Source organism: Carassius auratus, unplaced genomic scaffold, assembly GCF_003368295.1.
Source record: "Carassius auratus strain Wakin unplaced genomic scaffold, ASM336829v1 scaf_tig00020715, whole genome shotgun sequence".
Taxonomy (NCBI): Eukaryota; Metazoa; Chordata; class Actinopteri; order Cypriniformes; family Cyprinidae; genus Carassius; species Carassius auratus.
The window spans coordinates 137842-198789 of record NW_020525049.1 but is presented as its reverse complement, the minus strand read 5'-3'; the positions used below and the strand labels follow the sequence as shown (position 1 = coordinate 198789).

At 36.1% G+C, this 60948-nt stretch overlaps 4 protein-coding genes across 4 annotated transcripts in view; 2 read left to right on the top strand and 2 right to left on the bottom strand.

The window, feature by feature from the left end:
- Window positions 1-1652: 1652 nt before the first annotated feature.
- Window positions 1653-18268, bottom strand: LOC113076568 (uncharacterized). The gene is made up of 11 exons (XM_026249263.1): window positions 18047-18268; window positions 16251-16586; window positions 15542-15664; window positions 12773-12805; window positions 9580-9630; window positions 8622-8933; window positions 4850-5158; window positions 3598-3897; window positions 2577-2873; window positions 2132-2443; window positions 1653-1872 (listed from the first exon to the last, which is right to left on the bottom strand). Exons 1-11 carry the CDS (start codon window positions 18093-18095, stop codon window positions 1790-1792), a joined length of 2205 nt encoding a protein of 734 aa, XP_026105048.1. The 5' UTR covers window positions 18096-18268; the 3' UTR covers window positions 1653-1789.
- Window positions 18269-22247: 3979 nt separating this feature from the next.
- Window positions 22248-28979, top strand: LOC113076561 (uncharacterized). Its single transcript, XM_026249260.1, has 4 exons — window positions 22248-22450; window positions 22799-23110; window positions 28250-28537; window positions 28755-28979. Exons 1-4 carry the CDS (start codon window positions 22405-22407, stop codon window positions 28943-28945), a joined length of 837 nt encoding a protein of 278 aa, XP_026105045.1. The 5' UTR covers window positions 22248-22404; the 3' UTR covers window positions 28946-28979.
- Window positions 28980-54018: 25039 nt separating this feature from the next.
- LOC113076557 (uncharacterized) lies at window positions 54019-57383 on the top strand. The gene is made up of 5 exons (XM_026249255.1): window positions 54019-54067; window positions 54662-54991; window positions 56247-56558; window positions 56689-56823; window positions 57166-57383. Exons 1-5 carry the CDS (start codon window positions 54019-54021, stop codon window positions 57381-57383), a joined length of 1044 nt encoding a protein of 347 aa, XP_026105040.1.
- A 541-nt stretch (window positions 57384-57924) lies between these two features.
- LOC113076556 (uncharacterized) overlaps window positions 57925-60948 on the bottom strand; it is an 8582-nt gene continuing 5558 nt past the window's right edge. Inside the window, exons 6-7 of the mRNA XM_026249254.1 lie at window positions 60470-60760; window positions 57925-58130 (exon numbers count right to left, since the gene is read on the bottom strand). Of these exons, the coding sequence (XP_026105039.1) occupies window positions 57925-58130; window positions 60470-60760 (497 nt within the window). The remainder of the gene's footprint in view (window positions 58131-60469; window positions 60761-60948) is intronic.

The window sequence follows — 60948 nt, the reverse complement described above, 5'->3', positions numbered from 1 at the left end:
AGGGGCACAGGCCCAGGCCCGCCCACTCTGATGACAGGCCGAGTTGAATTATAACATCTCAAATAACTAAATAAAATGTGTGTTTCCATAATTCTTGATGAGTTTGACTGCCAGCAGTATTAGCCAATTATCCAGGCTGTTTTGGGCAAGTCGTGCATGTAAATTCTTCACCCATTCAGTTGGACTGTAATTTGTAGCTGTGTGTTAGAAATTGTCACAGTGTCAGGTCTGTGTTGCCCTGGGTGTCCACTAGTGGTCTCACTTACCCATACTCACCCCACTGCAGGCACTACATTTCCCACGAGCCTTTGTCCCATTCATCACTGTTAATTGCACAACTGGTATTGCACTCAGCCGTCTTCACTTTCACCGTCATCAGCTGTCCATATATACCAGCCTGTCTCATTCTGTTTCATGGAGTCCTTGTTTTCCGTCACCTGGCTTTCTTGTGTTCCCTGTGTTTTCTTGGTTCTTGGTTCTTGTTTTGGACTGATTTATGGTTATGAGCTCTTGCCTGTTTTTGGATATTGATACAATCTGACCCGACATGAAAGTGAAGACAGCTGAGTGCAATAACAGGGGTGAAATTAACAGTGATGAATGTGACAAAGGCTCATGGGAAATGTAGTGCCTGCAGTGGGGTGACTATGGGGAAGTGAGACCACTAGTGGACACTCAGGGAAACACAGACCAGACACTGTGACAGAAATGAAAACAGCATCAATGCATAATTCTGTAGGAAAAGTATTTTAAAAACTTGCACTGATGAGGGTGAAAGCCTGTCCAATAACAATGAGACAGTTCCACATGCGAACCTGTTCATTCTGTGAAGCAGTCAAACACTACTGTCAGGCCAATTATGAATGACATTTGAGCTCACTCAGTGTTTTCAGCTGCCGTTCAAAGTCGTTTGGTGTGCGGGGTCTAAAGAATTTAAACTGGCATCCTCACAAAGATTAACCTATTTTTTTTTATGGGCCTATATACATTTTGTGACTGACGCCAGCAATTAACTGCACCGGTTTCCTTATTTGAAGACCAACACTTTAGTTATATCTAATTTGTCCTTTTCAAGTAATGAAGGCCTGTTACATTCTCCTGATTATTAGGCCTATTCATATTATTAAGTTACTTTTATTCTTAAATTAATATTACAATGATTTCATAGTGCATCACCGCAAAACTGATGCGCTGCGAGGTAAAGATTAGGCTAGATTACTCTTCATTGAAAACGTTTTTTTTTTTTTTTTTAAGCTTTCAAAACAGGTTAATATATTATAAGCCTATAATTAAAATTAATACTGCAATCATAAAAAAAAAGAAAGAGAGAGAGAAAAAAACATATTTCATCCAACATTTTAAAAAGAAATTAAATACACTTCTACAATCTATTTTTTTTTTTTTTTTTGCACTAGCCTACATGTTCAGGCAACAATAGAAATATTAATGGAGTAAATTAAAACATTTAGCTACTGTATATAGCATTATCAGTATATGAAGTAGATTTGTGTCTGATGAAATAATTCTTGCACAAAGTTTACAAGTTGCATGTGTAATATCCACAGGCTTGCCTTCCTGGATTAAAACATATTTTTACAATATTGCAACATAACCAGACCCCCTCCCGCCCCCCACCCTTGATGCCACAGGACTCCATCCATATTTACATTTAAGAGGTGCACAGGTTAATTTTGCAGTTTCAGTGGATGTATTCTAGAAGTCAGGTTCAGAGGATCAGTTGTTGATTTCACAATGATTGACACTGGTGGTTGTGTCTTACTTCATCAGCCTAAACTTGTGTCCGCTGCATATTCGTTAATTCAGAAGCCACTTCATTTATCATTTCAGCTGCTGATTTAATCTTTGTAGAATCTGAAATACAAAGAACATGAGAGACGTTAAAAAGAAGGAAGATCTTGATCGATTCTGTTGAATTTAGCATAAAATTACCAATTACTAAGCTCAGCAGTAATTGAGCACTTGTTCTTTTCTCGCAAATGATGACATTATCATATCTGTGAACTCAGTCTCCATAACATACCAAAGCAAGTGGAAAGTTTACTTGGATGATATAGATGAATGTTCAGACTGCAGGCAAATCGCATCATATTAGAAGAGTTGATTTGCTCACCATAGACCGTGACGTTGAATTCCCAGCAAATCTTCTCTCCACATCTACTGACGAACCTTAGTTGATAAATTCCAGTGTCACTGGTTCTGGTGTTCTTGATGGTCAGAGATCCGGTTTGATGATGCAGCTCCAGTCTGCCTTTGAATCTCACATCGCCATAGGAAGTCTTACTGATGTCTCCATTCATTCCAGCTGCTAGGGTTTTATCTTGAAAGATCCAATGTACCCGCTCACCCATTTCTATGGTAAAGTCAGTGATTAGAATTAGACATTCTCCCACCATCGCTGACACTATCTTGGGACCGGACTCACCTGAAGAACAAACAAAGAATGTTACTCTTTACTAAAATAAATTTGGTATTACATTGTCAGATTCAACTGAGGTATCATGTAATTTTATCTGCTGCTGGATGAAAACATTTTGAAGTGAAACTGAAGGACTTACAACAAATGAAAACTCTGAACTTCTGGTACGAGGTTCTTCGACTGCTGACGATCTGTAGTTTATAAGGTCCGGTTGGGATGTTCTTGATGGTGAGAGATCCAGTGTTCTTGTCCAGCTGTAGTCTGTCTCTGAATCTGTCATCGGCCTCAGCGTATATGGTCTCTTTGGTCTCTCCATTCAGCTGAGCAATGAGATAGTTTTCATCTCCAAACATCCACAGGAGCAGATCATCTCTCCGCGTTTCGATATCAGGGTTTAGAGTCACATTCTTGCCCTTCACCCCTAAAATCATCATCACTGTGACAGATGTGACAACAGCACAAAGACAAAGAGAAACAGTTTCTTCAGAAATAGAGTTTCCAATATATAAATGTGTGCATGTGAACACAGTTTGACAGTAATGCACAAAAACCATTCATGTACAGTATTAAAATCAACTTGAAATGGACATGGGCGGAGCGATAAATAATATATCGAAATATATTCTGAACATCTGAAAGTCCGGCAGATGAAGTGCACTCTCTGGAATGGCATCTTTCAGCCAAGTTTTAAGAGTTAATGAACAGCACTCTCTTCCCCCCAGTACCCAACACCCATTGATGTAGCACTTGAACAAGACACTGAACCCCCAGTTGCTCCCCGGGCGCTGGATATAGCTGCCCACTGCTCCGGGTGTGTGTTCATAGTGTGTTTTCTTCTCACTGCTGTGTGTGGGCACTCGGATTGGTTAAATGGAGAGCACCAATTCCAAGTATGGGTTACCATACTTGGCAAATGTCACCATTTTCACTTTGATGGGAGGCATAATTCTGAAGTTAATTATAAAATACCATTACATGTACACACATACAGCAAGCACATTTAGCCCAGCAATGCAGCATTGTTTTGGATGTTCAGTAAGTTATGTTGCAAAATGTACATCATAAAGTCCATCATTTTTTTTTTTTTTTAGCATGGAGCCTGCACAGTTTGAGCTGGATCATCTGCAAAAAAAAAAAAAAAACTGAAAGGAGATACTCACCTCTCACAGAAACATTAATTCTCTTGATTGTGGTCCCTTTTTTGCTGATGACCTTCTGTTTATAAACTCCAGTGTGTTCAGTTGTGATGTTTCTAATGGTCAGGGATCCAGTACTAATGTCCAGCCCCAGACTGCCTCCAAATCTCCCATCAGAAGTAGAGATGTTTCCATTCCCTTCATTGATTTCAGCTATGAGAGTGTTTTCATCTCCAAACACCCACAGTATCTTATCTTTTTTCCGTATTTCAGCATTAGTCTTCAGAATAAAAGACTCTCCCTCCTTCACGGACACATTATTCACTTTATGCCACAGCAGCACATAGAAATATAGAAAGATTTTTACATGTGAGTTAGTAAAGCTTCATTGAGCATAGGGCCTTTCGCACCGCAGAAACCTTTTACTAGAACCAGAACTAATTATGGAACTATCCACTTTTGAGCATTTCCCCACCATTGGAACTGGGTACCAGATTGGGTCGGGGTTAGTACCAGATTACCTTTTTGAGAACCAAATTAGCTCCTACTCCAGAGCAGGGTCTAACCAGCACAACTGGTTCTAACCATAATGCAAGTATGTACATTGATTGGCCAAACGTCAACAAAAGCTGTGTAAACATACTGTAATCATTGTCAACTTATTTCACAAGTATGATGAACAGCGATAGATGGACGGATGCTGAAGTGCAGGATGTAGCACTGCCAGTTGTAATTGGGGAATCTTAGTCCTTCTCCTTTACATATACATTGACATTCCATGTCCATTGTTGTGAATCCCACGAGACACATAAAAAAATGCTCTGATCACAGCTTCCTCCATCCTCCTGTTCTTAATATTGTCCTTTGTTTTTGTTGTTGAACGCTATGCACAAATGGCGTCGCTGTCGACCAGCTTGCATCACTTCCTAGTACACACTGTCTGTGTGAATGCAACCATTTAAATGATACTGGGAAATAGTTCACACAAAATCATCCCAGTACTTTAGTACTGCATATTTAGTTCTGGAACTAAAGCGGTGCGAAAGGCCCTACTGTGTGTGTACTGCTATTTGTAAGTTGGTAATAAACTGTAAAAATAACATGCATAATTATAATAATAATAATAATATACATTTTTAACAAATAATTTATCTATATTTGTGTGGGCATTACGTTTTGAAAGCCATTTGGTCTGTAGGAATGTTTTAGTAAAAACAAATAACAAAATCATCTCACAAAGATGCTTTTAAAAATAGACTAAAACACAGCTACTCACAATTTATTACGATGTTGAATCTCTTGTTTGTGGTTCCTTTGCTGCTGCTGCTCATCTGTAGTTTGTAAAGTCCAGATTGCTCTGTCCGCATGTTCCTGATGGTCAGTGATCCAGTCCTCTTGTCCAGCTTCAGTCTGTCTCTGAATATCCCATCAGTGCCTTCATATGTTGCTCTGGTCTTTCCAGTCATTTGAGCAATGAGATTGTCTTCATCTCCAAACATCCACACAATCAGATCATCTTTCTGTGCTTCAGTATCATCAGGGTATAAAGTGACTGTTTGTCCCTCCGTCACTGACATTACCACGACTTCATTTGGGACAACAGCGCATAAAAGGAAGAAAAAAGGTTGCCCTTAGATCAAGTGTGGAAGTTGTTTTATCATTTTCAAAAGGTCATGACATGAGAAATCAAATTTGCTTTGAAACATCCTGCAAATTCCATAGCTTAAATCACCCTCCTCATTATTAACAAAGCATTTATTTAATCAAGTGCCACAAAATGGCTCGTTTTGTATCTGAGGGGCTGCGTTCAGCCCCGACAAGATTGGAGCAAAATGTTTTTCAAACGGAAACAGTGGTGCATAAAAAACCCTGTTCTGATAATGCAAGAGTTGCAACTATGGCAGATGAGAAGGCCATTATTTTTTATTTTATTTTTTTTTAAGAATTTTTGGAGCCTGATGAAATTGGTATAAATACGTGTTTTTGCCTTTAATGTAAATAAACGTGCAAACAATATACTTGCCCTTGTGAATTTATTTAGATGTAGATTACATGCGAGTTCCAGTACAGTGTTGTTTATATTTGTTGTTGCTGATTTGACATTTTTGACACACCCACCAAACAAGAGAAAACGTATCTCAAACCCTGTTGCATACCATTGCATGTCATTCAACCTGGAAACAATAGCAAAATTTTGCACACCGGTTTGAGCTTGAACTTGCCCCAGGGCACAATCATTTGAAAGGTTTTTACGAATAGTCATTGTCTCAGCATAGACTTATGTTTAACTCGCTTAATGGCTGACACTTGATTATGCTGAATGCGAGTGTTGCTAGTGATGGGAATTACAGTTATTTTCTACGAACTGGTTCTTTCAGACAGTTTGTTTCAATGAACCCAAGTTCATCGAATCCCAGAAGTAATGACGTAATTTGCGATGACATAATGATGTGAAGTCTATCATCCTGGGCCGGGATGAAAATACACATTCAAATAAAGTCAGTAATCATAACATAACCATAAAACAACTGAACCAGTTCAGTTCAGATGTGTTGTGTCAGTCATAGGCAATCTGTTTGGTAACTTCACGCTGAATCACGCATGCGCAGTATCATCAGCTCATAGGTTCTCAAATCGGACGTGTCCAAAAGAAACGGTTTTCTGTTCACTGTACTGGTGATTCGAAAACCGATGTAATCGGTTCCTGAAGAACGAGAACCATTCTAAATGGCATGCTGCTCTGCTCGGTGTTTATCTTCAGTCATTTTACTGTTTGAGTAAATTAATTACTCCAGAATATATGTTTATTTTGACTTAGAGGGAGTGGTCAGCCACATTAAAATAAAGTGAATAACTTGAATTTACAATAACGTGAATTTGTGGATTAAAACTTACTGGAGACACAAACCATTTCAGACAATTCTGTCTGATATGGTGAACTGGTTCAACTGGTTCACTAAGACGAACCAGTTAAATCGAATGATTCGTTCGTGAACCGGACATCACAATCTTGTTTACACTTGATACATTGTACAGATGCGCGTTCACTTTCTGACACCGTCCACATGTTTACGTCTGTCATCAATAGGACAAATGAAGTAAAAGAATGGTACATTGTCATGGAGAGTTTACAAAAGGAAGATAAATGGTACTAGATATGACTGCAGCTGCGACACAATTTGAAAGTAAATGATTTAATAACGTATTGTCTTGAAATGTTTTATTTAGATCATGTTATCAAAACACATACAAAAGCAAGGGAGGGACGTTGATACCGTTTCCTATGCAATGACGTTGGCCAATTCTAGATTCAACATGTTGTTATGTTTTATGGCTTTTTTGTTCAACATAACAGTAAAGATTGTGGGGAAACTGTATACTTTTATCATTCATCTGTGCATGTTTATGTTACATCCGTAAATAAAAGTAAAGAAAATCAGCTACTACTAAATGCAATGGAAAGTGCTTTAGTACCACAAAACACTGATTATGCAGGTAAAAATATCAATCTCTAAATGGTTTTATGGTTTACCAATAAACTGTGTTATAATAGTGTTAGATTCTATAAAGACCTCTGTCAGATATTACTGTGAGTTTGCCTCTTTGCAATCCCTCCTCCCTTCTTACTCCTGCTCTTTCCACGGCTCTTTCCACGTATGTTTCCTATTATTGTTGGAGTGTGCAACCCCTCCACCCATCTGGGTTCTTCCTCCATCTGTTCTTTAATTTTAAGTCTCTTTACCTCAATGTATACACACATGCACAGATGATACGTAGAGTTGAATCGGTGAAGGATGGGGTGGGACCTCTGTGGGCCCAGGTTATTGGGTTTTGTTTATCCTATACTGAAAGTTGAAGTGTTCTACTTAGTCCTTATATGTCCACTAATGGCTGACTATATGCTTACCTCAGCTAACTTGTTGTTTTGGCTCATACTCAACACTTGTGTAATCCATATCTCACTGGATAAACTAAAACACCACCCCCTGCAATGCAACTATATAATGTGTGAATGTAATAATAAACTTTGAAGGAGTTTGTGAGCAGACAAAAAGGCTTAAATGTTCATACTTCTTTCCATGGGCCCATGTAAGAACTGAGAATTGTCAGAAGGCATCGAAACATAAAGACAAAGAAATGTGTTAATTTAACAAATAGTTTCCATAATTTTACCTTATCTGATATGAACAGAAATTATCATGTCTAATGAGTTTTTTTTTTTTCAAATATTTTTAATGTCAAAATTTTTGTTCAGCATGTTGAAAACTCACACAAATTTATGGTAATGTATCAACAATGTAGTTTTCGTCAACGATGACGACAACCAAATGATTTCGTCGACGCACCTTTTTTTATGACGATAACGCGACGATGACTAGCTAAAAATGGCTCTAATGTGACTAAAACATGACGAGACGTTTTCGAGTTTTCGTTGACGAGACGAGGTGGAACGAAAATGATTATAAGTCTGACGTTCACAATGCATACCATTTCTGCCTGTTTTGGAGAAGCACCCAGCTGCAACCTGCAGATCGAGGAGGGGCTGCACCTGGGACGGGGATGCACGTACTTTTAATGTGCACTTGAGCAGTGCAGCACACTGTGACTCCATGTTGCTTTGAGCACATCATTCTGCACCCGCGATGTGCATACGCACTTTGTGCGCTCTGTTCTGAAGCGTTTCATATTATCATGGTTTTGCGCACTGAAAGATTATTAAAATTGCAACACTCGTTACAACCTGTCAAACCTAAGTCAATTTCCAATACTTTTTAACCTAAATTAATGTTAAAGAATACTTTTTTGTTTTTTACTAAAATTGACTAAAACTTGACTAAAACCTTTTTGTGTTTTCGTCGACTAAAACTATCAAGTTTATAAGTGACTAAAATGTGACTCAAACTAAAAAGCATTTTCGTCCAAAAGACTAAGACAAAGACTTAAACTAAAAGGACTGCCAAAAACAACACTGTGTATCAAGCTTAATGTCTGAAATAACTGGCAATAAAGAAATGTGATCATTATACTGAAAAAAGTATGATTCTTACCTCTGACAGTTACAATGAATCTTTGAAACGAGGTTCCTCTGCTGCTGCTGGTCTGTAGTTTATAGACTCCATTGTGGTCAGCTGTGATGTTTGTGATGGTCAGGGATGCAGTCTTGCCTAGTTTCAGTTTGTCTTTGAATCTCCCATCAGTACCATCAAAGGTGCTGATCTCTCTGGTTTCACTTTTGATTTCAGCTATGAGAGTTTCTTGAGGACCAAACATCCACAGGACCTGATCATCCCCTTTTATTTCAGCATCAGTTTTTAGAGTGACAGATTCTCCCTCCATCACTGACAAATACTTCTCTTCATCTGTCACAGCAGTGCACAGAAACAGAGAAATGAGAAGAATGTAAGTGGATGAGCGCAATTGACAAGTCAGAAACACTGAGAAGATTCTGTGATGTAATAAAGCAATAAACCCCAAGAGGCCGCCAATCACTTTGTTAGAACCACAACTGTTTCTGGGGAACTACATATAAGGTTAATAAGCCTTGTGAAGCTGTGGTTTACAGTGAATTTATGACAGCGAAGTTGGTTTTAGGCACTCCGCTTCGTGTCATCCCTAACAACGTCCCTTAGCTTTTATACATTCACTGTAAACCACAGCTTCATCAGGCTTATTGCTTTTATAAAATGGTTATTCCATAAACGTAGTAAGGTTTCACAGAATACAACAGGAGCAAATAAGGTGAAATTATATAAATAAAACTTATTCTTCCATCAAACAATGTAGTTGTGTTATATGGAACTGTATGCGGTCAGGAGAGCTCCCTAAAACTACGTTCACTGTGCGTTTCCCAGAAAATAATTGCACACCTCAGATTGTTCGTCAGCCAATCAGATTCAAGCATTCTGCCCCGTAGTATAACAATCGATAACGGTTTACATTAATGTTATGTCTTAATAATACAAGTTAAATTAGTTAAACTCTTGCTATATGAGTTGAAATACTTACATGTTTTCCATAGTTGTCCAGTGTCTGTGTCTTCCTCTGTCACAGCAGGAACTAGAAATGTGAAATTAAATTGTGAGAATGTAGATGAAGATGTGTGGTTCCCTTTCAGTCAGTCATGTTCAATGTTACGTCAATGATGAATTGGGATCTCGCTAGAGAGATGAATCACCTTTAGTGTTAACAAAACAAGCCAATGAATGTTGGCATGCAAGATTTGCATTGTGCACCCCTGATGCTGAACTGATGTTCCTCACGACAGCCCCTCCTTGGCGTATTCCTCTGAGGAAGGATCTCCTTTCTCAGAGAGGGGGCACACCCTGGCACCCACGCCTAGACCTATGGAATATCCACATATGGTCTCTGAACAGTTACCTCCAGCAGTAGCAAACACCATCAATTCAGCTAGAGCACCCTCTATAAGGCGGGCCTACGTGCTGAGGTGGAACCTGTTCGTTGATTGGTGTTCTTCCCGACCGGGGAAAACCCATGTAGATGCCCGATCATGTTTGTGCTCTCCTTTTCTTGCCGTTTACTGCACATCACGATGCAGTAGACGGCAAGTCCGTTGGGAAGCACAACCTGGTCATCAGGTTCCTTAGGGAGGCAAGGAGGCTTAACCTTGCCCCCTTGGAGCTCTACAAGAGCTGTGGCTTCCTCTTGGGCTTTGGCACGGGATGCCTCGATATAAGACATCTGTAGTGCTGCCGGCTGGGTGACACCTAACAGGTTTGCAAGATTCTATAATCTCGGTGTAGAGCCTGTGTCCTCTTGTGGAGTTGCCTCAGATTGCCTGTAATGCTGAACTCCGACTCTTGCTGCGCCATTCCCCTCTATGGACTGAATATGTGTGTTTAAGTGCTTCTCAGTTCAGTTTGCCTTTTGGTGAACCCTGTTGAAGTTCCTCCCACACCATCGGCAGTCAGGCATGGCGTAGCGCAAGACGCCAGGTCCAGCACTCGTGTGTATGCCCATGGTCAGTCCTTGTGCTGGGCTAGGTGCCATGTGTAGTGATTCCTCTACTTGGGTACGTTTTCCCTGTGTTATCCAATTCCAATTGTATGAACAGCAGTGGCGGGTTCCTTTGACCTAAGCCCAGTCCTATCTTCCACCCCAACTGGTGGGGGGACTTGCTGGCTTTCGCAGGGCACTGGAGGGGGTCAGAAATAGTGGCATTTTCCATACGGATTCCAATTCGTCAGTCTCTGACGTAATCTTGAACGTGACTACCTGAAAGGGAAACGTCTTGGTTACGCATGTAACCCTCATTCCATTAAGGAGGGAACGGAGATGTTACTTTCCGTCGCCACAGTTGCTGTACCAATGCTGTATGGCCAAGGCATACCGTCACAGGCACTCCTCACTGAAAATCTGAATGTGCGACTGCTCGCGGTCTCCTTTATATACCCGCGTTGCGGGGCGGGGTGTGCGATGCAAATCTCACACACCAACATTCATTGGCTTGTTTTGTTAACACTCGAAGGCGATTCATCTCTCTAGCGAGATCCCAATTCATCAATCACTGAAAAACATTAAGTTAACCCAACAATGTAAATTCTGACATTAATTTCCCCATGTCATTCCAAACTTGACTTTGACTTTCATCTCGGAGACAGAAAGAATTAAGATTAATCAAAATATTTACATACATACAGGTTTCAAATTAGTTAAAGGAGAATAAATAATAAATCTAAATATTATTTGGTTCCAATTCTCACTATTAACAAACTATAAACTACGACTTTAGCCTCAAACTCCTATTAGTAAGGTAGTTGTTAAAGGGAAAATCAGATGCAAAATGCACTTTTACACGTTGTTTGAACATAAATGTGTCTTAAAGTGTGTGTACACAAAACTATAACGATAAAATTTGCCCAGTGTTTTTATAAAATCCACCAAAAATCATAATCACTTTCTCAGATCAAGATGTTCACAGATGTAGATGAGAATGGCTCCAAAGCATTTGAGGTGTTTTGTTGTTGGATGTAATAATGAACACAGCAGTCATCATTTACTCCCGACATCTGAACTGCTGAAGATGCAGAGGATTACTTCTGTTTTTGAATGTGCCCCCTGATCTACATAACTGCGTCTATCTTTGCGTGACTCATTTGTAATCCAGCTTCACCTACAGAAGACGTGAACATAAGCTGTTTTTTTTCTATGAATCATTACAAATCACCTTTTCTAATAATGTGCTAGTTAGCAAGTTCCACGACGAATGCGGCTAAAGTTTCCATTCTCAGAGAACTGCTGCTAACCCAGAACAGTGAACAGTGAACAGATCTGTTTTTTTACAGGGTTTTTTTTACACTACCATTGAAAAAATTTAACCAAAGTATGCTATAGACTTTTCTAGAAGACCATAAAGAATCCTACCAACTTGTGGAAAATGTCTTCTGATGTCCCCTTTAAGTTAAGGTATTGTGTAGCATTAGGGATGTAGTATATGGGGTCACAAAGAATAAATGCTTTATAAGTACTAATAAACAGGCAATATGTTAATAATAGGCTTGTTAACAATCAGCTAGTTAATAGTGAGAATTGGTCCCTATATTCAAGTGTTACCTAATTTTATTTATTCTTTTTTTTTATATATATAAATAATCATCTTTTTGTAAATGTTTCTAAATTAAATATTTTTGTTCTATGTGTAATATATCTTTTATATATAATGTATGCATATTTTCTATAAATAAAGTAATAGTAATGATCAGATATGAAATGGTAGATGAATTCACTTACAGTATTAGGAAACAAAAGCATTAAAGCAAAGAAAAAAACACCAGTGCATCTCCATCTTCAGAGTTTCTGTAATAGTGTCTGAAAGAAGAAGCTGAATGAAGCCATAAACAGTGACACATACAGATGTGAGATAGACAGCCAACACAAACCTCAAAACAGCCACAGCAAGCTTCATGCTACATTTCTCAGCCTTGCTCTTAGTTCTGTGAACTATAATGTAGTTGTGGTCAGTTCTGCATTTCTAACAAATATTCAGAAATTAGTGTATTGCATTAGTATTATGTCATGCAACTCAGTAATGGACAATCACACATTATATGAATTATTGCATTAAATTACAAACAGAGCATGTGGTAAGAAAAACAACAACATAGAAACACTGAATATGAACACACATACATAACTCTACTGTCCGAAAATCTCAGTTTGCCATTTCAGCTGTAATACTTACTCTCGTTTAACACTGGTTCAGAGATCTCTGGTTCTTGACATATCAGCACATAGAAATGTAGAAAACAGGAGATCATTAGAGATGATCCACACCATTTTTTCAAACACCATTTGACGACTGTGCAGTTATGTGTTTTTTTTTTTTTGGTGAAAATTGTCCTCTTTGCTCATCAGTCAATTACAATACTATTACGGTCCTTTAACAGAAAAGTTTCTATGAACTATTATAGCATTAAAGAGAAAGAGAGAGAGAGAGAGCTCCGTAGGATGGCATTTAACTTTTTTTTGATTGACCCATCCTTTTAAGCAAGCATAAACAACTAAAACTAATGAGCAGATAAGAGGCGACAGATTCATTGACACTTGACATTTCTTTTTCTTGTTTTACATCTACATCTGTGAGGTGAGATGAAGAGTCCAGGCAGACCAGCTACAATTGAAAATGGGCAAAAGAGAGCAGGATTATGATTTAAGGTCTTGTGCAACCTGTGTGGTCACAGATGTTATTAAATATTACAGTAAAACAATCATTAGAACAGTGGTTTTCAACCTGTGGGGCGATGGTATTGCAGGTGGGCCCGCAATTACTATTAAAATAATATATTTAATATATATAATTAAATAACAAAACATTTTTTAACTGTAACTATGCTTCCACTATTCGAGCTCGCTGATTGGTTTAAGAATAAACCGCCAATTTATCTTAAGATATTTTTGCTGCATATGCTACAGAACAACAAATTCAAACATGCATAAATGGCTGTCAACAGGCTCAACATAATGGCTGTCAACATGTTCCCTCCTGACTGCTTGCTCCGCTGACTGTTTCCCGTTTTGCTGAGCGCTGCCAGTCCGAGTTATATAACTAACTGTAGGTTTACACACTGTCTGTGATGGGCCTTTTTTCCGAGCCCATGTTAACGGATCAGAGCATTCACACTGCACGCGGTAAAAGGCTAGAGATAAAAACGTGCAACAATAATTAATATCTAGCACACGAGCATAGAGAGAGTTGTAAGATTAAGTGAGAGGAGACACGTTTTAAGTGAGCACACTCTCCACGCGATAGCAGCATGTATCTGAGCAAGCATGTCTGGTTTTGAGACAGAGCAAAGGAAATGTGCGTGTGAGCGGAGAGATTCATGCTCGTGCATTATTTTAATGTGCTTTCGCGTTACAATAATGCGCTCTCTCTGCTGCTTCTGCATTGCATACACATACTGTATACACACTGCAAATGTGTGAACCTGTTGTGACGAGTGGGGCGGGGCCGAGAGACGTGGGCACGAGGAGTGAGGCCAGGTGTAGTGATTGAAGATGAGCTGCACCTGCGCCCCACCACCTGTCTCGAGTCCCACGTAGGAGATGGAAGGATATAAAACTGGAGTGACGACCGTGAAGGGAGAGAGGACCAGGCCTGGACATTACTTTATGTTTTGCTTTTTATTTGTGCGCATCAGTCGTCCGTGAGGGGCTGATGCGCTGTTTTGTTTATTTTGAATATTAAAATGATTTTGATTGTGCGCCGGTTCCCGCCTCCTTCTTGCCGTTAATTAGGAAGTTGAATTCATTACAGTGGTGCCGAAGCCCGGGAGAGGAGGGACGCGCTGCTGAAGATCCCTCGCCGCTGTGGTGAATCCGCGGTGCCCTCGAGCTGGCGAGGTATGTGCCGCCAGGGACGCTCGAGGCGGTGGGCTGGAGCGAGTTGCCGGGGACGGGCGAGCTCGCTGCCGGCCGCCCACGATATGGAGGGGCGGCTGCCGTCCGTGAGGGAGCGGAGGAGTCGGCGCCGTTCACCAGGGGGCCGGAGCCTGCTGCCTCCGTGATGGAATCCGGAGGGGCAGGGAACGGGGGGTTCCTGCCGCTGCCCAAAATCGGAGGAGCCGTCGCCGTCCATCGGCAGCTGGTGGAGGGCCGAGCAGCAGTGCGTCTGGGAACCGGAATTTTCCGTGAGCGGCCCCCCCGGAGGGAAGGGGGGGGGGGGGGGAGTAGAGCGCAGTCTCGAGGGTACCCCCCGGCCTGCGAGGGGCGATGGGGGTATGTGGCGAGTGGGGCGGGGCCGAGAGGCGTGGGAACGAGGAGTGAGGCCAGGTGTAGTGATTGGAGATGAGCTACACCTGCGACCCACCACCTGTCTCGAGTCCCACGTAGGAGATGGAAGGATATAAAACTGGAGCGACGACCGTGACGGGAGAGAGGACCAGGCCTGGACATTACTTTATGTTTTGCTTTTTATTTGTGCGCATCAGTCGTCCGTGAGGGGCTGATGCGCTGTTTTGTTTATTTTTAATATTAAAATGATTTTGATTGTGCGCCGGTTCCCGCCTCCTTCTTGCCGATAATTAGGAAGTTGAATTCATTACACCTGTATAATGTATAACAAATCTATTTCAACACCTGAGTATAGTGATTATTTTGACTTATGTCTGTTCTAGAGACGTTACAAATTTTTGATAAAGCTATAATTGGTTTTCTTTTGGAAATATGTTTCAAATTCATCCTAAATGTATTTATGACTGTAAAGCATATATGTGTGCGTCAAAATTGTGATTTAAAATCGAAATAGCTAAGTTGCTAAAAAAAATTACGATTTTTATTTTTTTATTTTTTGTCCAAATGGCACAGCCCTAGTTCATTCAATAAATACAGTTAACAATCTAGCTTGTGAGTACTAAGTTATTACCCCAACAATAGCGGGGTGAGATCTTTTTTTTTTTTTTTAATCAAAAAAAGCTCATGTTACACTTGCTGTATGAGTTGAAACACTTACCCATTAAACGCTTTTGATCACAGATTCTGTGGCGATAGTAAAAAGCAACAGCAGCTACAGCTGCAGCTATCAGTAAAAGAGTAACACATATTCCTGCAATAGCACCTGAAGACCGTTCTGGTACTGTAATGATAAAGAGAGACAAGAACAAAGATCTGATAACTACATCTCTATTAATGATCCTTAATTTCATTTTAACATTGAAACAGTAGTGAAGATTAAACAATTAAAATATTGTAACATTATTATCAGAAATCCGAGTCTGTATTTATCACACATTTTAAGCTTAGATTTCTTCTGGGAAAGAAGTTTTGAGCTCTGAATGTTAAAGTATAAAGTCATGAAGTTCATTTGAAAAGGAAAATCTGATTCCTCATGATTCAGACATCATCACGTCATCTGAATTACAGACAGCTGATGAACAATCAGATCTGAATCTTTCTAGAGATGTTGTATAAAATCAACATCACGCTTGCCATCGTGCTGCTGTTCTGAGTATCAGTCATGTGATCACCTGTGAACCAATCACAGCTGTGATGATAATCAGAACAACAGCATGACTGTGATATCATGAAACTAAAACTATGATAGACTGCTGAACACAGTGTAGTAATGTTTTGTTCACTGCACCTTAAAAATCAGTTCAGTTCAATTTCATTTATTAAGTAATACACATGTGAAAACAACTTATTAGAACAAGCATCCTCACCTAAAACAGTAATATTGAAATACTTATTTGAGTTTCCAGTAGTTTTGTGGTCGACCTGTAGCTTATAAAGTCCAGAGTGTTCAGTTCTCATGTTCTTGATGGTCAGAGATCCATTCTGATGCAGCTGCAGTCTTTCTCTGAATCTGTCATCAGTGTTATTTAACAAGGGATCATCGTTAGAACTGTCAGCAATGTTTGTACCTTCAACTCCAAACCTCCACACAATCTTAATAATTCCCGTTATTTGAGTGAGATCAGAGTCCAGAGTAACAGTCTTTCCCTCCATCACTGACACTGACACGTTCTTCACTTTTTCTGTTTCAGCACCAAACACACCTGAAGAACAAACAGAAACACTTTCTCAGAAATTTAACTCACAGAACATTGTACAAATTCACCACATCATTTAGTCTCGTCTTATAAACACAAGCTACAAATAAAGATTTTTGCAGTCCAACAAATAAATGAGAGAAAATCTCATCCATTTATCTAGAATCTATGGATTGCATGTATTTATTTAGCAGACACCTTTATACAAATCTTCTGGATTTGTGAAGTGCAAATGTTAGTATTTATTTAGTAAAAATATTCAAATAAGACCCGTGGGGTAAAATGGCCCTCTGTTTGCCAAATACAGTAGGTGCCCTTAGCAGAGTATTGTAGTGCCCCTCCTTCAAAAAAACAAACACTTACTATAAGGGGTCAAAATAAAACGTTAATACAATATAAAAATAAATAAATAAATTGTAATTCAATTGCATTATTTATAAATTACAATTTTAGCTCTAGAGAGTTAACAATGGCTCTGATTTTATGAATACAGTTGTCTGATTGATGTTATAGTCTCAGGCATTCAGAAATCACACAAAATAAAATGAAGCGGTTTAACTGCGATAAAACCATGGTTAATTATGGTAAGGGCTGCGAAGTCCACATGTTTTTTTGTTGAAGAAATTAAAGAGACTGTAGCATTTCTATCTCAAAAAGATGGCCAAAAATTAAATATTAAGTGGATCTTTGAAATAAATGGTTGGTCAATATTAAACAAGGATTTGATCGTTTTGATCGCCTTTGCAGGCATTTGTAATAATGTATTTTTTTTATTACATTATGTATTTTAAAAGTGTTATTCAATGTAATCATATGACTATTATTAATAATAACCAATTGCCTAGTTGTTTTATATAATACATTTTAATGCATGGAAACTACAATATTAAGTCAGATGCATTGTTGGTGGCGAAGTTATTACCATATTAAAACACGTTCCCTGATACAGTGTAGCCTAGCTGTTCATGTGTATTCAGCCGCACAAATGAAGTGGGAGAGAGAGCGAGAGAGAGTCACGTGCTTATACTGCCTACAGCTTACACCATAAAATGCTTTAAATAAATAAATTAATTAATGTGTGTGTGTGTGTGTGTGTGTTTAGAATTGTATATGTATATACTGAGATCGAACGAAACTTGTTTGTTTGTTTGTTTCGAGCAACTGCATGAGATGGCACCCTACGCAAACTGCGTAGCCCACTCCGCGTATAGAGAGCGGCGTACTGTGACCCACCCAAACTTGGTATAGAAGGCCACAAGTGGCATATTGTTTTAAAAACAAAGATTTTATACAGACTAAGATTCGTTGAAGAATTAGGCTACCCTTGCTGTTTATGTTATGAATGTAATCACTGTTAATATAAGAAATATATAATTATAATTATTACATATAATAAATAAACCTTAAATTTCTGTCGTGAAAGTGAAACTAAACATGTTACGAATAACCAGAAATCGTACACTTACCGCACATCAGTAATAAAAACAACAGCTCGGTAATGAAAAAGCTCTTCATATTTTCTTTCTGATTCCAACGAAATTTCGATGACTGAATATAATTTCGCTGAATATTATACGCGCTCACCCGATGGGCGGCGATAACTGTTCACAAAGTCACTAAACTAAGAGATTTAATACCGACTGTTATTAACTAATGAATTTATTCGTGTCTCATATGCTAAAAAAGGCATTAAGTTTCTGTTCACAAATCTGGCTGGCTATTTCAGCTCCTCAAAAGAAGACTTTTCTTCTTCTTTTTCTTGGCGGCTCACATTCTCAAACGAACACATTACCGCCATCTGCTGTGGGTCACGAATGAAAAATTAACCCGTGCATCAGCCTTAGATTAATGTTGTATGTTATGCAAATCTGCAGATTAAATATTTTAATTATATTATAATAAATAAATGCCTTACAAAAACACGAAGGAAGATCACAGTGGTTTTTGTTTAGAAAATGTTAGAAAAAAATAACGTGTACTTTACCTTTTTTGTTTGTTTTTTTTTTTTGTTTGTTTTTTTAAGAATTTTATTCTGCTCACCAAGCCTGTATTTATTTGATCCAGAATACGGCAAAAGCAGTAATATTGTGAAATATTTATACTATTTAAAATAACTGCTTTCTATTTTAATATATTTTAAAATGTAATTTATTCCTGCAATAGTAGGAATATATTTACATTACATTTACATTTAATCATTTAGCAGACGCTTTTATCCAAAGCGACTTACAAATGAGAACAATAGAAGCAGTCAGGTCAACAAGAGAACAACAACAGTATACAAGTGCCATGACAAGTCTCACTTAGTCTAGTATAGAATGCATAGCCAGGTTTTTTTTTTTTTTTTTTTTTTTTTATAAATTAAATGAAAAAGACAAGAAAAGGAAAAGTACTGGTGTTAGTAGGTTAAGTGCAGGCGAAAAAGATGAGTCTTTAGACGTTTCTTGAAAATGAGTAAAGACTCAGCTGTACGAATTGAGATTGGGAGGTCATTCCACCAGCTGGGCAAAGTCCAGGAAAAGGTCCGTGTGAGTGATTTTGAATTTCTTTGGGATGGCACCACAAGGCGTTGTTCACTTGCAGAGCGCAAACTTCTGGAGGGCACATAGGATTTAACCAGTGAGTTTAGGTAAGTTGGTGCCGTGCCAGTGGTCGTCTTGTAGGCAAGCATCAGTACCTTGAATTTGATACGAGCGGCTACTGGTAGCCAGTGTAACCTGATGAGGAGAGGAGTAAAAAAATTTTTTTAGCTTTTTTTGGCTCATTGAAGACAACCCTCGCTGCTGCATTCTGGATCATTTGCAGAGGCTTGACAGTACATGCAGGAAGGCCCGCCAGGAGAGCATTACAATAGTCCAGTCTGGAGAGAACAAGAGCTTGGACAAGAAGTTGGGTTGCTTGCTCTGATAGGAAGGGTCTAATCTTCCTAATGTTGTATAAGGCAAACCTGCAGGACCGGGTCGTTGTAGCAATGTGGTCAGTGAAGCTTAACTGATGATCCATCACAACACCTAGGTTTCTGGCTGTCTTCGAAGGAGTTATGGTTGACGAGCCCAGCTGTATAGAGAAGTTGTGATGAATCAATGGGTTAGCTGGAATCACCAGGAGTTCAGTTTTTGTAAGGTTAAGCTGAAGGTGATGGTCATTCATCCAGCTAGAAATGTCACTCAGACAGGCTGAAATGCGAGCAGCTACCGTCGGGTCATCTGGCTGGAATGAGAAGTAGAGTTGGGTGTCATCAGCATAGCAGTGATAAGAAAAGCCATGCTTCTGAATGACAGATCCTAACGATGTCATGTAGATGGAGAAGAGAAGTGGTCCAAGTACTGAGCCTTGAGGAACCCCAGTAGCAAGGTGGTGTATATATATATATATATATATATATATATATATATATATATATATATATATATATATATATATATATATTAGAATCAATACTCCAATCACATGATCCTTCATAAATCATGCTAATATTCAGATTTGCTGCTCAAAAAAGGTTATTATTATTATCATGTTGAAAACTGAGTAGAATTGTTTCAGGTTCCTTTGATGAATAGAAAGTTTAGAAAAGCAGCATTTATCTGAAATATAAATCTTTTGTAACATTATACATGTCTTTATCATCATTTTAAAATATCTTTGCTAAATAAAAGTATTCATTTATATAAATCACATTTTTTATACCAGGTTGGAGTTATACACTAATTGTCTGTCATGGACCTCCTGAATTTGCATTGGCCACCCCCTGTATAAAACTCTAGCTCCGCCACTGTTTCCATAGCATTCAGACTGACTGAGCCTTGAATAGTTGCCTGTCTAAGTCAACTTTGAAAAGAGAGAAACACAAATGTATGTACAATTTCTCTGTATTCTCTTTTGAGTAGACACAAAATCCAAAGAAAGAATCTTTAAAACAAAAAGAAAAGTCACCTACAAAATAAGATTGTATATGAATAAAAAAATCTTATCTATTTTTTTTTTTTTTTTTGTCTGAGAACATTGCCAACATACATGAAGTCTTCTTCAGAAGAAAGACAAAAACTGCAATTCACTTCAATGTCTGACTCGTCGTTAAATAAAAAAAGGGAAGTTGTGGCCTAGTGGTTAGAGAGTTTGACCCCTAACCCTAGGGTTGTGGGTTCGAGTGTCGGCCGGCAATACCACGACTGAGGTGCCCCTGACTACCCACTGCTGCGGGTGTGTGTGTGTTCACTGCTGTGTGTGTGTGTTCACTTTGGATGGGTTAATTGCAGAGCATGAATTCTGAGTATGGGTCACCATACTTGGCTGAATGTCTTTTCACTTCAATTTCATATTTTCTTAGAAAAGCAGGGGTTACATATTTTAATAGGGTAAAGATTATGAATCAACTTAAAATAGTATTGCTTTTACTTTATTGGTGATCAGATACTTATGAGGCAAAGTCAATACTTCCTCCCATGTGTGGAGCACACTGTGGTGTTTCATTACACAATTAATGTATTTTTGAACAAATCGAATGAGCCAATGATTCAACGATTCATGAAAATCCCTTCATGAATCAAGGGTCATTTGCTTTTTTTTGCAGCCACCTACTAGTGGTTTCTCTTTATTTATGCAACAAGTAGTCCACTGAAAGCGAGATTAAGAAACCAGAGAGCAGCTTTATTCCAAAAGTTATCTAAAATCCATAACAATCCAAACATAATCCAAACAGAGACTTGGCAAGAACAGACTTGACTCGGCTTGAACACTGGTGATGGGGAGATGAAGCCTCATGAAGCACTGAAGCTTTTCATCCAAGTGGTTTCCCAAAAGGTTTCATTTCTCAAGGTTTCATTTGCTCACAAAACCACTTGGTGGCCAAAGAGTGCAAAACATGCAGACACATTACAGATGACCTGATGTAATCTATGATTACAGTTATAATCCATTTCCACATAGCCTAATCTATTTATTTGGTCACTAATGAACAGACTTAACTTGAACAGACCTGACTCACCAACAGCAGGTTACAACAATACTCGACTGGAGACAATGGCAACATGAAGGCTATTTTTATCAGACAACCAGAACCAACCAATGAGAGACAGGACACATGACTAAAACAACCAATGAGAGCAAGACACATGATCAAAGAACAATAGCAGGATACCCTCATGTTAGGGAATCCCATGATTAGACAGGGACCATGACTTATCTCCAAAATAAAAGACATGAGAGCAATGAACATGAAACCCCAACCCCATGTTACAATTTATCCATGACAGACCTAAACCACCCAAGATACCAGCACAAAAAGACATATACTAATTTATTTATAGACAAAAGTGATACCAATGTTACCCCAGAAGGAAACCAGTGTATAAATCATATTTCATTTTATGAAAGCTAAATATTTTTCTTTAATAAAAATGTGTCTACAAATTTGGCCAATTTTGTTATTATCTAAAGTAAGATACAGGACCCCCAACCCACCAAATTCTCCCAGAATTTTTCAAAAGTTTTTTACAATTCGATCACTGCTAATATCTGATAATGAGCCCTTATACCATAGGGGAAATGCAAACCAGTCTTGAAATATCACACCGGAGGAACAAAGCCAAAAGTGTTATTAGACGTCATCTCCAAATAAGTCTATATAGAAGCCATGCACACTCTGAAGGGAAGTGCACAAACCACAGACTGCCATCTCTGATGCATCTCAACTTCAGTGTGACATTTTCAGTCATACCGAGACCTTTGATAAAACATTTCGTACTGATATAAAAATCTTATTTTCAGTATTGAGGACTTAATTTTTAAAAAAAAAACTGTTCTGGTGTTCAAACTGCTGAAGAAAATGCTTCACCTGATTTTTTTCCAGTTGTTCTTGTGGTGTCTAGTTGGTAAGTTTAAAATGTTTTATGGTGTCAGTACATACAGAAGCAATGAAAACGATTTTGCATGCACTGTTAATGTCGTATAATGATGACTGTAAATCAATCGATGTGATTAACAACTCAAGTAAGCAAAACAAATGTTTACCCTTATCTTATCTTATCTTATCTTATCTTATCTTATCTTATCTTATCTTATCTTATCTTATCTTATCTTATCTTATCTTATATTATGTTAACTTACTTTGATTATGCATTGAAAATCAAGTCAAAGAGTTGTTGCAATTATTATTTTTTTATTAATAGTAATAATAATAAAGAATTGTTTACAACAATTAATTTCTGTTTGTGCTCCAGGTGTGTCTGGTGTTGATGAAGTGAAGTCAGTGTCAGTGACGGAGGGAGATTCAGTCACTCTATACATACAGAGAGACGATGAGATCGAGTGGAGGTTTGGACCAACCAAAATTCTCTTAGCTGAAGTCAAAGAGAACAATGACTTACAATTTTATAAAGATAGTGCTGGTGGGAGATTCAGAGACAGACTGAACCTGGATCGGACTGGATCACTGAGCATCATAAACACCAGCACCACAGACTCTGGAGAATATATAGTAACCAGAACTAAAACAAGTGCTGTACTATACACATTCAGACTTGGTGTCTATGGTGAGTATATGTTGTTTGGTATACAGTATATTCACCCTTTAACAATGTCAATCAATGTCGAAATTCATCTGATAATGGAAATATAGATTCATTTGTGTCAGCTGCTCTTTGTATTTGTATCGTATTGCTAAATGCTGCGCTTGGTCTCGTATTCTATAGCATATGTGGTCAGTCTTGTGCGCTTGCTGACCATTGGTGTGAAACAGTAAAGTGTGTTCAGCTGAATTCAATTTACGTTTTGTTCTATCACTATCTATCACTAGTTTTTCACTAGTTTTTTCTATCACTACCACTCACAAACCATGCATCACACCTGGTAGGCAGTGCAATCTTAACAACCTGCACACTTTGCCTATATCTGCTAATACACTACTTTCTTTTTCTGTTGGTCTCTGGAAATACCAGTCTGCTGTAAACAAAGCCGATTTCATTATTTCTATTATTAGTCATTCAAAGCTTAATCTCATGGCCCTCACAGAGATTTGGATCAAACCAGAGGACACTGCTACACCTGCAGCGCTCTCCAATAATTTCTCATTTTCGCACTCCCGCCATTTGAAGAGGTGGAGGTACTGGTCTACTCATCTCTAATGATTGGAAATTTCATCCTTTACCATCTTTGGGTATCAACAGCTCATTTGAATCACATTCAGTTACTGTTACCTACCCTCTTAAAATACATTTTGTAGTTGTCTATCGACCCCCAGGACCACTAGGTAACTTTTTGGATGAATTAGATGTGTTGCTCTCAACCTTTCCTGAGGATGGTACTCCCCTAGTTATGCTTGGAGATTTCAACATCCACCTAGATAAACCTCTGTTTGCTGATTTCCACACTCTGCTTGCCTCTGTTGATCTCAACCGAGTGTCAACTACTGCTACTCACAAATCAGGCAACCAACTGGACCTTATTTATACACGAAACTGCTCTACTGATCCTGTTCTTGTTACTCCACTGCACATGTCGGATCACTTCCTCGTCACGCTTAACCTCAACATGGTCCCTGAAACATCACATACCCCTCCACATGTCATCTTTTGACATAACCTACGGTCACTCTCATCCTCCCGGCTATCTGCAATGGTTTAATCTTCACTAACATTGCTATTGATACTTTCTGCTCCACTCTTACATCTTGTTTAGACACTGTTTGCCCCTTGTCTTCCAGACCAGCCCATACCACCCCTTCCGCCTCTTGGTTATCTGATGTTTTACGCAAACATCGTTCTAAGCTTAGAGCTGTTGAAAGGGCGTGACACAAATCCAAAAATACTACTGACCTTAATGTGTATCAGTCACTCCTCTCTTCCTTTTCTGCTAATGTCTCCACTGCTAAAATGACATACTACCACAACAAAATTAACAATTCATCTAACTCTCGCAATGCTTTTTAAAACATTTTCCTCAATTCTTTGTCCTCCTCCTCTCCCTCCTGCTTCATCTCTAGTAGCTGACGAATTAAAAACATCAGTGCACAATTTTCCAAACCAAAATCCATTAAGCTCAAATCACCAGCAAACATACACTCATTCACATCCTTCTCTTAACTCTCTGAAGCAGAGGTCTCCAAACTCATCCTTTCTAATCATCCTACTACTTGATCCTATTGAGATCCATCTCATCTCCTTTAAGAACTCCTTTAGAACTACAGACCAGTTTCCCTTCTTCCTTTCATTGCAAAAACACTTGAACGAGCGGTGTTCAACCAAGTCTCTGCTTTTCTCACACAGATCAACTTCCTTGACAGCAACCAATCTGGTTTCAGAAGTGGACATTCAACTGAGACTGCCTTGCTCTCAGTTGTTGAAGCCCTAAGACTGGCAAGAGCGGAATCCAAATCTTTAGTATTATCCTGCTTGATCTGTCTGCTGCTTTTGACACGGTTAACCACCAGATTCTCCTATCAACCCTACTGGCACTTCAGTGATTTGACTCTTACCTATCAGATAGGTCCTTTAAAGTATCTTGGAGAGGTGAGGTGTCCAAGTCACAACATCTAACTACTGGGGTGCCTCAGGGCTCAGTTCTTGGACCACTTCTCTTCTCTGTCTACATGGCACCATTAGGTTCTGTCATTCCGAAACATGGCTTTTCATACCACTGCTATGCTGATGACACTCAACTCTACCTCTCATTCCATCCTGATGATCCGACGGTAGCTATTCGCATCTCAGCTTGTCTAACAGACATTTCTTGCTGGATAAAGGACAATCACCTTCAACTCAACCCTGCCAAGACAGAACTGTTTGGGGTTCCAGCAAACCCATTGTTTCACCACAATTTCACCATCAAGTTAGGCACATCAACCATAACTCCTTCAAAAACAGCCAGAAACCTTGGAGTTATGATTGATGATCAGCTAACTTTCTCAGACCACATTGCTAAAACTGTCCGGTCCTGCAAATTTGCTTTATTCAACATCAAGAAGATCAAGCCCTTTCTTTTGGAACATGCTGCACAACTCCTTGTTCAAGCTCTTGTTCTGTCCAGGCTGGACTATTTCAATGCTCTCTTGGCAGGTTTTCCAGCCAATTCTATCAAACCTTTACAATCGATCCAAATGGAAATTAAAATGCAAGATTAATTTTTAATGAGCCAAAAAGAATACGTCACACCTCTGTTTATCAATTTGCACTGGCTACCAATAGCTGCTCGCATAAAATTCAAGGCATTGATGTTTGCCTACAAAACCACCAGTGGCTCTGCACCCATTTACCTAAATGTATTGCATCAGACTTATGTGCCCTCTAGAAGCTTGAATGGAAGTTGAACATCTGGAAGTGAACATCGCTTGATTGTGTCGTCCCAAAGAAGCACTTTTACGGACTTTTAAATTAAATGTTCTCTCCTGGTGGAATGACCGGCCCAGTCCGAGAAAGAATCGGCTTAAAACCCATCTCTTCCATCTTTTTTTGACCCTCTAACTTTAGCACTATTCTATTCTAGAAAAAAAGACTTTCTATTCTTTTTGTATTCTTTTTTATTTTCATTTATTACACAATTATAAAAAAGACCTCTAACACTAGCTTGTTCTATTCATTTTCTGTTCTATCTGTTTTCTTTTTATTTATTATATTATTTAAAATCCCTTGCTGCGTTTAAGCTAACTGAGACTTGTTATACTATAGAACTTATATATCATTGCTCTTATTTGTAAGTCGCTTTGGATAACAGTGTCTGCTAAAAGACTAAATGTAAATGTAATGTTGCACTGTTTTGCTAATGAATGTTGTTCAGCTGCTTTGACGCAATGTCTTTTGTTTAAATCTAATTAACCAGATGGTCAAACTCTCTAAGACTTCCAACAGATTACTTACCTTGCATCATTTAAATGTAGGTGTATAATGTAGGTATATTGTTTTATACATGCCCGGATCGGTGACCAATTGATTAGTCTCACTTCTTTCTGATTTTGAGATGATCCGTTATTTTACCAGTGACACAGTCTACATTCTTCTCTCTGATGACCCCTTCTCTCCAGTGTTGCCAACTTAGCAATTTTGTTGCTAGATTTAGCAACTTTTCAAATTTCCCTTTCTTTCAAAAGCTCCTAGCAACAAATGTAGATTTTTTTATTATTATTTATTTGGCAACTTTCGGCAACTTTTGAAAATTGATTCAAACGACATCATGTTAACTGCTAATTGCAATTGTTCAGTAAGAATTAGGTGTGTTCGTCTTGAAGCGGCTGTTTTCACAGTGCTTTGATGTCAAATACAGATCGGTCTGCACAGTTCTGCTTCAAGTTGAACACACTTATTATGGTATACATTGTTAGTTAGTAGCTTGTACCTGTGATTGTTGATCAGTTAGTGGATCTAGTAAAATAGAAAAAGTAGTAAATTTCCAGGAATTTATGATTTATCCATTATCTGTTGTAACCCCTTAAACCGAAAACATAAAATACAATGCATAATTTAAAATGCAGATAAAAAACCTGTGAAAAATAAATTTGGAAAATTCCTTTATACTATACTATTACTTACAGACATTTCTTAGAGTGTAGTATACTAACAAACTACTAATATGCTGCTTAAATCTATAATTGTTCAGAATGCATTGTTTTACTAGTTTACTAGCTAATAAAAAAAAAAAAAAACTGTAATTGTTACAAAATGCGTTAAGTGTTCAATAGGTTTAATTCAATATTGTATTTAAAAATACAGTTAGGCCAATTTAAAATTTTATATGATTATATTATCCATTGTAATTACTTTATGAACAAATCAAAATATTTATAAAATATGTGGGTTTTTTTTTTTTTTTTGCTGAAATTTGATGCAGTGACAATTTTGCGCGTGATTATATGATGTCATCGTGCAATGACATCACAACTTCATTTAGCAACTTTTAGCAAAAAATTGACCTTCCTTTAGCAAATTCCCATGAAAATAAGTTGGGAGCAATGCTTCTCTCTCACACATGTCTCATTCTCTAGTTAAATAGTACTTCCCTTACGAAAAAGTAGTGTACTTCAATTTTATTTTACTAAGTATACTTAAGTAAAGTTCAAGTATATTTTAAGTATACTTTATGTAGCAAGTATACAAATATCAGTGTTCTAGTATACTTGTTTACTGTATACTCCTTTGGACTAAATTGGCCTACTTTCTAGTATATAAAAATATACTTTTAAGTATACTCTATGTATAACAGTAGCAAACTTTGAGTACACATCCACAGAAAGAACAGGGTCACTGCTTGTAAAAAAAACAAATAGGGAGTGATGACTCGGGGAGTGATTCGTTCAGTCGCGCATGTGCAATATTCTATAGGTTCTGTTCTAGTAGTAGTAATTCACCTGTCAATCAATGCACTCTTGAGCCGGAAACAGAATTGATTAGTTCATTGTTCGGGTCTATTGGGTTTTTGGCTCGTTCCTTAATCACTTGACAGCCCCATACGCTAAACCAATGCAGTCTTGAGTTGGAAAGAGAATTGATTAGTTCATAGTCCATTATCATATACTATGGGCCTTATACTATGCCCTAAAAGTATATGCTCCTTTTGAGAATAAAACACTTCTAAGCAGAAAAAAGCATTGCTGCACACCTACATCCTATCTCTAGCAGTCGCTCATGCCGATGGAAATCGCTGCATAGATGTAATAACTTTACTTTCTCTGTTATGTTTTCCAGCTCCTGTTCCTGTTCCTGTCTTTATGAGACACTCTCCACAGTATTCATCATCATCTGAAAGGTCATCAAAATGTCTGTTGCTGTGTTCAGTGTTCAATGTGAGTCATGTGACTCTCTCCTGGTACAAAGGAAACAGTTCATTGTCCAGCATCAGTGTGTCTCATCTCAGCATCAGTCTCTCTCTTCCTCTGGAGGTGGAATATCAGGATAATAACCCCTACAGCTGTGCAGTGAAAAATCACATCAGCAACTACACCAAAGACCTGGACATCACTCAAATCTGTTCAGGTAATGTAGCTCTGATATTAGGGATGATTTAGCCAGCCTATGGTCCATTAATCATAATCTGCTGGTGCTGTGATTAATTGTGGTTTCACAATAAAACAATTCAAACGCTAGATTCTCCTACTGAACTCAGACACTAATGTCACTTGCTGTATTTCCCCCAAACTACATGAATCATATTTTTAGTTTTCTAACGTTCTTCTTATTCTTCTCTCATAAGACCGTTCCATTTGCTGTTCTACTGAGACTACGATTGGATTGTATCTCATTGCTCTGCTGTTACTGGTGGCCATTCTGATCTATCTGATTAATGGATGCAGAACCAGAAATCTTCAACAGAAGAAAAGCATGGAGAAAAGAGCAATGGACACGGATCTAACATATGCAGATGTCCTTGAAGAATTCTACTGAGAAAATATAATTTCAAACAGGTGGAAAAAATATCATCAGATTTGAAAAAAAGAAAAAAAAAGAAGCTATTTTCTGTGCAAGATTTCAGATTCATTAGCCGATCATAGATGATCAAGATGCATTAAACAAACAGTCTGCTTATGAAAACAATAAAAAAAATAAAGGTTATAAATATACAAGTCTGTAATAACAAGCAGCATAACAGAGTGTTTTTGTTCAGCTAATATAAGCTAATATAAGTAGGCTAGGCTGCAGCCTCACACTTCACATTTATACAAAGCATCCGCTCTTGCGTTACTTTTTTTCCCCCTTTGCAAAGAAAAGGGCCTTGCTTACCCACTGCGATCACTATTATTAAAATGCTAGATGAATATACGACTCTGTATGTCTCTTTTATTAACATCTGTAATCTCTCTCAATGTGATAGCCTAAAAATTCTTAAGAGTTGTTATGCAAGATCTGATATGAAAAAAATGTTTATGCAGCATATTGCATATAGTCTTTTATTACATTTTTTTTTTTATCATGATTTTATATAGCCTAATTAAATTTTTGGGCTTCATTTCTGACCACTGGAAAAATGAACTCCGTTTGCAAACACGACAACATCATTCATTTACAGCAATATTGTTGACTTGATTGCAAATTATTTCACAGATACTATTTAAACTGAACTGAGCTGAACTGCCTTTACCTGTCATTTTGCATTATTGACACACTGTTTTCTTAACCTGTTAAATGTCACCCCGTCCCGTATACGGGACGACTACGTTGACTATACTATATTACAATCAAATCTAATCTAATCTTGACAAACTATATATCGTTGGAAAGGTCTAAGACTCCCAAATATATATTTTACCAATATTTTTTGTTAAAAATTATGTAGGAAAAGTAATAGATGAATTTATGACAAGAGTGCACCCTCAGAAATCTACATTACAAAAGGAGCTTTGACCTTTGTTTAAAAAAAGACTTCCTCGTTGCCTTTTTCTCTATCACATTTTAGAAATCATCAGAAGTTATATATCACTTGAAAACATAAAATCTCAAAATTCATTTTAAAATCAGACATTGCATTACCATGTAAATGGTACATCAAAATCATGTTACAAAATGTTTTCAGTCATGAATTATACAAATTTATGTTTGTATCATGCACATTCATGTCTATCTTCAAAAACGTGAGTGACAGTTAACAGGTTAATGAATGTTGTTCAGTTGCTTTGTAGCACTCATTATTGTTGAAAGCACTTTATAAATAGAGGTGTCTTGACTTGACTTCATCTGTGCTCACTGTTAATTGTAAAATCTGTAGTATAGTCAAAATAATTACAAGTTAAAATCAATCCATGAACAGTTCTGCATTTTCAGTTTGTTGTATGACTAATTCAATTTAATAAAAAAAATGTGTTAAAAACTATTTATTTCAGCATGGTGTCTTTATGTAGCATCCACGTGAGCACCAAACAAGAACTGAGAATTCAAGCACTGAGAGAAGCAGATCTATCACAAGATCTATCGCTAACATTATTAACATTAATAACAACTAAATCACTTTTTATCCAGAAAATACTACAAACACCACCAGGTCATTTAAAAGAAGAACTACAGTTGATAATATGTATATTTTATAATATAATTTTAAAAAGAAGAACCACCTAAATGTATCATGGATGTGGTCTTCCATTAAAACACCCATCCGAGAAGTTTCAGAATGAAGCGTTAAATGTGAAACCAGAAGATGAAAAAAAGAAGTGAGCAGTGTAAATGCATGACCTTCAGTTTATATTTGACTCTCGTGTTGAGCCCCACTGGTTTCCTGACTTCTGCTGATCTACATGTTTGATCTGATCAAGTATCTTCATTGTGTTCAGCTGAGAAAATCCTTGTTTGGTTCAGTCAGTGTTTCTCTGCTTTCCACAAATCACAATCAAACTCCACAGACCGACTAAAACTACTGATATGAGTTACTGAAAAGATTTCAACAAGAGATGAGTTCAGTACAACAATCTGAAGACTGTTACACTACACGAATAAGAAATGTATTTCTGTGCAAATAAAGTAAAAAACAAATTAATTTACACAATACTGTACTAAGTGTTCTACAACTATAGTGTATAATGTACTAAAATTAACTACAGTGTACTGTAGTAAAAATGTAAATTACATTATTTATTACAGTTTGTCAGTTCACTATAGTTAATACTAAACTATACTGTAGCATTCATCAATAATGTGTTGTAAAATTATAATATATTCAGTAAAATACACTTTACTATAGTATGGTTCAAAAACACTATAGTATTCACTATAAATTACTATAGTATTTTTTCATGTGATTTCTCGTAAAGACCCTACTGAAGCGCCAACTAGTGACCGAACACGAAAAAACAAGTGTATATATATATATATATTGACTGAATTCAGTATTATGTAGAGTAAGGTGTTTCTGCTAATGCAGATGACATTTTACTGCCCCTCGTGATTGAATATGAAAACACTTTTTTTTTTAACCACAGTCTCAATGGCTAAAATGGTGTTTATTAATAATCTCTTAGCTTTTTTCAGTAATTGTAACTAAAATGATCAATATATATAGAATATAGCCTATTTCTGAGAGTGAGAAAGTACTGTGGGACCTTATGATTCTAATCCTGATTATTTATTTGTCTGTTTTACTTAAACCAAAATCACATCAGGCTGGATTCGATTTGCATTCTTGTTGTTCAACTTGCATGAAGTGGCACATTATCATTTTATAATTGTCATCATCATCTGATTCAATGCACCAGATCAGAGGTCACTCAGTGATTCATCTTATAACCACTAGATGGAGTTAATCCGTTTTTCATATGTATTAGGATAATTCATGGGCATTATCCTCTACATATCAGTTGTATCTGCTAAGATTCAGTCTACTCTGGTTAGGAAGCACTGAACTAGTCCCCCACTGGCAACCCCAAACTTGTTTTGTTTTACCAGTTTTTTAATGAGATTTTTTTTTTAAATATGCTTGTTTGACCTTTTGACCTTTAATCTAATTCATACACACAGTGACATTAAGGGTCACAAATTCAACTTTGTTCTATAGTCATTAAAATGCTACTGTATATAGCAACACAATATGACTGTAATATGGTCCATATGTCATTGTTCTCTACTGAAAAACTAAAATCACTGGTAAATTCTAGTCTTTTATGTGTTATCTTACTCACACGTTCACATGCAAATAAGCAGAAATGTCTGCCAGTTTTGTTAGTTTGTCTCTGGAGTGCTTCCACAGTATGTTTAAAGGTTAAAGTATGTCTACACTTACAGTTCTTTTCTCTCATCGCTATAATTTGATCTTCACTACTATATTTGCACAAAAATTATATTCTGTTAATTTGAATTGTTGAATTGTTTTATTGAATCACTTCATTACTTTGATCAGACCAAACAACTGAGGGTTACAGGGTTCAGCAGCCATGTATGCATAAATGTGCTAAAGTACGAAAAGATTGAAAATGAGCATAAATAATATTCATTGAAATAAGATTTTTCTGGAATCTTCAACGTTATAAAGAGTACTTTCAAAATCGTTCTGTTTTTGCTGATAATGTGCAGTTAGTGCATAAAAAGTATTAGCGGTTTCACGTTGACACACACTAAACAATGTTGGGTTAAAAATAACCCAACGTGTAACCCAACTATGGGTTGGTATAGCACATTCCCATCTATGGGTTATTTCAACTCAACCCATTGGGTTAAAATCCTGTTGGGTTAAAAGTTACCCAACAGTTTAGTTAATTATTTATATTAATTAACATCAGTATTTTTATTAAAAATTACTTAATACAACCATATTTTGAAACTACTTTGTTGTAAATTTCAGATTTTATTTTAATATGCAAATAACACATTTACAAATATATTTTAAAATATTTTATTTAAATGTACAAGAATGTGTAAAAATACAACCAACATTTTCAAGATGTACAAATGTGTCAATTCATATTCATATCAAAACACACAAATGTGCAAATACAGTTCACAGCTGTGGCCTTATGTTTAGGTTTGAGTCTCGGTGCTGGCAGGAGTTGTTGGTGGAGGGAGTGAATGAACAGCGCTCTCTCCCACCCTCAATAATGACTGAAGTGCTCTTGAGCAAGGCACTGAACCCCCAGTTGCTCCCCAGGTGCTGGTTATGGCTGCCCACTGCTCTGGGTGTGTGTTCACTTCTCACTGCTGTGTGTGTGTGTGTGTGCACTTGGATGGGCTAAATGCAGAGCACCAATTCTGAGTATTGGTTACCATACTTGACAAATATTAAGACTTTCAAATAAAATGAACATAACATATAATAATAAAACAAAAAATAATCATATGCAAGTAATAATAATAAAAATATACTACTGGACCTACTGATGATCAATAAAATAAAAAAGTATTTTTTTTTTTTTTACTGATTACTAAATACAAAGTTTTTAAGGAGTAGACAGTGTGCAGAAGAAACGGTTAAAGACTGTATGTTTAAAAAAAAACAAAAAAACTCTCAAATATGAGCGGAGGGATTTAAGTAGTAGATGTCATATACAAAGAAAAGTTTGAAACACAGATCGACTGCTTGTAGTATCATCTCCTGTTCCATCGCCTCCCTGTTTAAAATAATAAAATCTTGGGAGGAGTTTTCCTTGTCACCAAGCACCAGGACATGTGGATTCTGGCTTGTCTCGTGATTCAAGTACAGCACTAATTAGTGCCAACCTTAAAAGAATTTAAAAAAAAAAAGTTTAGTTTACATGCATTGTGATGATATTTCATCGATACACTCACTTTACAAATGAGTGAATTTAAATGAGTTAAAAGATAGAGCGAATTTAAATTGGTTAAAGTGAAAATTCACCCAAAAATGAAAATTCTGTCATCATTTTTTTTTTTTTTTTTTAATATCTTCTTGGAACGATTTGTATTGTACAACGTGTGTCGTATACAAAATAAATAAAGGTGACTTGACTACACAGGGCACTGTAATTTTTAAGTGTTGCTTTGACTTACAGGTTGAATGTCAATGAAGGACCACTTCATTTCCGTGTATGATGTGCACACCATTTTCCATTTGAGTGGTATGGTGCAGATGGCAGGAAGGGTTTTAAAGACAATTTCTGCACGAAGGCATTTAAATGACAAAAGTACAGAGAAAGGGAGGAACAAAAGTACACTGTAAATGAAAGGAAGCTTTGTTGGACGGAATACGGCAATACACTTAATTCATCTCATTTGTCTTTTTTCATAATTTTCGGAAGTTATAGGTCTAAGAAAACTTATGTATCATTAATTTAAATAGTTTACTTACCTTGAAATGTTTCAATTAACAGGCAGAGGTTCTATTGTTGCAATTTTTCCTTCACAAAAGAGTCCATTGCCTAAAACATAAGTATAAACACATTTAGTACAACACATTTAAAAAACATGTCAATTAATCTAGCTTCATAAGAGAAATTGCTGTAATTATAGGGTATTCTAATAGATGCATAACAATATTCAATATGAATAAACCATTAAAACACTTTTACTGCACAATTAATAAGTGCTGGTGCACTAAGACGAATATGGCTCCCCTCTTCAAGGTTTGTTGTAGGAGTAACGTTAATGTCATTATGTATATTTAGGGCACTGAAAGAGTGGATTGCCTCACGACTGTGTGCTTTTCTTTCGTCAGGGTTTTGAACTTTTATAACAGAAAATTGTAGGTTCATTCAAACGATTCTCGCGGAGTCTGCTGTCTGTCTCATGACTGATGTGTGTGAGGTGAGTTATAACTAAAAATAACCCAACAACGAAAAAAAAAAATGACCCAACAAATTTTAAGATAACCCAACACATTGACCCGATATGTGTAACCCAACGGTTAGGTTAAAAAAAAAACAACCCAACGTTTTTTACTGTGCACCAGTCATTTTTTCACCGGCTAATTTTATTTGTATTTTTCCTCAAGTTTATTTCCATATTTCAAGATGGTGCCACCGAGTTAGGACGCCATCCAGGTCGCTCCGCATAGATTGTGTTTTTATTTATTTTTTACTTACTTTTGTTTTCTCTGTTAACACACATAACGTCTGCACTGAATGATTTATATGAATAATGAATAATGATTTATTTTAAGGGTGGAGCTACTGGAAGAGTTAATTTACACTCAGTGCAGAGCTTCACTAAACCACTTCACTAAAAACTGACAGGTTTATGAAACATTAAAACTCAAAAGTGTTAGCGGCGTTCTATCTCTTGTGGAACTTTGGAAAACAGCTGGAAAATGTTTGAGGCATTTATTTTCTTCTGTTTGTGCTTGTGGAGTCTGCCTGGTAAGTCTTTTCTATGGCTTCATTTAGATTTAGTCATTTAGCAGATGCTTTTATCCAAAGCGACTTACAAATGACGACAATTGAAGCAATCAAAATCAAATAAAGAGCATTTGTGTTAATATCAACATTTCAAAATCAACATTTATGTTTATTTGATCAATTATCCATGTAGCGTACGCAATGTTCTGATATATTCATTATTTTCATCGTTCATTTTGGATCTAATATTTATTTAATAGTTTTGACAGACTAAAATACTTAAGTAGTCAAGCTACTTCTGTGTTTTCCCTCTCAGCATGAAAGGTTTAGGTTATAGTGAATTATTGGATTATCCATTAAAATAAGTGCAAGGTTAAAAAAATATTTTGTTCTAACAAATGATTAGTAGTTATAATCAATGTTTCCCTCAAAATTTTCTCTATTGAAAAACATTTCTGTATTGGACATTTTGGTCACATTTTTAGAAAAGATAAATTGTGTTATTTTTAGCTTTTTATTAATTTAAGAATTAATGGAAAAATTATCACAGATTCCATATATATATATATATTGGCTCTAAATTTTGAGCTTATTTTGTCCGGTTAAAATATTCAGTTTCTACAGCAACTCATTTGGCGCACATCATTCTCTTTCTATGAAACCTGTAAAATCCATTCACCGGTTCTAACTACACTGTTAAAATGTTTTTGTAATTTTACCAGAAAACCCTACCAAACTAATTACCATGAATTTATAGCAAATAATATACAGGTAATGTACTGTTTAAAAAAATAAAAATAATAATAAATAAATAAATCTGTGTTTATACAACAGTGTTACTGTGATTATAGTAGTATTATTACAATAAAATGCTGTATTTTATATTGTTGTCATACAATCCTCAATAATGGTGACAATCAACACAAAACATGTTTTAAAAAGTTAACAGTAACACTATGTGTAAACTCTTTATACATTTGGCACCTGAAACACAACAGTGTTTCTGTTACGCTAGTTATACTACTTTTATGCAGTTGTTTGGCTGCTATTTGAACAAATGTATTGATCTTCTTTTTCCACTTTTTTTTGGTTTAAAAAAACAACTGATTGCTGCAAAAGAAACAATTGAACGAAAGTTGAGGGCCAAGTGAAGCAAACACTGATCTCCATGATGGTGATCAAAATTAAATTAAATTAAATAAGACATCTACGTCTTCTTTCTTTATACACACTTCTGTAGAAGTGAGACAGAAATAAAGTTAATCTGATTAGTAATAATTTAAAACTGGTAATGCTTTATGTGCAGTTGTTTAATCAGATCTTGAGAAATTTATCAAGTATTTTATCTTCAGTTCCATCTAAGGCTGTGGCTGAAGAAAGTTGTAGTTTGAGTACTTATTTTTTCTTTCAGTGCTTGTTTACCGCAGGTGTTTGAGTGATTGAAATAATGTTTTAGGAACATCATACTAACATTTAAATAACATTCTACCAACATTAATCAAAACTGGGTCTTTTTATGTTCTTGGAATAATACAAATCAAGGTTCCTAAATGTTGAACTTTAAATCAAAATAAAATGTAAAGAACATTTGAGGAACATCACACCTTTAAAAAAAAGAAACAACTCAACAAAATGTAGTGGTTTACCCGAGGGTTGAAATTACTTTCCCAGCTCATTTATGCGTGTGCACGACACATTGATTCTTCTGCATGGCTGCAGTGGAAGAAGTGTGTGGGCACACAAGCACGAAGCTTAGAGGGAACATTGGTTATAATTATAACAGTATATTTGATTTCACAAATAGCAATAGGTCTACTAAAACCCTGTTTCTGACTTAATGTTTCTGTGCTCATCAGGTGTGTTTGGTGATGATGCACTGACTCCAGTGTCAGTGATAGAGGGAGATTCTGTCACTCTAAACACTGATAGTACTGATATACAGATAAATGATGAGATAGAGTGGAGGTTTGGACCTGAAGGCATTCTCATAGCTAAAACCAGCAAACAGAACAATATGAACATGTTTCATAATAATAATACTGATGGGAGATTCACAGGCAGATTGAAGCTGGATCAGACTGGATCTCTGATCATCACAAAATCCAGAATCACAGACACTGGACTTTATAAAGTAACCAGCAACAGCACAGAGACACCACACAACACATTCAATCTTACTGTCTATGGTGAGTTAAAACACTTTTCACACTCCAATTTTTACATTGTCCATCATCACAGAAGAGGATTTCTCTGAAACCATCGCCATATCTTAAAAAGATATTTCACCCAAAAATTAAGATTCTGTCAGCATTTACTGCCTCTTTATAGTCTTCTTTCTTCTGCTGAACACTGAATATATTTTAAAGAATGATATTAACCAAACAGTTGCTGCTCCCCAGCAGTCAATGGCTACCAGCAACTCTTTGGTTGCCTAAATAAAATAACCATATTTTTTTCCTCAGCTCATCTGCCGATCCCTGTCATCACCATTTACTGTCCACAAAATTCTTCATCATCAGTCTCCAAATGTGTGCTGTTTTGCTTTGTGTTCAATGTGAGTCACGTGACTCTCTCCTGGTACAAAGGAAACAGTTTATTGTCCAGCATCAGTGAGTCTGATCTCAGCAACAGTGTCGCTCTTCCTCTGGAGGTGGAATATCAGGATAACAACATCTACAGCTGTGTGCTCCACAGTCTCACCAGTAACCAGACCACACATCTGGACATCACTCAACGTTGTCACACACTTACAAGTACACTATTTATACATATACACAGGTGCTGGTCATATAATTAGAATATCATCAAACAGTTGATTTATCTCACTAATTCCATTCAAAAACTGAAACTTGTATATTATATTCATTCATTACACACAGACTGATGTATTTCAAATGTTTATTTCTTTTAATTTTGATGCTTATAACTGACAACTAAGGAAAATCCCAAATTCAGTACCTCAGAAAATTAGAATATTACTTAAGACCAACACAAAGAAAGCATTTTTAGAAATCTTGGCCAACTGAAAAGTATGAACATGAAAAGTATGAGCATGTATAGCACTCAATACTTTGTTGTGGCTCCTTTTGCCTGAATTACTGCAGCTATACAGCGTGGCATGGAGTCAATCAGTCTGTGGCACTGCTCAGGTCTTATGAGAGCACAGGTTGCTCTGATAGTGGCCTTCAGCTCTTCTGCATTGTTGGGTCTGGCATATCGCATCTTCCTCTTCACAATACCCCATAGATTTTCTTTACTGGCCAGCAAACCCCATAGGTTTGCTCGCCAATTAAGAACAGAGATACCATGGTCCTTAAAGGGATAGTTCACCCAAAAAGGAAAATTATGTCATTAATAACTCACCCTCATGTCGTTCCAAACCCGTAAGACCACCGTTCATCTTCGAAACACAGTTTAAGATATTTTAGATTTAGTCCGAGAGCTTTCTGTCCCTCCCCTTCATTGAAAATGTGTGTATGGCAGTGATGCGCGGGTCAATGTATTAATAACCTGCACCTGACCAACGTTTTCAACTAACCTGCCTGTAACTAAGACCGCAAAAAAGAAAAAAGAAAATATTGTACACAACCGGCTTCCTGACCTACATTTTTTTAAAGCAGTAAATGCTCATCGTAGCGTCATTGGGCCATAGACGTAGGAACTAGACAAAAAAAAAAAAAAAACAACTTTTTGTTCAGAATTATAAAAAAAATCTTCAGTAGGCTCATAATTTGTTATAGTCTAGTCTGGCTATGTCTATTTTGATGTTTCTGTTCAGCAGACAGTGAGGTTCGGGGTTGTTCTGATCAGAGCTCGAGCGGAGTGCGCATTTCTGAATATTCCGCTCTGCTCACTCATTCTGTGGAGTTGCTCGCTCAACCCAGAATGGCCTGCTGGTTTGAGACATTTAATTGGTTTGTTTTAACTCAGAGGGAGTGTCGGCCACATTAAAAAAAATTAACAGCATAAGTCATTTAATGCTTATTGGAGACGCAAACTGTTTCAAACGATTCAGTTCGATTCGGTGAACTGGTTCAAGAAGATCCGGTTACATCGAGTGATTTGTTCGCGAACCGAATATAAAAAACTGCTTTGTTTTGAACTCTCTCACAACAGACACGGAAGAGAAGACAATGCTGAATAAAGTTATAGTTTTTGTTATTTTTGGACCAAAATGTATTTTCGATGCTTCAAAAAATTCTAACTGACCCTCTGATGTCACATGGACTACTTTGAAGATGTTTTTATTACCTTTCTAGACATAGGACAAAATGTACTTTCATCAGAGAACATAACTTTCGACCACTCAGCAGCAGTCCAGTCCTTTTTAAAGTGAGACGCTTCTGACGCTGTCTTTTGTTCAAGAGTGGCAGAGCTCTGTGAACAGCCAGCATCTTTTGCAATGGCCTTTTGTGTCAATGGTAGTCTTTTGACAACTGTCAAGTCAGCAGTCTTCCCCATGATTGTGTAGCCTACAGAACTAGACTGAGAGGCCATTTAAAGGCCCGTGCAGGTGTTTTGAGTTAATTAACTGATTAGAGTGTGGCACCAGGTGACTTCAATATTGAACCTTTTCACAATATTCAAAATTTCTGATATATTAAATTTGGGATTTTCCTTAGATGTCAGTTATAATCATCAACACTAAAGGAAATAAACATTTGAAATATATCAGTGTGTGTGTAATGAATGAATATAATATACAAGATTCACTTTTTTAATGGAATGAGTGAAATAAATCAACTTTTTGATGATATTCTAATTATATGACCAGCACCTGTATATATATCCCCTCAAATAATATTTCTGTTTCGTAACGTTGTTCATTTCTTTTCTCACAAGACTGCATCCACTGTTGTGGTTCTACTGAAGCTGTGATCCGATTGGCTCTCTCTGCTCTGGTGGGCGTGGCTACTGTTGCTGTGCTGGTTTATGAATTCAGATCCAGTCTTCAACAAAAAAGAAAACAGCAGACATTGCTATCAAACTCTGATAAATCAGATACTCAGGAAGGTGGTCTGATTGAACAGCTTTGATATAACTTTTCACAATATAAATGGTTCTAAAGCAGCGTTACAAAAAATACTGCGACTGTGATTAATTTGACAATCATTAAACATAATAATTTTTTGGGACTCTTTTATGTTATCATAATTTAATTCTTCACTTATAAAAATGAAGGTGCTTAAAAGGTTCTTCACAGCGATGCCATAGAATAACCATTATTGGTTCCTCAAAGAATAATTTAGTCAAAGGTTCTTTAAAGAATCTCTTTCATACCTTTTTTGTAATCTGACGAACCTTCTTTTGCCACAATTAACCTTTTCTAAAACAGAAAGTCTCTTCAGATATAAAAATCATTATTTATGGAACCATTTAGACAAAAAGGTTCTTTATGGCATCATGAAGCAACTTTATTTTTAAGAACGTTGTTTACCCTGAGTTTAACCCCGTTTCACACTTCACACTAAAATAAAACCACATAGAACAACTAAACTGCCAACATCAGCTGTATCAATAAACCAATGTAAAATCTGTTTGCACAGTAACAACTAAGCAGTTGAGAGCAGATGAAAGAGAAGACCTTCAAGTGAACTTTAACCTAAAAACGCTGCGGTTTGATGTGCTGCTGATAAAATAAATGCTTGTAAGCAGTTCTGCAGGAAACTGAAGATCTCAGGAGCAATAGGTGACAAATATGATGCAATGTTATCTGCTTTTTTGAATAAGAAGGAGTGTGGGACAGATGAAGTATGAAAACCAGAGCAGAAAATGCGGCCACTGTATTGGAAAAGGTTGTTTTTAATACTGAAAAATTACATTTACATCTGTTTGATATCTGATAGAAGCTCAGGGGGGTATTCCAGAAAGCAGGTTATGTGACATACCCGGGTATGTTTAAGAGTAAGTAAGCAGATAACCTCAAATTTCGGTTCCAAGAACGGAGGTAACTTTCAGGGTATGTTAGTAGTCATAGCAACTCACTCTCTGAACATAACCTGCTCCAGAGCAGCTTCTGTTCCAAGGTTAGTTCACTTCAGCAAGCCTTCAGTGGGCGTGACAGATAGCGCACAACATTATATAACATTACAATATGTAATATAGCCTATTATATATATATATATATATATATATATATATATGTATGTGTGTGTGTGTGTGTGTGTGTGTGTGTCGTGCACACGCATAAATGAGCTGGGAAAGTAATTGCAACGTTTGGGTAAACCACTACATTTTGTTGAGTTGTTTCTTTTTTAAAAGGTATGATGTTCCTCAAATGTTCTTTCAACTTAATTTTGATTTAAAGTTCAACATTTAGGAACCTTGATTTGTATTATTCCAAGAACATAAAAAGACTCAGTTTCATTAATGTTGGTAGAATGTTATTTAAATGTTAGTATGATGTTCCTAAAACATTATTTCAATCACTCAAACACCTGCTGTAAACAAGCACTGAAAGAAAAAAAAAAGTACTCAAACTACAACTTTCTTCAGCCACAGCCTTAGATGAACTGAAGATAAAATACTTTAAATCTCTCAAGATCTGATTAAACAACTGCACATAAAGCATTACCAGCTTCAATTATTACTAATCAGATTAACTTTATTTCTGTCTCACTTCCACAGAAGTGTGTATAAAGAAAGAAGATGTCGATGTCTTATTTAATTTTATTTTGATCACCATCATGGAGATCAGTGTTTGCTTCAGTTGGGCTCTTAGCCCTCAACTTTCGTTGAACACACTGTTGTTGTGTTTCAGGTGTTAAATGTATAAGAGTTTACACATAGTGTAGTTTTTCAATAGAGAAAATTTTGAGGGAACATTGATTATAACTACTAATCATTTGTCAGAACATTTGTATTTTTTAAACCTTGCACTTATTTTAATGGATAATCCAATAATTCACTATAACCTAAACCTTTCATGCTCAGAGGGAAAACACAGAAGTAACTTGCCTACTTGAGTATTTTAGTCGGACAAAACTATTAAATAAATATTAGATGCAAAATGAATGATGAAAATAATGAATATATCAGAACATTGCGTACGCTACATGGATAATTGATCAAATAAACATAAAAATAAACTGATTTTGAAATGTTGATATTAACACAAATGCTCTTTTGTTGATTTTGATTGCTTCAATTGTCGTCATTTGTAAGTCACTTTGGATAAAAGCATCTGCTAAATGACTAAATCTAAATGAAGCCATAGTAAAGACTTACCAGTCAGACTCCACAAGCACAAACAGATAGAACGCTGCTGACACAAGTGATTTTTATTTTCTGTAGAGAACAATGACATACAGACCAAATGTATATTATAGTAATATTGTGTTGCTATATACAGTAGATTTTAATGACTATAGAACGCAGTTGTGTTTGTGGCCCTTAATGTCACTGTGTGTATGAATTAGATTAAAGGTCAAAAGGTCAAACAAACATATTTAAAAAAAAAAAAAAATCTAATTAAAAAACTTGTAAAACAAAACAAGTTTGGGGTTACCAGTGGGGGACTAGTTCAGTGCTTCCTTATCAGAGTAGACTGAATCTTAGCAGATACAACTGATGTGATTTGTGGAGGATAATGCCAATGAATTATCCTGATACATATGAAAAACAGATTAACTCCATCTAGTGGTTGTCAGATTAATCACTGAGTGACCTCTGATCTGGTGCATTGAATATGAATACAGAAAAGTTGGATGTAAGATGACTTCAGAATATTAATTTGATGATGACAATGATAAAATGATAATGTGCCACTTCAGGCAAGTTGAAAAACATGAATTCGAATCAAATCCAGCCTGATGTTATGTCGTTTTAAGTAAAACAGACAAATAATTAATCAGGATTAGAATCATGAGGTCCCACAGTAGGCCTACTGTCTCACTATATATATATATATATATATATATATATATATATATATATATATATATATATATATATATATATATATATATATATTGATCATTTTAATTGCAAATACTGAAAAAAAAAGCTTAGAGATTGTTAATAAACACCATTTAGCCATTGAGACTGTGGTAAAAAAAAAAAAGTGTTTTCATTTTCAGTCAGGAGGGGCAGTAAAATGTCATCTGCATTAGCAGAAATACCTTGCTCTACATTATACTGAATTCAGTCACTAGTAAAAAAAATCTACTATATATATATAAGATTATAATTATAATTATAATTATTATTAGTTTTTTTTGTTATATATATATATATATATATATATATATATATATATATATTTTTTTTTTTTTTTTTTTTTTTTTTTTTTTGAAAAAAATATCTTTAGCAGACCATGCTAACCAGAAAAGAAGACACAAACAATACGCATGAACCATGAAAACACATATCTATTCTTAAAACAAAACAAAACAAAAATATAATTATTACATTAAAAGCATTAAATCTAAGTTCTGTGAGGAGATTAAGCTTCTCAAACAGCATCAGATCAAATCAAGATCTAAATCAAAACAGGATCAGGCTATGAATATATGGGCTATAGCATATAGTAATAAAAATATATAGGTTACAGTTTGAAGTCCTTTGACACTTGTTTTTTCGTGTTCGGTCACTAGTTGGCGCTTCAGCAGGGTCTTTACGAGAAATCAAATAAAAAAAAATACTATAGTAATTTATAGTAAATACTTTAGTGTTTTCGAACCATACTATTGTAAAGTGTATTTTACTGTATATATTATAATTTTTACAACACATTATTGATGAATGCTACAGTATAGTTTAGTATTAACTATAGTGAACTGACAAACTAATAAATAATGTAATTTACATTTTTAGTACAGTAAACTGTAGTGTATTTTAGTACATTATACACTATAGTTGTAGAACACTTACAGTAGTACAGTATTGTGTAAATTAATTTGTTTGTTACTTTATTTGCACAGACATACATTTCTTATTCGTGTAGTGTAACAGTCTTCAGACTGTTGTACTGAACTCATCTCTTGTTGAAATCTTTTCAGTAACTCATATCAGTAGTTTTAGTCAGTCTGTGGAGTTTGATTGTGATTTGTGGAAAGCAGAGAAACAGTGACTGAACCAAACAAGGATTTTCTCAGCTGAACACAATGAAGATACTTGATCAGATCAAACATGTAGATCAGCAGAAGTCAGGAAACCAGTGGGGCTCAACACGAGAGTCAAATATAAACTGAAGGTCATGCATTTACACTGCTCACTTCTTTTTTCATCTTCTGGTTTCACATTTAGCGCTTCATTCTGAAACTTCTCGGATGGGTGTTTTAATGGAAAACCACATCCATGATACATTTAGGTCGTTCTTCTTTTTAAAATTATATTATAAAATATACATATGATCAACTATAGTTCTTCTTTTAAATGACCTGGTGGTGTTTGTAGTATTTTCTGGATAAAAAGTGATTTAGTTGTTATTAATGTTAATAATGTTAGCCATAGATCTTGTGATAGATCTGCTTCTCTCAATGCTTGAATTCTCAGTTCTTGTTTGGTGCTCATGTGGATGCTACATAAAGACACCATGCTGAAATAAATAGTTTTTAACACATTTTTTATTAAATTGAATTAGTCATGCAGCAAACTGAAAATGCAGAACTGTTCATGGATTGATTTTAACTTGTAATTATTGTGACTATACTACAGATTTTACAATCAACAGTGAGCACAGATGAAGTCAAGTCAAGACACCTCTATTTATGAATTGCTTTAAACAAAAATAAGTGCGTCAAGCAACTGAACACCTTTCATTAAGAAAACAGTGTGTCAATAATGCAAAATGACACGTAAAGGCAGTTCAGCTCAGTTCAGTTTAAATAGTATCTGTGAAATAATTTGCAATCAAGTCAACGATATCACTGTAAATGAATGATGTGTTTGCAAACATAGTAAATTTTTCCAGTGGTCATAAATGAAGCCCAACAATGAAATTACGCTATATGGAAGCATGAAAAAAAAACACGAATAAAAGCTATATGAAATATGCTGCATAAACTTTTTTTTTCATATCAGATCTTGCATAGCAACTCTTAAGAATTTTTAGGCTATCACATTGAGCGAGATTACATATGTTAATAAAAGAGACATACAGAGCCATATATTCATTTAGCATTTTAATAATAGTGATCGCAGTGGGTAAGCAAGGCACTATTCTTTACAATGGGGTGGAAAAAAGTAACGTAAGAGCGGATGCTTTTTATAAATGTGAATGTGCAAGTGACATTAGTGTCTGAGTTCAGTAGCAGAATACAGCGTTTGCACATGACTCACATTGAACACTGAACACAGCAACAGACATTTCGATGACCTTTCTGATGATGATGAATACTGTGGAGAGTGTCTCATAAAGACAGGAACAGGAACAGGAGCTGCAAAACCAACAAGTCCTCCAACTCACACGACCGTATAAGTCGTTTGTCACTATCCTCAAATACCACCCATACGAGCGTTCTCTAAATTAGCGTCCCTATTGGCAACAGGAGATATGATACATAAACTGTCAACTAAATGTATTGTGGGTTTATTTCAATATGTTTGCCATTTGCGTTTTGAATTGTTTGTGTTTTAAACTCTCCCAGATGTTTGAAATGTTTTGCTTAAAAGATATGGATTTTAGATGACTTCCAGACATTTACAGGTAAGGTTTTCTCCCGTCTCATGAAGCAGTAGATCGTTTATGAATAATATGAGTTTTTATTTTCAAATCGATACAGGACACTGTTTGTCCTATTCAACAAGTTTGACGTTCAGATCATTCAGACGGACTCTGCAGCATTATAAAGTTAGTTTTCATTGTGATATTCGTTTGAAATTCGCCTGTGGTGGAAAGAGGACATGTAAAAGTCGCGCTCACACACATTTTTCTTTCCTATTTTTCTGAACTGTAATTCATAATTCAGACACATATTTTTCTTTCTTTCTTTCTTTCTCTTGTTCATCATGGCATATTTTCTCAGCTCAGAATCAGATTTGGATCAGTTCTTGTATTAACAGGGAACTTGAACTCGAATCTCAAAGCTGAACTTGAAGTTGTCAGGAAAGCTGAAGTAATGTATCCTTATTTTATGTGTTAATAACCTTCCTTATAGCCCTTCCTTTCAAATATTTTGTTCACAGATCATTTATAAAACACGGTCTCAACATGTATGCATTAAAACAACAACAACTTTTTACTTTTTCTTTATTTCAGCTGAAAAGGAAGACAAAAGGCCTCTCAAACTCTTGTCAAACACATCTTGTTTGTGGAGAGGGATGAATTTGACCATCTTGTGTGTTTACGGAGAAGACCAAAAGCTGTGAAGGCAAACCTTTCCAGTGTTACGTCTGTGTCAGTCTGAGCACCTCGACAGAACTTTACTGCAGTTACATTTTGCACCGAATTTGACATAGAAGACATATTTCTGTTTTACAGCTGAAGAGCAAAAACACAAAGAACATCAGTCCTGTTGGGGATGAGGAATGATCATGGCTCTATTGTCCCCAAACAGAAAAGACTGAAAAGGTGCTCAATCCCATTGCTATGTCTTTATTCAATCAATGCATTAATACAGCATTTGATGTTGATCTCTATTCGAGTCAGAAATTATCATTTTTCACATATAAATCTTTATATAAGTCCTAGAATGTACAAATCATTAGTGCATCATTTCTGGAGTTTGGGCAGAAAATGACTGAATATGGTGAGTACTGACACCTGCACTTGTATTCACCAAAAATATTTTTATGGACTTAAAGTTTTAGTTTTTTTTGAAGGAGGATGAAGTCAGTTGATGAGAAATGAAGAACAAGCCATGTTGTGCTCCCTGACATTCTCACTTGCGTTAATTCATAATGTACTGCACTGCAGAGGTATATCTAGAGTATACAGTGATTGTTGTTTATTCTTTTCATTTTGTTCTCTCTGCATAGTATAGTATTGCACTATATTTTCTACCTGTATTGAGCCCTTATATATTCAGATATTTGCAAATATATTCAGTACTTGTCATTCTGTCATGCTGCAGAGTTTGCACAAAAGCATTTTACTTGCATTCATGGTATTGTGATTAATAAAGTGATTTGATTTGAATTGGTCACATGACTTGTTCATCAGTTGTACTGTTGTGTTGGATAACAACTGCAAATTGTACATGACACTGAAGAAGATTATGATAGGGACATGGATTTGAAGAAAACCAGGAGAGCTCTGATGATGAGAAGGAAACTGGATGTGATTCTTTGGTGCTTAAGACATCTCACCATGCCTCAATCTGGGTTTCTTCATCTGATTAAAATAATATGCTTTTAACATGACCCAATTTTATTTCACTTGAATATCATTTGTCTTAATATGCTACTTTATCTGTCTTTATGATGGCCCAGAAGTGTCCCAGAACTGGATTAAAGACTCGGGCCACACATGGGCCATAACCGGCCGAATCTCAGCCAGGTAATCAGCTTTAGCTGGCCCTGATCTGGGCCAAAACAGGTTTTATTATTGGTGCCAATTCACAGCCTTAAGTAAACCAGAATCCTCAAATCTGAGCCACAACTGAGGCTTATATAGCCCAGACCCAATATTTCATATTATTGCCTTGTATATTACTATGATCATAATTATACATTTTGTGACATGCTTTAATGTACACACAATCTAAACTGAAAAAAAAATAAAAATAAAAAAAAAATAAGTAAATGTACTTAATTTTTATTTCGCAAGTTTTTGCACAAGCATTTTTTAACCTTCTGGTTACAGTTGATAAGGCGCTAATCATGGGAGATTTGAATATTCACGTTGATAATACAAATAATACATTAGGACTTGTGTTTACTGACCTAATAAACTCTTCTGGAGTCAAGCAAAATGTCAATGGGGCCACTCATCGTTTTAATCATACACTAGATTTAATTATATCGCATGGAATCGATCTTACTGCTATAGATATTGTACCTCAAAGTGATGATATTACAGACCATTTCCTTGTATCGTGCATGCTGCGTATAACTGATATTAACTATATGTCTCAGCGATACCGTCTGGGCAGAACTATTGTTCCAGCCACCAAAGAAAGATTCGCAAATAACCTGCCTGATCTATCTCAACTGCTATCTGTACCCAAAAATACACATGAACTAGACAAAATGACTGACTAACATGGGCACTATTTTCTCTAATACATTATAAGCTGTTGCCCCCATCAAACTGAAAAAGGTTAGAGAAAAACGTACTGTGCCATGGTATAACAGTAATACTCACTCTCTCAAGAAAGAAACTCGTAGTCTTGAACGCAAATGGAGAAAAACTAACTTGGAAGTTTTTAGAATTGCATGGAAAAACAGTATGTCCAGCTATAGACAGGCTCTAAAAACTGCTAGGGGCAGAGCATATCCACAAACTCATTGAAAATAACCAAAACAATCCAAGGTTTTTATTTAGCACAGTGGCTAAGTTAACAAATAACCAGACGCCACCTGATTCAAATATTCCACCAACATTAAATAGTAATGACTTTATGAATTTCTTCACTGATAAAATAGATAACATTAGAAATACAATAGCGAATGTAGATTCTACAACGTCTAACACTTAAGTTTCATCCATCGCACCCAAAGATAAACTGCAGTGCTTTACAACCATAGGACAGGAAGAATTAAATAAACTTATCACTGTATCTAAACCAACAACATGTCTATTAGATCCTGTACCCACTAAATTACTGAAAGAGTTGTTACCTGTAGCCAAAGAACCGCTTCTTAATATCATTAACTCGTCGTTATCTTTAGGTCACGTCCCAAAACCATTCAAGCTGCCGGTTATTAAGCCTCTTATTAAGAAACCAAAACTATATCCTAGTGAACTGGCAAATTATAGGCCTATTTCAAATCTTCCATTTATGTCTAAAATTTTAGAAAAAGTTGTGTCTGCTCAATTGATCTGTATGAAGAATTTCAGTCAGGTTTCAGGCTCCACCATAGCACAGAAACTGCACTTGTTACAATTACAAATAACCTGCTTCTTGCCTCAGATCAAGGCTGCATCTCATTTCTAGTCTTACTTGATCTCAGTGCTGCGTTTGACACCATAGATCATGACATACTCATAGATCGATTACAAAACTATACAGGTATTCAAGGGCAGGCTCTAAGATGGTTTAGATCCTACCTGTCTGATCGCTACCATTTTGTTCATTTAAATGGGGAGGCATCTCATTTATCATCAGTAAAATATGGAGTTCCACAAGAATCTGTCCTAGGTCCCCTTCTAGTCTCAATATACAGTAAATGTTGCCCCTTGGTAATATTATTAGAAAATACGGGATAAGTTTCCACTTTTATGCTGATGATACTCAGCTATATATCTCAACGAGACCATATTCAACTTCTAAATTATCTAAGCTTACAGAGTGTGTTAAAAATGTATAAGATTGGATGACCAATAATTTTCTCCTATTAAATTTGGTTAAGACAGAGATATTAATTATTGGACCAAAAAAACAGCACACAGAATCTTGTAGATTACAATTTGCAACTAGACGGATGTACTGTTGCTTCATCTACAGTCAAAAATCTGGGTGTTATATTAGACAGAAACTTGTCCTTTGAAAATCATATTTCCAATGTTACAAAAACTGCATTCTTCCGTCTTAGAAACATTGTCAAGCTACGAAACATGTTATCTGTTTCTGATGCAGAAAAGCTAGTTCATGCTTTCATGACCTCTAGACTGGACTATTGTAATGCACTTCTAGGTGGTTGTCCTGCATCTTCAATAAACAAGCTACAGGTAGTCCAAAATGCAGCAGCTAGAGTCCTTACCAGGTCAAGAAAATATGATCATATTACCCAAATTTTACAGTCTCTGCACTGGCTACCTATTAAGTTCCGTATCAGTTACAAATTATCATTACTTACCTACAGTATAAGGGTCTAAAAGGTAAACTCCTGCATACCTAACTAGCCTTCTACCACGCTACAACCCATCATGCTCCCTAAGGTCACAAAACGCTGGACCTTTGGTAGTTCCAAGGATAGCAAAGTCCACTAAAGAAGGTAGAGCTTTTTCACATCTGGCTCCCAAACTCTAGAATAGCCTTCCTGATAATGTTTGGGGTTCAGACACACTCTCTCTGTTTAAATCTAGATTAAAAACACGTCTTTCGCCAAGCATTCGAATAATGTATCTCTTAAATTGTGTTAGTTGCATCTGATCAAATGCACATTCTTATTCTTTAGCTTGGGTTAAACTAATTAATTTTACTTTGTTGGAACAGCAGCTATGCTAATGTCTATATTTGTTTCTATGTTTTGCAACTAGGATTTACACAAGCTTTAGTCTGGATCCAAAGAAGAGATGATGCTGACCCTCAGAGGACCTCAGATGATGCTAAAATAAATCCTGTCACCACTTATAAGCTACTACAAAATATTGTAGAAACGTAATTTTCTGTAAAGTTGCTTTGTAATGATTTGTATTGTAAAAAGCGCTATACAAATAAACTTGAATTGAATTGAATTGAATAGACGTCTGACAGAAATGAAGTCAGTCTGGTTATTAATAAGTGGAGCTGGTGATGCTGTTTGTGGGGTTGTTTAATCAGATCTTGAGAGATTTCATGTATTTTATTTCAGTTGATTTCATCTAAGGCTGTGTCTGAAGTCAGTTGTAGTAGTTTTTGTGTTTCTCTTTTCTTCAGTGATTCTGTTTGTTAACAGCAGCTGTTCATCACTAATTCTCAATCAGCACTTAGTTAATCACTTAATTTTAAGTTTTAAAACATGGTTACATGGTTTAAATCAAGGCAATCTGTTTACTCAAACGGTTTGAGTTTGGTTACTTGTCGGTTATGTGAAAATTGTTAGCCTGAATGCACTGTAAGTCGCTTTGGATAAAAGTGTCTGCTAAATGCATTAAATTAATTACATTTAATTTAAATGTACTCAATAAAATTTAACAGGTCAAGTTACATGTACTTATTCATTTTTATTTTTTTACTTAACTTAGTTAAGTAGATTTATAATTTCCAAATGTGTGAAATTTACTTGAAAAATGCTTGTGTCTTAGAAGAACATTTAAGATAGAAATTAAAGGCTTTTGCGTCTGAAGTCTTCATATACAACATGGCTCATTCTTCATCTCTCCATCAACTGACTTCATCCTCCTTCAAAAAATCAAAAACTTTAAGTCCATAAGAAAAACAGTTTTGGTGAATACAAGTGCAGGTGTCAGTACTCACCATATTCAGTCATTTTCTGCCAAAACTCCAGAAATGATGCACTAATGATTTGTACATTCTAGGACTTATATAAAGATGAATATGCGAAAAATAACAATTGCTGAATAGAGATCAACATCAAATTCTGTTTGGACACAAAACGGCCATGTTCATTCCTCATCCCCACCAGGACTGATGTTCTTTGCGTTGGTGTGGATGCTAAAACAGTTATTGTAGTTACTATTGTTGGTGTGAACAGCCTTAAATGATCTAATTTGGCCAAATTAACTGAAGATCTGATGTGTCACATGACAAGTTAAACAGCATTTCCATTCTTGCTTTTAGACAGATGTGTTCAATTAAAATCAACATTGAAATAAAGGCAGACTGTGAAGTGTGGACAGATATCATGTACTGTTAGAACGGGTTAAGACAGTGATAATTAATTACAGTGGACTCGATATAAACTTTAGGATATAAACGCTCTGACTACTTACAATGAGCACAGTCTGCATGAGAGCTGAGGGAATGGTCATGACAGCAGGAGGAACAGCTGGAGAGTACGCTTGTGCAATATCATATCAATTTGCTGAAATTGTTTGAATTATTAATACTTTGATGTAGCACAGGGCTTGTACTGATGGTGTCGTGGGGTATGTAAAAAAGTAGAAGAGAGAGAGAGAGAGCTTCATAAAGAGCTGCTGGACACTGAATGTTGTTGTAGGAGCTGGAGATGTACAACAGAAAAAAAAAAAACACTGAATTACAATTATATTACAAAAAGGTATTAAAGACATGGCATTGTGGTTAATGTGTTTTAACTACAAATACCTCAGTAAAAGTTATCATGGTAAAATAAGTGTTGTGGTCACTGGGATTTTAACATTCTTTGCAATTGCCACACATTCGTTCACTGCCATTCGCATCAGATTTGTAAAGAAAACGTCAAACTGCACTTACTTTGACATTAATTGCAGATAATCAGAACAGTAGGCTACCTTAAAAAAATAAACCATATAATAAAAGTTTACACACTTGGACAACGACGCTCTGTAAAATGTTGGGTCACAGCCTGCTTCTTGTGGGTGGTAACGATGGTAACGACAGTCAAAGGTCATTTGATGACGACACACCCGACAAACGAGACTGTCGTAATAAAGCCGCTAGAGGCGCTTGATTTTAAAATGTAACAATAGATCGCTGCTTTCTCAAACGACGTATGTGGTCGTTTTTAAGAGGAGGACAGTCTCATTTATTTATTTATTCATTTTTGAAATTTTTATTTTGAAGAAACCATTATGGTGAATAGTATTTACTTTAGTTTTATTACTTTAAAACCACTTTTGCATGACTAAACAGAACAGCTGAAATTGTCTGTGATTATGGCATTCTTGTTGCATGCTGGTTTAAAATACAGTTTAAATCATGTCTCAAAGCAATTACAGCAGCACTGAAGTTTACTGAACTGTAAAAATTTATTTTTAACTAAACAAAATCAGCTATGATAGAAACAACAATAACGCATTAACACTGCCACAAACAGAATATCTGAAGTTTAATTTTGTGTTCAACATTTTCCAATGGAAATGTTCCAGAAAAAAATATATATATAATGTATGTTATATGAAATGTGTATATATATATATATATATATATATGTGTGTGTGTGTGTGTGTGTGTGTGTGTGTTACGATGGTAAGACGCGTCTGGGTGTGTTTTGTCGGTGTCATTTTCCGTGAATTTCACTCAGAGCTCATTAATATGCTACTGTGGTGTCTAAAAATGAAACCGGAAGAACAGAAATCCATCACTTATGAGAAAGAGCAATGACATGTTCTTGCGCGTTGTTGTGGAGGTGTGAAAAACTGAATGAATGAAAATGATCTCTGCAGATTTAGATTAGGCTATTTCGTTACGCTTAATCATGCTCTGCTGTTCGCTCCCAGTCAAACGCCGATCGGTCTTTTCAGCGCTGCATCGGTGCTTTGATGCGAGTCACTTCCACCACACTGTCAACCACAATCAGTGAAAGCTTTGGCTTATGAACACATAAGCATTTTCAAATAGCCTGATTACAATGCGGTGACATTATGTCAATAGCCTGCACGGCTTTAGCATTGCGCATCCTCATATTGCCGATCAAGTTTTCAAGAATCGACTTCTCGGACCTCTCTCGGACCCTGCTCAAAATAAATAAATAAATAAATAAATAAATCCGTTTTAGTTGAAGCGAAGGGACCATTCCCATTAAAACAATCATAAACCCATTACAAATTTTGCCCAAGGTTTCTTTTTTTATTCCAATCCACACACTTTTCGTCACAATTTGATATTCTCAAATAATAATTTGACAGATATATATATATATATATATATATATATATATATATATATATATATTAAGCGGTAAGAAAACGAATGCACTGTAACATCCGCTGCTGTAGTGGGACCGCCTACTGGCGACACAAATATGAGGATTGGCGACATGCAACCACAAGTAGCTTGAGGTGTAAACGGGACGGTATTTAGTCATTAAATAGTTGGGAATATGGTTTATCCGTTTGTTTTGTTCTCGTTGGGCTTGGGGAGTCTGGTTGGTAAGTTATAAATGTGTTTTCATTGCTTCACGTTCAGTAATTTAAGTTAAGAGTAAGCTTCAGGTTGAAATCGAACAGGATTTATAATAACAACAACAACAAAAGTTTCTCAGTCAATCACTTTGACTTTTTTGTTTTGTTTTTCAAAAGTAATGCTAGTTATACTTTTGAAGGATTTCTACAAAATGTACCAAATATATTATTATTATTATTATTATGATTATTTTTAAACACTCTCCATTAACACAAATAGACATCAGTGTTATAATATTCAACATGCTTCAGTAATGCTTTTAGTTAATTTAGGCGTGTACCAATTACATTTTTCTGTATAGAATTAAATTAGTCCACAAGCGAACAGCTTTAGTTAGGACAACAATAAGAGTAAAGCCTTGTGATCTTAAGATCATGTTTCACTTCTGTTTACACCCCATAATGAGTGTGGAAGTAACAAGACAAAGGAGGAACAATCAGTTCAGTAATGCTCATCTGTGTTTTCCCATTTTACTGAGCACGTGCAGAGATTTTCTCCTATTATATTCAACAGTGGAGAATATATTTCTGTGACAAAACATGTTCCTGTTTGTTCTGCAGGTGTGTTTGGTGTTGAGATGGAGGATGGAATAAAGTCAGTCTCAGTGATGAAGGGAGATCCTGTCACTCTAAACCCCGATTTTACTGAAAAACAGAAATATCTGTTAATACAGTGGAAGTTCAGAAGCACTCGAATAGCTGAAGTCAACAGACTCGCGCAGACAAACTCGACGTATGATGGTCCTGATGAGAGATTCAGAGGCAGACTGAAACTGGATCAGACTGGATCTCTGACCATCACAAACACCAGCACCACAGACTCTGGACTTTATCAGCTAACAGTTGTCAAAAAAGAGACCATTTACATCAGTTTCAATGTTACAGTCTATGGTAAGAGAATCACAGAATAGTTTGCTCCTCATTTAAATTATTTATTTGTCATTGCAATATTTTAAAATGATTATTTTCTATTTATTTTGGTATACTTGATGGCTTTAATTCCCGTTGATCCATTAAACACAGTTAAGAATGTGGAAGTTAAAGGAATAGTGCACCAAAAAAAAATAATATTATGTCATGATTTAACAAGTTCTTCTAACTATGTAGTAGTTTTTTTTTTCTTGTGTGCAGTGTTGTTACATATAACTTTTATGTAATTTAATTAAATTTAAATTTATGCATTTAGCAGACGTTTTCATCCAAAGCGACTTGAACCCCGAATCTTGCGCTTGCTATGCAATGCTCTACTACTTGAGCTACAGGAACACTATAAAATAAAAATAAATGTAACTGTAATCTGTTACAGTAACAGATTTAGTTTTTAAATTCATTTTTCATTTACGAGAATGTTAACGATAACAAACCGTCCCCTTGGAATTATAAGGTTCTATCTGACATTTTTGTCAAAATTGAGTTATTCACATATTCTTATTCTGTGACAAATTATTTATATTATTTTTTTTTTAAGTTGTATACATTTTGAGACTTTTTTTTTTTTAAAAACAAAAGGTTCTTCCTACAGAAGTCTATGGAACACAAAAAATTTGAAGCTCAATATCTCAAAACTGCTCTGAACGCAGATAGAACCTTATAATTCCAAGGGGACCAAACGGTGTTACATCTAAATATTTTCTGCAAAAAGCTAGGATATGTTTAATAATGCTAATGTGTTGCTCTGCCTGTTATTGAAGTGCACAATGCCTCTTGCCTTTTAAAGGCCCTTTTGTTAAAGCAATGCTATTCTGCTGTTTCTGCTTTTTTCTCGTGTTTGAATTGGTAGACACCATACCACATTGCTGCTGAAAGCATCAGGCCATAATCTGCCTGGTTTTAATGTTTTCAAAAGATTAACAGTGGGAAACATTCATTAGAAACGTAATCAAATGTAATCAGCTGCATCAATAAAGCAATGCAGTGCTTACTCAAATTATGTAATTCTCAAAAGGGTAACTTTTGATTTTTTAAGTGAACTTCCTTTAAAGCAGTCAGGTCCAAGATGAGCGTTTTGTGCATTTTGTTTCACTTCCGCTTTCTCATAAAAGTGCTTAAGTACTGTAAAACCAACTCACATTGAACTTTTATAAGATTTAAATAGTCATTTGGTCATTAATGATCACATTTTGTAACATGATTCTGTTTCCTTTAGACTTGACAGAAGAGGAGAACTCGATATTAGTGATCGAGGGAGACTCTGTCACTCTAAACCCGGAGGTTACTAAAGCACAGAGATATTTGTTGATACAGTGGATGTATAGAAGCACTCGGATAGCTGAAGTCAACAGACTCTCAAAAACCAGCCATACATACGACGCTGACGGGAGATTCAGAGGAAGACTGAAACTGGATCAGACCGGATCTCTGACCATCACAAACACCAGCACCGCAGACTCTGGACTCTATCAGCTAGCGATCGTCAACAAAGAAACCAGTTACATGGATTATAAAGTCATTGTCTACAGTGAGAACCACAGCACTATTAGCCCTTCAGTTGAATTATAAATGCGTCATCACATTTTCTATTTTCAAAATCTCTTAAATGAACATTTTAGATTATTGCTTCCTTTAACACCCAAATTCTTCGTTGTCAGGAAGGTCAACGAACACAAACTACGTGACGTCCAGCGGTGCGGCGATCAGTTCAACCCTAAACCAGACCGAGAATGCTAATATTACTGAAACCTCTAAGAGGAGCTCAGGTAAGTCACTGGGTTTATATGGGGAACGTTTACTTAAATCTTCTTCCGTGATTTTGCAGGAATCGAAAACGGATAGTAGACAAGTGACGGAAATGTATCACTGGTCTCATGCTGCTCTAAAAAACATTAGCATTAGGAGAGAGATTTACATTCTTTAGGGAGCTGTAGAAATGATTTTGAACTGCTTATGTCAGCCATGCAACCCTGCTAATGTTATTTGGCTAAGCAATGAACGAATGCAGAATGCAAACATTCACAGATTGAAGCTTGTGGATTCACGATCTTCCCGACAACCCACGAAATTCGTGCCTTGTCTGTTTGAGCTCTAAATAAATGCACCGTTGTGATCCACTGTCCTTTATTTCTCAGAGCACTGTTGCAGCTCTACCGAAGCTGTGATCCGAATGCTCCTCTCTGTTCTGGTGGCCGTGGCTGCTGTAGCTGTGCTGGTTTATGACATCAGATCTACAAGAAGTGAGCTTGACATGACAGAAGAGACCGAAGATCTCTATGAGACCTTCGGAGGAAGATCAGACCACAAGTGTGAACTGAGAAGAGGGTTTGGTTCCCAATATGTCCAGATGTGAAGCGAAACACGCATTAATGCTCTGCACCTTTAGTGTTCCTTATACACGGCTGTTTAATAACTTAATTTTTGCACTAGTTGACCGTTTATTGATTGTATCTGCATAGGATATGACTTTGACCAATCTATTAAATACACGGCTGTAAATATAATTACTATAACAGAATAAATGAACACAACACAACTGATGGCATAGAAGCATTCTTTTTTAAAGATGTGGTGGGGCTCAACTGATTTGTACATAAAAGACTTAACCTACTTATAAATATAAAACACTGTTTGGCTTTATAAAGATGATTTGGACTTTATTAAGCAGATATTCTGCCTGTCAAAAGGTGCAGATGTAGGCAGATGTTAATTTTCTCTTCTCAGTCTTCAGTCAGACTTCATCTGACCATCACAAATACACCAAAGCAAATAGAAAATGACTGCTTAACAGCATTGTCCTGTGACAATAACAACAGTGAGACAGTGTTTGACTTCAGACAACATGAACAATAAGAGAAAAAGAATCAGTAATTGATCAGTTGTGTAAGCTGCTGTTAGTAGGGTGCTTCATCACACAAGGCTTCGTTCCAGTAAACGGGCTCATTTCTCCGTTTCATAAAAGCAGAAGCCTGTTGTTGAAGAATGATGTTGGAGATGTAACAGACAGTTTCTTCCTGCTGATTCACCCCTTTAGGAACATATTCCTGCAACAGCAGTGTCACGGAAGTCACTGATTCTTTCACTCGGTTTCCTGTGGAATCTGGAAGAAAGTACAGAGACAATCACAGAAATTAAAGTGACAAGAAAATGAATGATAAAATATGGATGCTCTAAGTATTTTGACAATATGAACTGCTACAGATTTTTCTTGCCTTGAAAAATAATAGAGAAGGATACTGAGACTTTATTCGTCTTGCTGTTAACTTCAGAAGATGTGGTACATGGAGCGGGAGATGTTCAGAGAACAAGGGTTTTTATCATTTTATCATAAAAAAAAAAAAAAAAAAAAAGATTCTCATAATAGTTTTTTCTGAATCGGTTTTAACGAGGCAACAGTTTTCGGCTCCAAATGTCCTGAGTATCTCATCGTCTGTCTATGTTTTAATGTTTGTCTTGAGAGTGACTAAAAATACAAGGGGGAAAAGTGATTGAATTATTTTTTTGTCTGCCATTTCAATATCACATAAACATGATTTTTTTTTTAAAACCATCTTGGCATATTCATAACCAGGAACTTCGTTTTCTTTTTTGACAATTTTAATGAGATATTTTTCTTCATTTCTGCATTGTATTTATACATATATATATATATATATATATATATATATATTTAACAAATACAATAGCTCACTTAAAAGTAGAGTGCATGAAGGCATTTAAAATAAATGTAAAATAGAATGAATAGAAAAAGAATTGTGTAATGTTGCGTAACCTCCTGTAGGCCTATAGCTCTGGAAGCTTTTTGATTCCCATTGTTTTTTAAACATATATATATATATATATATATATATATATATATATATATATATATATATATATATATTAATTTATATTTAAAATCAGGTTTTGCATTTAGATATATATTTAGACATTCTAAAGGTTTAGATATTTTTGGTTCTGTGTGTCTGTCTGGGAACTCTTGATATTTTAGAGTGTCACCCCTTGAATTCTGCACCTTATTTTGCACACTGGCTAATTTGTAGTTTGTACTACATTTGTACTATATATATCTATATATTTTTTTGTTTGTGTGTCTCCCATTCAATCCTTAAGTCTGTATTTTTTGACATTCAAGCAGCCATCAAGTCCATGGTTTGTGTGTGTGTGTGTGTGTGTGTGTGTGTGTGTGTGTGTGTGTGTGTGTTAACATAGCTAATGCAACAAAAGTCACCAAGTATCATCTCATTCTGATGAAGCTATGATTTTTAACAATTTAAAATTAAACATTCAAAAATGACCAAAGAGGCCCAGAGGGTAGAGCTTATTTGTGTCTTAAATCTTGGAAAAGACACTCCTATATTCAACCTCTATAAGCACGTCTGGTCTAAAGTTCTCCCCAGTGTGCCCATGCATACAATGTGATTAGAAAATTATACAGAAGTCAAAACATCATTCAGATACACAAATATCAAGTGCATTTTATTACACAGTTTACAAGGTATTTAAGCTTATAGAAAAAAGAAAGAATAACAACTCAAATAAATATTCCTTTTTTTAGGACCTCCACAAATAAAATTAATACCATACGAGCAAGACAGGGTATTGTCTATGCTACGTAGTACTAAAAACAACATAAATAGTTATTCTTTTAGGACATAACAATATTGTAACACATTCCTTCTAAAAGTAACTATCCCCAACACTGATTTACAGTAACAGAATAAGAAAATACATATTTATAAGTAAATAACTTCTCTACAAAGTAATGAAAATCAACACTCTCATTGTAATGTAAGTAATAACAATCTATAATTTATGCATTATTACTGTTAAGTGTTCAGACTATTTTTGCACCATGTTGATTTTAAGGAATTATTTCCATGATGTACCTTTAACCTCCACGGAAATGCTCCGTTTCACAGAAAGTTCTTTGTAGTGAAAGAAAGTTTTCAAATGTTCTTCACATTAATAAAAAAAAAGGTTCTTTTAAGAACTGTGCACTGGTTTGAAGAATCTAAAAATGGTTCTTCAGTGGCATCACTGTAAATAGATCCTTTTGTTAGTGATGGGTAATTGCAGCGTCCACATATCATGGGAAAGTGTCACGCATCTAAAGTGTTAAGAGTAAAAGGTTTTGGCACTGGTGGGCGTGTCTTATTTCATGAAAGGGACCATGTCTCTTCCTGCTCATTCACTCCATCCACATCGTCCGACAGCAGCATTACTGCGGTCTCTAATTCACTCAATTGGTTTCCTGTGGAACCTGAAATCATGGAAAGTAAAAAGAGAGAAAGAAGCAGTTTTTCTATATACTGTACACATCTACTTACAGATGATGTTACAGATACATAATCTTAAGGACGACACAAGTGTTCCAAAACACAGAAGTGCTGTACTGTATATATTGATAGTCATTATAATAAATGATGTTCTACTCACCGGTGACGGTCACATTGATTCTCCTGAATATGGTCTTTTTAGAGTTGATGATCTGCAGTTTAAAATGTCCTGAGTCTGTATTTGTGAGGTCTGTGATGGTCAGAGATGCAGTCTTCTTGCCCAACCGAAGTCTGCCTCTGAATCTCTCATTAACAGTAGTTGACTGTGAATCTTTTTTAACAATGAGAACGTTGTCCGCTCCACGCGTCCACAGTATCAGATCATCGCTCTGTATTTCAGCATTAGTTTGGAGATACACAGAATTTCCTGCCGTCACTGACACTGACTTCACTTCACGTCGCAGCAGCACACAGAAACAGAGAAATTCAGCATTAGTGTCTGAATTAATTTAGCCAGCCATTTAATTCTTGAAACAACACAAAATCAGACTAATAGGCTATAGTTGTTGTAGGAATGTTGCAGTAAATGTGTCAGAATTATGATAGGTATTTTACTAAATTAAAATCATATTTTGAGTC

What these genes read in the sequence shown, in the direction of transcription:
- LOC113076568 (XM_026249263.1), bottom strand. Translation starts at nt 18,095, where the DNA reads ATGAAGAGCTTTTTCATTACCGAGCTGTTGTTTTTATTACTGATGTGC. An exon ending in GTTTTTATTACTGATGTGCG is followed by an intron (nt 16,587 to 18,046) that starts GTAAGTGTACGA and finishes TTTGTTCTTCAG; the next exon opens with GTGTGTTTGGTGCTGAAACA. An exon ending in GTTCAGAGTTTTCATTTGTT is followed by an intron (nt 2,444 to 2,576) that starts GTAAGTCCTTCA and finishes TTTGTTCTTCAG; the next exon opens with GTGAGTCCGGTCCCAAGATA.
- LOC113076561 (XM_026249260.1), top strand. Translation starts at nt 22,405, where the DNA reads ATGCTTCACCTGATTTTTTTCCAGTTGTTCTTGTGGTGTCTAGTTG. An exon ending in GTTCTTGTGGTGTCTAGTTG is followed by an intron (nt 22,451 to 22,798) that starts GTAAGTTTAAAA and finishes TTTGTGCTCCAG; the next exon opens with GTGTGTCTGGTGTTGATGAA. An exon ending in CATCACTCAAATCTGTTCAG is followed by an intron (nt 28,538 to 28,754) that starts GTAATGTAGCTC and finishes TTCTCTCATAAG; the next exon opens with ACCGTTCCATTTGCTGTTCT.
- LOC113076557 (XM_026249255.1), top strand. Translation starts at nt 54,019, where the DNA reads ATGGTTTATCCGTTTGTTTTGTTCTCGTTGGGCTTGGGGAGTCTGGTT. An exon ending in GGGCTTGGGGAGTCTGGTTG is followed by an intron (nt 54,068 to 54,661) that starts GTAAGTTATAAA and finishes TTTGTTCTGCAG; the next exon opens with GTGTGTTTGGTGTTGAGATG. An exon ending in TTATAAAGTCATTGTCTACA is followed by an intron (nt 56,559 to 56,688) that starts GTGAGAACCACA and finishes CTTCGTTGTCAG; the next exon opens with GAAGGTCAACGAACACAAAC.